We start from the raw sequence: 51,989 nt of genomic DNA on the forward strand, positions 1-51,989 counted from the left end.
GTTAAAAAATGGGGTCATAATGAGCAAAAATGGGGTTAAAATGGGCAAAATGGGGTTAAAATGGGGGAAAATGGGGTTAAAATCGGAAAAAATGGGGTTAAAATGGGGCAAAATGGGGTTAAAATGGGGCAAAAATGGGGTTAAAATGGGCAAAATGGGCTGGCAATGACCCAACCAACGGTGTCACCTCTAGGGGACACAAAGTGACAAAAACGGGGTGGCAGCGACCAAAAAAGGGTATTTGACATGTCCCATAAAACACTCAACATTTCCATGGAATATTTGGCGCTTCCCACGGAACGTTTGGGATTTCCCGTGGAATATCTGGGATTTCCCGTGGAATATCTGGGATTTCCTGTGGAATATTTAGGATTTCCCACAAAACACCCAACATTTCCATGGAACGTTTGGGATTTCCCATGGAATATCTGGGATTTCCCATGGAATATTCACCATTTCCCATAAAACATTTGGGATTTCCCGTGGAATATCTGGGATTTCTCGTGGAATATCTGGGATTTCCCATGGAATATCTGGGATTTCCCGTGGAATATCTGGGATTTCCCGTGGAATATCTGACATTTCCCGCAGAACATTTGCCGTTTCCCGTGGAATATCTGGGATTTCCCGTGGAATATCTGGGATTTCCCATGGAATATCTGGGATGTCCCCAGCCTATCAGGGATTCCCATGGAACATTTGGGATTCCCATGGAATATCTGACATTTCCGTGGAACGTTTGCCATTTCCTGTGGAATATCTGGGATTTCCCATGGAATATCCACCATTTCCATGGAACGTTTGGGATTTCCCGTGGAATATCTGGGATTTCCCATGGAATATTCACCATTTCCATGGAACATTTGCCATTTCCCGTGGAATATCTGGGATTTCCCGTGCAATATCTGGGATTTCCCATGGAATATCTGGGATGTCCCCAGCCTATCAGGGATTCCCATGGAACATTTGGGATTCCCATGGAATATCTGACATTTCCCGTGGAACGTTTGCCGTTTCCCGTGGAATATCTGGGATTTCCCGTGGAATATCTGGGATTTCCCGTGCAATATCCGGGATTTCCCATGGAATATCTGACATTTCCCGCGGAACGTTTGCCGTTTCCCGTGGCATATCTGGGATTTCCCGTGCAATATCTGGGATTTCCCGTGGAATATCTGGGATTTCCCGTGGCATATCTGGGATTTCCCGTGGAATATCCACCATTTCCACGGAACGTTTGCCATTTCCCGTGGAATATCTGGGATTTCCCATGCAATATCCGGGATTTCCCATGGAATATCTGGGATGTCCCCAGCCTATCAGGGATTCCCCATGGAACATTTTGGGATTTCCCATGGAATATCTGACATTTCCCGCGGAACGTTTGCCATTTCCCGTGGAATATCTGGGATTTCCATGGAATATCCACCATTTCCATGGAACGTTTGCCGTTTCCCGTGGAATATCTGGGATTTCCCGTGGAATATTCACCATTTCCATGGAACATTTGCCATTTCCCGTGGAATATCTGGGATTTCCCGTGGAATATCTGGGATTTACCATGGAATATCTGGGATTTCCTGTGGAATATCTGGGATTTCCCACGGAATATCTGGGATGTCCCCAGCCTATCAGGGATTCCCATGGAACATTTGGGATTCCCATGGAATATCTGACATTTCCCGCGGAACGTTTGCCGTTTCCCGTGGAATATCTGGGATTTCCCGTGGAATATCTGGGATTTCCCATGGAATATCTGGGATTTCCCGTGCAATATCCGGGATTTCCCATGGAATATCTGACATTTCCCGCGGAACGTTTGCCGTTTCCCGTGGAATATCTGGGATTTCCCGTGGAATATCTGGGATTTCCCATGGAATATCTGGGATTTCCCGTGCAATATCCGGGATTTCCCATGGAATATCTGACATTTCCCGCGGAACGTTTGCCGTTTCCCGTGGAATATCTGGGATTTCCCGTGCAATATCTGGATTTCCCGTGGAATATCTGGGATTTCCCATGGAATATCCACCATTTCCATGGAACGTTTGCCATTTCCCGTGGAATATCTGGGATTTCCCGTGGAATATCTGGGACGTCCCCGGCCTCTCCGGGGTTCCCGTGGGAGGTCTGGGGTCGGGGTCTCACCGGTGTCCTTGTCGGCCCCGAAGAGCACGGAGGGGGGGTTGGGGTGCACCAGGAGCTGCAGGTAGTTGAGGGCGAACTTCTCCACGTACTCGCGCAGCTGCTCCTTCTCGTACATGCGCTTGATGAACTGCAGCGCCTGCTGCCGCACCTGCGCACACGGGGGGCACCTGGGTGGCACCTGTGTCACCTGGGTGGCACCTGGGTGGCACCTGTGGCACCTGGGTGGCACCTGGGTGGCACCTGTGGCACCAGGGTGGCACCTGTGTCACCTCTATCACCTGTGTAACCTGGGGCACCTGTGCAACTGCAGCGCCTGCTGCCGCACCTGCGCACACCGCGGGCACCTGGGTGGCACTTGCGCACACCTGGGTGACACCGGGTGACACCTGGGTGGCACCTGTGCACACCGGGGGCACCTGGGTAGCACCTGTGTCACCTGGGTGGCACCTGCGCACACTGGGGGCACCTGGGTGGCACCTGTGTCACCTCTATCCCCTGTGTAACCTGGGGCACCTGCGCAACTGCAGCGCCTGCTGCCGCACCTGCGCACACCGGGATCACCTGGGTGACACCAGGGTGGCACTTGCGCACACCTGGGTGACACCCGGGTGACACACGGATGGCACCTGTGCACACCGGGGGCACCTGGGTGGCACCTGTGTCACCTCTATCCCCTGTGTAACCTGGGGCACCTGCGCAACTGCAGCGCCTGCTGCCACACCTGCACACACCGGGATCACCTGGGTGGCACCTGTGTCACCTGGGTGGCACCTGCACACACCGGGGGCACCTGGGTGGCACCAGGGTGGCACCTGGGTGGCACCTGTGTCACCTCTATCCCCTGTGTAACCTGGGGCACCTGCGCAACTGCAGCGCCTGCTGCCGCACCTGCGCACACGGGGGCACCTGGGTGGCACCTGGGTGGCGCCTGTGGCACCAGGGTGGCACCTGGGTGTCACCTGTGTCACCTCTATCACCTGTGTAACCTGGGGCACCTGTGCAACTGCAGCGCCTGCTGCCGCACCTGTGCACACCTGGGTGACACCTGTGCACACCTGGGTCACTTGGGTGGCACCTGGGTGGCACCTGCACACACCTGGGTGACACCTGTGCACACCTGGGTCACTTGGGTGGCACCTGGGTGGCACCCGGGTGTCACCTGCGCACACCTGGGTGACACCTGTGCACACCTGGCTGGCACCCGGGTGACACCTGTGCACACCTGGGTCACTTGGGTCACCTGGGTGGCACCCGGGTGACACCTGCGCACACCTGGGTGACACCTGTGCACACCTGGGTGACACCTGGCTGGCGCCTGGGGCACCCACCCACCTGGGACACCTGTGTCATCGGTGTCACTGGGTCACCCAAACCCTCCAAGATCCCCTTGGCATCCCAAAAATCCCTCGGGATCCCCAAATCTCCCCCAGACCTCCTCAGGACCCCCCCCAAACCTCCCAAAATCCCCCCACATCTCCCCAAACCCCCCCCCCCCCACAAAGTCCCCAAATCCCCTCCAAACCTCCCCAAAAATCCCCAAAATCCCCCCAAATCTCCTTAGGACACCCCCAAACCTCCTAAAATGCCCCCCAAACCTCCCCCAGATGTCCCCAAATCTCTCCAAACTCCCCCCAAACCTCCCCAAAATCCACCAAACCTCCCAAATCCGCCCCCAGACTATCCCAGGACCCCCCAAACCTTCCCAAATCCCCCCCAAACCTCCCAAAATTCCTCCAAATCCTCCCCAAACCTCCTCAGGACCCCCCAAAATCCCCCCCCAAAATCCCCAACCCCCCCCAAATATCCCCAAACTCCCCCAAATCTCCTCAGGACCCCCAAATATCCCCAAACTCCCCCAAATCTCCTCAGGACCCCCCAAATGTCCCCAAATCCCCCCCAAACGTCCTCAAATCCCCCCAAATCTCCTCAAGACCCCCCAGATGTCCCCAAATCCCCCCCAGATGTCCCCAAACTCCCCCCAAATCTCCTCAGGACCCCCCAAGCGTCCCCAAATCCCCTGATGTCCCCGGGCTGTCCCCACCTTGTCCTTCTCGTGGGAGCTGAGGTCCAGCAGCACGTGCAGGTACTGGAACTGCCGCGACGGCCGCTTGAAGATCAGGTCCCGCAAGGTGGACATGCCCAGGTAGGTGCGGCTCTGCGGGGACACCGGTGGCACCTCCCCGTGTCACCTCCCTCGCGTCACCTCCAGGTGTCACCTTCCCCATGTCACCTCCATGTGTCACCTCCATGTATCTCCTCGTGTCACCTCCATGTGTCATCTCCAGGTGTCACCTTCCCCATGGTCACCTCCATGTATCTCCTCGTGTCACCTCCATGTGTCATCTCCAGGTGTCACCTTCCCATGTCACCTCCATGTGTCTCCTCGTGTCACCTCCATGTGTCATCTCCATGTGTCACCTTCCCCATGTCACCTCCATGTGTCATCTCTAGGTGTCACCTCCACCTCCCCACCTGGTGTCACCTCCAGGTGTCATCTTCCCCACGTCACCTCCCCATGTCACCTCCATGTGTCATCTCTAGGTGTCACCTCCACCTCCCCACCTGGTGTCATCTCCAGGTGTCACCTTCCCCATGTCACCTCCATGTGTCACCTCCATGTATCTCCTCGTGTCACCTCCAGGTGTCATCTCCAGGTGCCACCTCCCCATGTCACCTCCATGAGTCATCTCTAGGTGTCACCTCCACCTCCCCACCTGGTGTCACCTCCAGGTGTCACCTCCCCCATGTCACCTCCATGTGTCTCCTTTTGTCACCTCCATGTGTCACCTCCACCTCCCCACCTGGTGTCACCTTCAGGTGTCACCTCCCCCGCATCACCTCCACGTGTCTCCATGTGTCATCTCCAGGTGTCACCTCCCCATGTCACCTCCACGTCCCCATCCGGTGTCACCTCCAGTTGTCACCTCCACGTGTCTCCTCATGTCTCCTCCCTGTGTCACCTCCAGGTGTCACCTCCACGTGTCTCCTCATGTCTCCTCCCTGTGTCACCTCCAGGTGTCACCTCCACGTGTCTCCTCATGTCTCCTCCTTGTGTCACCTCCAGTTGTCACCTCCACGTGTCTCCTCATGTCTCCTCCCTGTGTCACCACACATCTCCTCATGTCTCCTCCCTGTGTCACCTCCAGGTGTCACCTCCACGCGTCTCCTCATGTCTCCTCCCTGTGTCACCTCCAGTTGTCACCTCCAGGTGTCACCTCCCCACCCAGCATTCCCTGGCCGTGTCACCTCCGTGTGCCACCCTGTGTGTCCCCCCCCGGTGTCCCCTGCCCGCGGTGTCCCCACCTCGTCCTCGCAGTACTTGCGGATGACCTCCAGGGCGCTCTCGGTGATCAGCGGCGCCTCCAGCACCACCTTGGTGAAGATCCTGGGGACAGGGACAGGGACAGGGACAGTGCCGATGGCACCGTGCCGGGCACACGCTGGGGGTGGCCCTGGGGCTGGCCTGGGCTTGGTGGCTCTGCTCTGTCCCCAGCGGTGGCACTGGCGGCACCAGCTCGGCCCTAACGGCTCTGCGCCATCCCTGGGGACACCGTCCTGGTGGCCCTGTCCTAGACCTGGTGGCACTGACCCAGACCTGGTGGCCCTGTCCTACGCCTGGTGGCACTGACCCGGACCTGGTGGCCCTGTCCTACACCTAGTGGCGCTGTTCTAGACTCGGTGGCACTGACCCAGACCTGGTGGCCCTGTCCTACGCCTGGTGGCACTGTCCTAGACCTGGTGGCACTGACCCAGACCTGGTGGCCCTGTCCTAGACCTGGTGGCACTGTCCTAGACCTGGTGGCACTGACCCAGACCTGGTGGCCCTGTCCTACACCTAGTGGCGCTGTTCTAGACTCGGTGGCACTGACCCAGACCTGGTGGCCCTGTTCTATGCCTGGTGGCACTGTCCTAGACCTGGTGGCCCTGTCTTAGACCTGGTGGCACTGTCCTAGACCTGGTGGCACTGTCCTAGACCTGGTGGCACTGACCCAGACCTGGTGGCCCTGTCCTACACCTAGTGGCACTGTTCTAGACCTGGTGGCACTGACCCAGACCTGGTGGCCCTGTCCTACGCCTGGTGGCACTGTCCTAGACTCGGTGGCACTGACCCGGACCTGGTGGCCCTGTCCTACACCTAGTGGCGCTGTTCTAGACTCGGTGGCACTGACCCAGACCTGGTGGCCCTGTCCTAGACCTGGTGGCACTGTCCTAGACCTGGTGGCACTGACCCAGACCTGGTGGCCCTGTCCTACACCTAGTGGCACTGTTCTAGACTCGGTGGCACTGACCCAGACCTGGTGGCCCTATCCTACGCCTGGTGGCACTGTCCTAGACCTGGTGGCACTGTCCTAAACCTGGTGGCACCAACCTGGTGCTGGTGGCACCAACCCCACCCCAGTGACACAAACCCAGCCTTGATGGCACCATCCCAATGGCGCCAACCCAACCCTGGTGACACCAACCCATCCCTGGGGGCAGCAACCCAACCTTGGTGACACCAACCCAATCTGGTGTCCCCATTCCAATGGCACCAACTCAAGCTTGGTGGCACCAACCCATCCCTGGTGGCACCAACCCACCCCTGGTGACATCAACCAATCTCTGGTGGCACCAACCCAACCCTGGTGACACCAACCCAACCCTGGTGTCCCCATCTCAATCTGGTGTCCCCATCCCTGGTGACACCAACCCATCCCTGGTGACACCAACCCAACCCTGGTGGCACCAGCCCAAGCCCCGTGTCCCCACCGGATCCCCGGTGACGTCCCCGGTGTCCCCTACCCGTCCTTCTGGTCGGGTTTCTCCTGCAGCCCGGCCAGCAGCCCAATCAGGCACTCGTCGTAGCGCTCGAGGCCACCGGGGCCACCGCGGGCCAGGTGGGCGTTGTACTCCTGGAAGAGCCACGCGAAGGCCAGGTCCAGGCGGCCCCGGACGTCGTCCAGGATGAAGGACAGCACCTCGCCCTTGACGGGCACCTCGAACTGCGTCACCAGCGAGGCCAGGATCTTCACTCGGGCCTGCGGGGGCACTCCACGGTCACTCAGTGGTCACTCAGTGGTCACTCAGTGGTCACTCAGTGGTCATTCCATGGTCACTGAAGGGTTACTCAAGGGTTACTCAAAGGATTAGTCAAGGGTCACTCAAGGGTCACTGGAACTGCGTCACCAGCGAGGCCAGGATCTTCACTCGGGCCTGCGGGGGCACTCCACGGTCACTCAGTGGTCACTCAGTGGTCATTCGATGGTCATTCAAAAGGGTCGTTCAATGGTTACTCAAGGGATACTCAGGGATTAGTCAAGGGTCACTCCATGGTCACTCCATGGTTACTCAAGGGATACTCAGGATTAGTCAAGGGTCACTCCATGGTCACTCAGGGGTCACTCCATGGTTACTCAAGGGATACTCAGGGATTAGTCAAGGGTCACTCCATGGTCACTCAGGGGTCACTCCATCGTCACTCCATGGTTACTCAAGGGATACTCAGGGATTAGTCAAGGGTCACTCCATGGTCACTCCATGGTTACTCAAGGGATACTCAGGATTAGTCAAGGGTCACTCCATGGTCACTCAGGGGTCACTCCATGGTTACTCAAGGGATACTCAGGGATTAGTCAAGGGTCACTCCATGGTCACTCAGGGGTCACTCCATGGTCACTCCATGGTTACTCAAGGGATACTCAGGGATTAGTCAAGGGTCACTCCATGGTCACTCAGGGGTCACTCCATGGTCACTCCATGGTTACTCAAAGGATACTCAGGGATTAGTCAAGGGTCACTCCATGGTCACTCAATGGTTACTCAAGGGTTATTCAAGGGACACTCAAGGGTTTCCTGGGGGTGGTTCCAGGGAAATTTTGGGGGTATCCCAGGTGTGCCCAGGTGAATCCCAGGTGTGCCCAGCTGTGCCCAGGTGTATCCCAGGTGCCCCCAGGTGTATCTCAGGTGTGCTCAGGTGTATTCCAGCTGTGCCCAGGTGTATCCCAGGTGCCCCCAGGTGTATCTCAGGTGTGCTCAGGTGTATTCCAGCTGTGCCCAGGTGTATCCCAGGTGTGCCCAGGTGTATCCCAGCTGTGCCCAGGGTTATCCCAGCTGTGCCCAGGTGTATCCCAGGTGTCCCCAGGGTTACCCCAGGTGCCCCCAGGTGTATCCCAGCTGTGCCCAGGTGTATCCCAGCTGTCCCCAGGGTTATCCCAGGTGTGCTCAGGTGTATCCCAGGTGTCCCCAGGGTTATCCCAGGTGTCCCCAGGTGTATCCCAGGTGTGCTCAGGTGTATCCCAGCTGTCCCCAGGTGTATCCCAGGTGTGCCCAGGGTTATCCCAGGTGTCCCCAGGTGTATCCCAGCTGTGCCCAGGGTTATCCCAGCTGTGCCCAGGTGTATCCCAGCTGTGCCCAGGTGCCCCCAGGTGTATCTCAGGTGTGCTCAGGTGTATCCCAGGTGTCCCCAGGGTTATCCCAGCTGTGCCCAGGTGTATCCCAGGTGTGCTCAGGTGTATCCCAGATGCCCCCAGGGTTATCCCAGGTGTGCTCAGGTGTATCCCAGGTGTCCCCAGGGTTATCCCAGGTGTCCCCAGGTGTATCCCAGCTGTCCCCAGGGTTACCCCAGGTGCCCCCAGGTGCATCCCAGGTGTGCCCAGGTGTGTGGCGCGTACCTGGGCGGCCCCGCTGGCCGCCACGGCCCTCTCGGAGCGCAGGATGCGGCGCACGGCGCCGAGCTTCAGCTTCTCCACCTGCACCTCGCTGAGCGGCTTCAGCACGTCGCTGAGGCGGAACACCTTCTTACGGCCCCCGGCGCCCGCCAGCCTGCGCGGGGACACCGGGGTCACCGGGGGTCACCGGGGGGACAGCGGGGTCACCGGGGGGACAGCGGGGTCACTGGGGGGACATCAGGGTCTTCAGGGGACATTGGGATCATCTGAGGGGACATCGGGTCATCGGGGTCACTGGGGGGGACATTGGGGTCATCTGAGGGGACATCGGGGTCATCCAAGGGGACATCGGGGTCATCAGGGTCATCCGTGGGGACATCGGGTGATGGGGGGGACACTGGGGTCATCCAAGGGGACACTGGGTCATCAGGGTCATCCACGGGGACATCGGGTCATCGGGATCTTTGGGGTCACCGGGGGGGACATTGGGGGTCACCTGAGGGGACTTTAGGGTCATCTGATGGGACATTGGGCTCATTGGGGTCACCGGGGGGGACATTGGGGGTCACCTGAGGGGACTTTGGGGTCATCCGTGGGGACATTGGGGTCACCGTGGGGACATTGGGGGTCACCTGAGGGGACTTTGGGGTCATCCGTGGGGACATTGGGGTCACTGGGGGGACATTGGGGGTCACCTGAGGGGACTTTGGGGTCATCTGATGGGACATTGGGCTCATTGGCGTCACCGGGGGGGACATTGGGGGTCACCTGAGGAGACTTTGGGGTCATCCGTGGGGACATTGGGGTCACTGGGGGGACATTGGGGGTCACCTGAGGGGACTTTGGGGTCACCTGAGGGGACTTTGGGGTCATCTGATGGGACATTGGGTTCATTGGGGTCACCGGGGGGACATTGGGGGTCACCTGAGGGGACTTTGGGGTCATCTGATGGGACATTGGGCTCATTGGGGTCACCGGGGGGACATTGGGGCCATCTGAGGGGACATCAGGGTCATTGGGGGGACACTGGGATCATCCGTGGGGACATCGGGGCCACTGGGGGGACACTGGGGTCATCCGGGGGAACACACCCCACCCCACAGCCCGCCGTGACCCCCGGGCACTGACCGCGGCTGCGTGGCCGGCATGATGGGCTCGGGCCGGCGCTTGGCCTGGGGGGTCTCGTCCGGCAGCCCCGCGGCCGAGCCGTGGGCGCCCAGCACGGCGATGGCCTGGCCCTGGCCCAGCGCCGACAGGCGCCGCTTGATGACCACGGCGTCCGGCTTGGCCACCTTCTCCTCCTTGGGCTCCTCACGCAGCAGCTTGGTCTGCTCCACGCCTGGGACGGGTGGGGACGGTGAAATTGGGGTGGGAATGGTGAAATTGAGGTGGAAACGGTCAAATTGGGGTGGGGATGGTCAAATTGGGGTGGGAACGGTCAAATTGGGGTGGGAACGGTCAAATTGGGGTGGGGATGGTCAAATTGGGGTGGAAACGGTCAGATTGGGGTGGAAACGATCAGATTGGGGTGGGGATGGTCAGATTGGGGTGGGAATGGTCAAATTGGGGTGGGGATGGTGAAATTGAGGTGGAAACGGTCAAATTGGGGTGGGGATGGTCAGATTGGGGTGGAGATGGTCAAATTGGGGTGGGGATGGTCAAATTGGGGTGGGGATGGTCAAATTGGGGTGGAAACGGTCAAATTGGGGTGGAAACAGTCAGATTGGGGTGGGAACGGTCAAAATGGGGTGGGGATGGTCAAAATGGGGTGGGGATGGTCAAAATGGAGTGAGAATGGGGTGGGGGTCCAGGGATTTGTGGGTGGCCACCACGACAACGGTTTGGCCACTCATGAACTCATGAGGGGCAGTGAAACTCAACGAGAGTTTGTCCAACCTGGGTGAACTCCACCCAAAACTCCCCAAATCCACATTCCAACCTTGGATTCCACCCAAAACCTCCCAAATCCTCATTCCACCCCAATTTTTGCCCCTCCTTGGAGCCAAAACCCCCAAATCTCCCCCATCGGGTGTACCCCAAAACCCAACCGACCTCACCCAACCTCCGTGAATTCCACCCCAATCCCGACTTCTCCCACATCCACCCCGATCTCCAGGGACGGGGGGTGTCCCCTGACCTGGCCCCAGCCCGGCCGCGGTCATCTGGGTGGCCATCAGTCGGGCCAGGTGCTTGATCTGCGCCTCGGTGCCGGCCGACTCCACGGGCGTGTAGGTGGCCTGGAAGGAGGCGGGCATGGCCTCGGGCAGGTACACCATGCTGATCAGCACCTGCGGGGAGACGCGGCCCCAAAAACACCTCAGGGACCCCGGAACCGCCTCCGAGACCCCAGTACTGCCTCAGGAACTCCAAAAACACTTCAGGAACCCTGAAAACACCTCAGGGACCCCAAAACTGCCTTGGAGACCCCAAAACTACCTCAGGGACCCCAAAACTGCCTAAGGAACCCCAAAAAACACTTCAGGAACCCTGAAAACACCTCAGGGACCCCAGAAACACCCCAGGAACCCTGAAAACACCTCAGGGACCCCAAAACTGCCTTGGAGACCCCAAAACTACCTCAGGGACCCCAAAACTGCCTTGGAGAACCTCAAAACCACCTTGGAGACCCAAAAACCACCTCAGGGACCCCAAAACTGCCTTGGAGAACCTCAAAACCACCTTGGAGACTCAAAAACCACATCAGGGACCCCAAAACTGCCTTGGAGAACCTCAAAACCACCTTGGAGACCCAAAACTACCTTAGGGACCCCAAAACTGCCTTGGAGAACCTCAAAACCACCTTGGAGACCCAAAAGCCACCTCAGGGACCCCAAAACTGCCTTGGAGAACCTCAAAACCACCTCAGGGACACCAAAACTGCCTTGGAGACCCCAAAACCACCTCAGGGACCCCAAAACTGCCTTGGAGACCCCAAAACCACCTCAGGGACTCCAAAACTGCCTTGGAGACCCCAAAACCACCTCAGGGACCCCAAAACCGCTTTGGGGACACCAGGAGTGTCCTTAAGACCACCTCAGGTTCCCCAGAGTGTCCCCAAGACCCCTCAGAGCCACCCCAAAAGTGTCCCCAAGGCCGATGTCCCCTCCCTGACCAGGTTGGCCACATTCTCGGGGGTCAGCAGCGGCTGCAGGAACTCGGCCGTGATGTCGGTGTCCGAGGGGACAGTGACCGCTCCGGCCGCTTTGGCCACGGCCACCACCGGCGCCTCCAGGTCCTTGTCCTCGTCGTCCTCGCCCAGGGGTGGCTCTGAGGGGACACGGGAGGGTCCTTGAGTGTCCCCAAGGGGCCACCAGCAGGAGCTGGGGGACAGCGGAGGGTCACTGGTGGTGCCCTCCTGGAGGACCTGAGGGACACTGAATGTCACCTCCCCTCGCCCGGGGTCACCGGGAGGGACTGGGGGGGTTTTAATGTCACCAACTGTCCCCAGTGTCTCCATGAGGCCACTGGGACCACCCGATGGTCACCACAGGGGATGTGACACCAATGCCACCACAGCTTGAGGCCGGCGTCAGGCTCGTCCCGGGGCCACTTTCAGAACCCTCTGATGGGCCACCAGCACCCAACCTGAACCCTGATGGCCACCACCATGGGGGAGGTGACAGTGACGCCATCATGGGCAAGGTGACACCAATGCCACCACAGCTCAAAGGTGGCATCAGGCTCGTCCCAGAGCCATTTCCAGAACCCTCTGATGGCCACCACGGCCACCACCACCCACCCTGAGCCTTGATGGCCACCACAGCCACCATCCACCCTGAACCCTGATGGCCACCATCACAGGGGAGGTGACACCAGTGCCACCACGGGTTCTCACCGATCTTCATTTTCTTGAGGGCGGCATCGGGCTCATTCCAGGCCATTTCTGATGGCCACCACCACCCACCCTGAACCCTGATGGCCACCAGCACAGGGGAGGTGACACCAGTGTCACACTCACCGATCTTCATCTTCTTGAGGACGGCGTCGGGCTGGTCACTGGGCCATTTCTGATGGCCACCACCAGCCACCCTGAACCCTGATGGCCACCACGGCCACCACCCACCCTGAACCCTGATGGCCACCACGGCCACCACCCACCCTGAACCCTGATGGTCACCAGCACAGGGGAGGTGACACCAGTGTCACACTCACCGATCTTCATCTTCTTGAGGGCGGCGTCGGGCTGGTCACGGGGCCATTTCTGATGGCCACCACCACCCACCCTGAACCCTGATGGCCACCACGGCCACCACCCACCCTGAACCCTGATGGCCACCAGCACAGGGGAGGTGACACCAGTGTCACACTCACCGATCTTCATCTTCTTGAGGACGGCGTCGGGCTGGTCACGGGGCCATTTCTGATGGCCACCACCACCCACCCTGAACCCTGATGGCCACCATGGCCACCACCCACCCTGAACCCTGATGGCCACCAGCACAGGGGAGGTGACACCAGTGTCACACTCACCGATCTTCATCTTCTTGAGGACGGCGTCGGGCTGGTCACGGGGCCATTTCTGATGGCCACCACCAGCCACCCTGAACCCTGATGGCCACCACGGCCACCACCCGCCCTGAACCCTGATGGCCACCAGCACAGGGGAGGTGACACCAGTGCCACCACGGGTTCTCACCGATCTTCATTTTCTTGAGGGCGGCATCGAGCTCATTCCAGGCCATTTCTGATGGCCACCACCACCCACCCTGAACCCTGATGGCCACCAGCACAGGGGAGGTGACACCAGTGTCACACTCACCGATCTTCATCTTCTTGAGGGCGGCGTCGGGCTCGTCGCGGGGCCGCTTGCGGGCGTCGCGGGGGCTGGGCATGCTGCGGGCGATCTCGGCCTGCGGCGTGCCCAGGTCCACCAGCAGCGTGGTGATCTGCGGCTGGAAGTCGCCCGAGGACGGGTGCCGCAGGACGCTCAGCAGGTGCAGCTTCAGGTTCTTCCGCACGCTGCTCACCTGGGACTTGGCCAGCGTGGGCGGCAGGTTGGCTACCAGGGGGGACATGGGGTTAGGGACACCTGGGGACACCTGGGACTTGGCCAGTGTGGGCAGTAGGTTGGCTACAAGGGGGGACATGGGGTTAGGGACACCTGGGGACACCTGGGACTTGGCCAGTGTGGGCGGCAGGTTGGCTACGAGAGAGGACATGGGGTTAGGGACACCTGAGGACACCTGGGACTTGGCCAGCGTGGGCAGTAGGTTGGCTACGAGAGAGGACATGGGGTTAGGGACACCTGGGGACACCTGGGACTTGGCCAGTGTGGGCAGTAGGTTGGCTACAAGGGGGGACATGGGGTTAGGGACACCTGGGGATGTGGGAGACGGGACACCTGGGAGCTGCTGCCCACCAGAGCTCAGAGATGACCCCGGGCAGTGTCACCGAGGCCACTGATGTCCCCAGAGGCCTCGGGGACGTTACCATGGAGGCCTGGATGATCTCAGCCGTGAACATGGGGTGACCAAGGGACACCAGGGGTGACCAGGGACATCAGGGGACATCAGGGGACGTTACCATGGAGGGTCTCGTAGGCCTGGATGACCTCGGCCATGAACATGGGGTGACCAAGGGACACCAGGGGTGACCAAGGGACACCAGGGGTGACCAGGGACATCAGGGGAGTTACCATGGAGGGTCTCGTAGGCCTGGATGACCTCGGCCATGAACATGGGCCGCTGGCGGGCGATGGTGGCCAGCGAGCCGAGCGCGGCCGTCAGGTTGATGCTGGAGATGGCCGGGTGCACCATGAACTTGAGCAGCTGCTCCAGCGCCGCCTTGCCCTCCTCCCACAGCACGTCTGGGGACACCGGGGACACCGGGGTCACCCACGCGTCCAGGGTCACCGGGGTCACCGACCCGTGGGGAGGTCACCGGGGCCCCAGTCAGGGGGTCAGTGAGGTCCCCAGCTCAAGGGGTCACTGGGGTCTCACCTCAAAGGGTCAGTGGGGTCACCCCACCCCAAATCCCCCCACTCACTGTACTTGGTGACGGGGTGACCCCAATCCCATTCCCAATCCCATTCCTATTCCCATTCCCATTCCCAATCCCATTCCCGACCCCATTCCCCACTCACTGTACTCGATGAGAGGGTGACCCCAATCCCATTCCTGACCCCAATCCCATTCTTGACCCCAATCCCAATCCCAACCCCATTCCTGACCCCAATCCCATTCCCATTCCCATTCCCGACCCCATTCCCCACTCACTGTATTCGATGACGGGCTGACCCCAATCCCATTCCCATTCCCAATCCCATTCCCATTCCCATTCCCAACCCCATTCCCCACTCACTGTATTCGATGACGGGCTGACCCCAATCCCATTCCCATTCCCAATCCCATTCCCATTCCCATTCCCAACCCCATTCCCCACTCACTGTATTCGATGACGGGCTGACCCCAATCCCATTCCCATTCCCAATCCCATTCCCGACCCCATTCCCCACTCACTGTACTCGATGACGGGCTGACCCCAAGCCCATTCCTGACCCCAATCCCAATCCCAATCCCATTCCCATTCCCATTCCTGACCCCATTCCCCACTCACTGTACTCGATGACGGGCTGACCCCAACCCCATTCCCATTCCCAATCCCAATCCCAACCCCAATCCCATTCCCATTCCCCACTCACTGTACTCGATGACGGGCTGACCCCAATCCCATTCCCATTCCCAATCCCAATCCCATTCCCATTCCTGACCCCATTCCCCACTCACTGTACTCGATGACGGGCTGACCCCAATCCCATTCCCCATCCCAATCCCATTCCCGACCCCATTCCCCACTCACTGTACTCGATGACGGGCTGACCCCAACCCCATTCCCATTCCCAATCCCAATCCCAACCCCATTCCCATTCCCATTCCCATTCCCATTCCCGACCCCATTCCCCACTCACTGTACTCGATGACGGGCTGACCCCAATCCCATTCCCAATCCCATTCCCATTCCCGACCCCATTTCCCACTCACTGTACTCGATGACAGGCTGACCCCAATCCCATTCCCATTCCCATTCCCAATCCCATTCCCGACCCCATTCCCCACTCACTGTACTCGATGACGGGCTGACCCCAATCCCATTCCCATTCCCAATCCCATTCCCATTCCCATTCCTGACCCCATTCCCCACTCACTGTATTCGATGACGGGCTGACCCCAATCCCATTCCCATTCCCAACCCCATTCCCGACCCCATTCCCCACTCACTGTACTCGATGATGGGGTGACCCCAACCCCATTCCCATTCCCAATCCCGACCCCATTCCCATTCCCATTCCCAACCCCATTCCCGACCCCATTCCCCACTCACTGTACTTGATGACGGGGTGGTCCCGCGGGATGCGCTCCAGGCTGACGTCGTTCTCGTGCCGCTTGGGGACGTCGGAGTCGGCCGTGCGGGGGGACAGGGTGACGATGAGCCCCTCCACGAACTTGATGGCGTGCGTGCGGATGCCGTCGTTGTCCGAGTCCAGCAGCAGGATGATGTCGCTGGCCATGGAGGACATCATCTCCCAGCACGCCTCCTGCAGCTCGCTGATCACCTTGGACTTCACCATCCACTGGGGATCCCGGGGGAAAAAAAAACCAAAAAAACCCCGGGAATGGGGGAAAAGGGAAAAAAAAAAAGTTATTTTTAACGGGGAATTACGGCAATAGAGAGGGAATTTTTATGGGTAATTATGGTAATTAATACTGACTATTAAGACTGTTTTTGGGTGTAATTATGGTAATTACATTGGATCTCAAAGCATTTTTAATTGATAATTATGGTAATCGGCATTGATTATTAATATCAACATTACGTGTAATTACGGCAGTTCCATTGGATCTCGAAACCTTTTTGATGGGTAATTACAGTAATTAATACTGACTATTAAGACTGTTTTTGTGTGTAATTACGGCAGTTACATTGGATCTCAAGGCATTTTTAATGGGTAATTATGGTAATTGGCATTGATTATTAATATCAACATTACGTGCAATTACGGCAGTTACACTGGATCTCAAAGCATTTTTAATGAATAATTATGGTAATTGGCATTGATTATTAATATCAACATTACGTGTAATTACAGTAGTTACATTAGATCTCGAAACCTTTTTTATGGGTAATTACGGTAATTAATACTGACTATTAAGACTGTTTTTGTGTGTAATTACGGTAGTTACATTGGATCTCAAAGCATTTTTAATGGGTAATTATTGTAATTGGCATTGATTATTAATATCAACATTACGTGTAATTACGATAATTACATTGGATCTCAAAGCATTTTTTTTATGGGTAATTACGGTAATTAATTTTGTAGATAATTACGGTAGTTATATTGGATCTCAAAACCTTTTTTTACGGATAATTATGGTAATTGGTATTGACAATACCATTTTTATGGGTAATTATGCCAATTGTATTGCCTGTTAAAACCTTTTTTACAGATAATTGCAGTAATTGCAGTAATTATTATTGAGCAAGACAAATTTTATGCATAATTACGGCAGTCGGGTTGCCTATCAAAACCTTTTTTATGTGTCATTACGGTAATCTGGATCAAATCTTAAGGCCATTTTTATGTGTAATTACGGCAACTGCCTCGGCCATTAGAAACCTTTTTAGGATGTAATTATGCTAATTAGTATCAGATATTAAAGCTATTTATACAGGTAATGATGGTACCCAACATTAAGGACATTTTAATGTGAATTGCAGTAATTAGTACCGAAAGCTAAGGCCATTTTAATGTGTAATTATGCAAATTGCATTAGCTACTAAAAACTTTTTTAATGTGCGATTATGGCAATTGGCATCAAATATTAAACCTGCTTTTATGCGTAATTACGGCAATCTGGATCAAATATTACGACCACTTTTACGCGAATTACGGTAATTAGTATTGAATATTAAGATCATTTCTATGTGTAATTACAGTAATTATATTGGCTATTAAAGCCGATTTTGATGTGCAATTATGGTAATTGGTATCAAATATCAATGTTTATTTAATTACAATTTTTGTAATTAAAAAATTTTGTAATTTTTTAATTACAAAAATTGTGTCAAATACCAGAAAAACATTGCTATTTTCATGTATAATCACAATAACTTTAATAATTATAATAATTTAATAATTATGTACTTCTATCTATACGCATAAAATAATTTTTAAAAACCAAATTTAACGCTTATTAACGCAACCAAGCACTAATATTTCCCATCAGCACCATTAATAAAAACCCCATTAACGAGCATTAATTAGCTCAGCACCCCCTTTCCAGAACCACCCCATTCAGTAAAAAAAAAAAAAAACAAAAAAAACCAAAAAAAATCTCAATTTCCCCTCCGGTTTCGAGTAGAAACTCCCGGATTTTTGCGGCGGGGCCCCGCCCGAGCCCCCGGCGGTGGCCTCACCTGCAGGGCCACCTTGTAGAGCTGGGTCATGGTCAGGATGGCCTTCTTGACCACGTTGACGTTCTCGTCCTTGAGCAGCATGTTCAGGTTGGCGACGAGCTTCAGCAGCAGCTCGATGTCCCTTTTGCTGGGGGAACGCGGGGTCACCCCAGAGCCGCAGGAACGGCCCCAAAATTCCCAACAAAACGGCCCCAAAAAACTCACGCAGGAACAGCACCAAAATTCCCATGGGAACAGACCAAAATTCCAATGGGAACAGATCAAAATTCCCACCAAAACGGCCCAAAAATTCCCATGGGAACAGACCAAAAAATCCAACCAAAACGGCCCAAAATTCCCATCAAAACGGCCCAAAAATTCCCATGGGAACAGACCAAAATTCCCATGGGAACAGCCCCAAAATTCCCATGGGAACGGCCCCAAAAATCCCATGGGAACGGCCCCAAAATTCCCATGGGAACAGCCCCAAAAATTCCCATGGAAATGGCCCAAAAATCCCATGGAAACAGCCCAGAATTCCCATCAAAACGGCCCCAAAATTCCCATGGGAACAGCCCCAAAAATCCCACCAAAACGGCCCAAAAATTCCCATGGAAACGGCCCAAAATTCCCATCAAAACGGCCCCAAAATCCCCATGGAAACAGACCAAAATTCCCATCAAAACAGCCCCAAAATTCCCATGGGAACAATCCCAAAATTCCCATGGGAACAGCCCCAAAAATCCCACCAAAACGGCCCAAAAATCCCATGGAAACGGCCCAAAATTCCCATCAAAACGGCCCCAAAATTCCCATGGGAACAGCCCCAAAATTCCCATGAAACGGCCCCAAATCCCCATGGGGACAGATCAAAATTCCCATCAAAACGGCCCCAAAATTCCCATGGGAACAGCCCCAAAATTCCCATGAAACGGCCCCAAATTCCCATGGGAACAGCCCAAAAATTCCCATGGAAACAGCCCCAAAAACTCCCGTGGGAACAGCGCCAAAATTCCCATGGGAACAGCCCCAAAATTCCCATGGAAATGGCCCCAATTCCCATGGGAACAGACCAAAATTCCCATGGGAACATACCAAAATTCCCATGGGAACAGCCCCAAAATTCCCATCAAAACAGCCCCAAAATTCCCACCAAAATGCCTCAAAAATCCCTATGGAAAAGGCCTGAAATTCCCACCAAAATGGCCCAAAAATTCCCATGGAAATGGCATCAAAATTCCCATGGAAACGGCCACAAAATTCCCACCAAACCAGCCCAAAATTCCCATGGGAATGGCCACAAATTCCCATGGAAACAGCCCAAAAATTCCAAGGAAATAGCCCAAAATTCCCACCAAAATGGCCTCAAAATGGCCTCCAAAACAGCCCCAAAATTCCCACCAAAACGGCTCAAAAATTCCCCCCAAAAAGTCCCAAAATTCCCAACAAAACAGCCCCAAAATTCCTCCAAAACAGCCCCAAAAATGACCCTGAAAGAGCCCCAAAATCCCGCAAACGAGCCCCAAAAATGGCTCCAAAAGAGCAGAAAAATTCCCCCAAAAAATGCCCCAAAATCCCCCCCAAATCTGCCGTATTTCCCCCCAAATCTCACCAGGCCTCCTCGATGAATCCCACCACGAATTTCCGGACCTCGATGGATTTGTCGGCCTGGAAGGCGATGATTTCCTGGGAAAGGGACACAGCGGGGGTCACAGCGGGGTGGGGGCGCCCCAAATTCCCCCAAATTCACCCCAAATCCATCCTCAGATCCTGCATCCATCCCAAATTCCCCCAAATTCACCCCAAATCCATCCCCAGATCCTGCATCCATCCCAAATTCCCCCAAATTCACCCCAAATCCATCCTCAGATCCTGCATCCCTCCCAAATTCCCCCAAATTCACCCCAAATCCATCCCCAGATCCTGCATCCATCCCAAATTCCCCCAAATTCGCCCCAAATCCATCCCCAGATCCTGCATCCATCCCAAATTCCCCCAAATTCACCCCAAATCCATCCCCAGATCCTGCAGCCATCCCAAATTCCCCCAAATTCCCCCAAATCCATCCCCAGATCCTGCATCCATCCCAAATTCGCCCAAATCCATCCTCAGATCCTGCATCCATCCCAAATTCACCCCAAATCCATCCCCAGATCCTGCATCCTTCCCAAATTCCCCCAAATTCACCCCAAATCCATCCCCAGACCCTGCATCCTTCCCAAATTCCCCCAAATTCACCCCAAATCCATCCCCAGATCCTGCATCCATCCCAAATTCCCCCAAATCCATCCTCAGATCCTGCATCCATCCCAAATTCCCCCAAATTCACCCCAAATCCATCCCCAGATCCTGCATCCATCCCAAATTTCCCCAAATTCACCCCAAATCCATCCCCAGATCCTGCATCCATCCCAAATTCCCCCAAATTCACCCCAAATCCATCCTCAGATCCTGCATCCATCCCAAATTCCCCCAAATTCACCCCAAATCCATCCTCAGATCCTGCATCCATCCCAAATTCCCCCAAATTCACCCCAAATCCATCCCCAGATCCTGCATCCATCCCAAATTCCCCCCAAATTCACCCCAAATCCATCCTCAGATCCTGCATCCATCCCAAATTCCCCCAAATTCACCCCAAATCCATCCCCAGATCCTGCATCCATCCCAAATTCCCCCAAATTCACCCCAAATCCATCCTCAGATCCTGCATCCATCCCAAATTCCCCCAAATCCATCCCCAGATCCTGCATCCATCCCAAATTCCCCCAAATTCACCCCAAATCCATCCTCAGATCCTGCATCCATCCCAAATTCCCCCAAATCCATCCCCAGATCCTGCATCCATCCCAAATTCCCCCAAATTCGCCCCAAATCCATCCCCAGTTCCCCCAGACCCACCTCAAATTTCTAGATCCATCCCAAATTCCCTCAAACTCACCCCAAATCCATCCCAAATTTGCCCAAATTCCCCCAAACCCTTCTCAAATTCACGGATCCATCCCCAAATTCCACCAAATTCACCCCAAATCCATCCCCAATTCCCTCAAATTTCCCCAAATCCATCCCAGATCCTGGATCCATCCCCAGTTCCCCCAAATCCATCCCAAATTCCCCCAGTTCCCAGATCCATCCCAAATTCCTGGATCCATCCCAAATTCCTCCAAATTTCCCCCAAACCCATCCCAGATCCTGGATCCATCCCAAATTCCCCGATTCCCCCCAGACCCATCCCAAACTCCTGGATCCATCCCAGATTCCCCCCAGACCCATCCCAAACTCCCGAATCCATCCCAAATTCCCAGATCCATCCCAAACTCCCCCCAGACCCATCCCAAATTCCCGAATCCATCCCAAATTCCCGGATCCATCCCAGATTCCCCCCAAACCCATCCCAAACTCCCCCCAAACCCATCCCAAATTCCCGAATCCATCCCAAACTCCCAGATCCATCCCAAATTCCCCCCAGACCCATCCCAAACTCCCGGATCCATCCCAAATTCCCCCCAAACCCATCCCAAATCCATCCCAAATTCCCGAATCCATCCCAAACTCCCGGATCCATCCCAGATTCCCCCCAAACCCATCCCAAATCCATCCCAAACTCCTGGATCCATCCCAGATTCCCCCCAAACCCATCCCAAATCCATCCCAAACTCCCGGATCCATCCCAGATTCCCCCCAAACCCATCCCAAATCCATCCCAAACTCCCGGATCCATCCCAGATTCCCCCCAAACCCATCCCAAATCCATCCCAAACTCCCGGATCCATCCCAGATTCCCCCCAAACCCATCCCAAATTCCCCCCAGACCCATCCCAAACTCCCGGATCCATCCCAAACCCATCCCAAATTTCCCCCCGGATCCATCCCAAACTCCCGGATCCATCCCAAACCCATCCCAAATTTCCCCCCGGATCCATCCCAAACTCCCGGATCCATCCCAAACCCATCCCAAATTTCCCCCCGGATCCATCCCAAACTCCCGGATCCATCCCAAATCCCCGCTCACATCCAGGAAGTTGTCCAGGAGCGTGGGGTCCTTGTTGATGATCAGCTCCTGCACCTGGGGACATCGTGGGGACATCGTGGGGACAGAGCCACCTCCTCCCCACTCCCATTTCCCACCCCAAATCCCAAATTTCCCCCCCCAAATCCCAAATTCCCCCCCCAAATCCCGAATCCCCCCCCCAAACCCCACCTAAATTCCGCCTTTTCCCACCCCAAACCTCAATTTACCCCCACCCCAAATTCCCTTTTGCTGCCCAAATCCCACTCACTCCTCCCCTAAATCCCATTTTCTTCCCATCCATTCCTCCCCAAATCCCAATTTCCCCCCCCAAATCCCACCTAAATTCCAACTTCCCTCCCCCCAAATCCCAATTTCCCCCCCAAATCCCACCTAAATTCCAACTTTCCTCCCCCCAAATCCCAATTTCCCCCCCCAAATCCCACCTAAATTCCAACTTTCCCACCCCAAATCCCAATTTCCTCCCCTCCAAATCCCACCTAAATTCCAACTTTCCTCCCCAAATCCCAATTTCCCCCCCCAAATCCCACCTAAATTCCAACTTTCCTCCCCCCAAATCCCAATTTCCACCTCCCAAATCCCACCTAAATTCCAACTTTCCTCCCCCCAAATCCCAATTTCCCCCCCAAATCCCACCTAAATTCCAACTTTCCTCCCCAAATCCCAATTTCCCCCCCAAATCCCACCTAAATTCCAACTTTCCTCCCCCCAAATCCCAATTTCCCCCCCAAATCCCACTCATCCCCCCCCCCAAATTTCACTTTTTCCCACCTCCAATCCCATTTCCCACCCCAAATCCCAATTTCCCACCCCAAATCCCACCTAAATTCCAACTTTCCTCCCCCCAAATCCCAATTTCCCCCCCCAAATCCCACCTAAATTCCAACTTTCCTACCCCAAATCCCAATTTCCTCCCCTCCAAATCCCACCTAAATTCCAACTTTCCTCCCCAAATCCCAATTTCCCCCGCCAAATCCCACCTAAATTCCAACTTCCCTCCCCCCAAATCCCAATTTCCCCCCCCAAATCCCACCTAAATTCCAACTTTCCTCCCCCCAAATCCCAATTTCCACCTCCCAAATCCCACCTAAATTCCAACTTTCCTCCCCCCAAATCCCAATTTCCACCTCCCAAATCCCACCTAAATTCCAACTTTCCTACCCCCAAATCCCAATTTCCACCTCCCAAATCCCACCTAAATTCCAACTTTCCTACCCCCAAATCCCAATTTCCCCCCCAAATCCCACTCATCCCCCCCCAAATTTCCCTTTTTTCCCACCTCAAATCCCATTTCCCACCCCAAATCCCAATTTCCCCCCCCAAATCCCACCTAAATTCCAACTTTCCTACCCCAAATCCCAATTTCCCCTCCAAATCCCACCTAAATTCCAACTTTCCTCTCCCCAAATCCCAATCTCCCCCCCAAATCCCACTCATCCCCGCCCCCAAATTTCGCTTTTTCCCACCTCCAATCCCATTTCCCACCCCAAATCCCAATTTCCCCCCCAAATCCCACTCATCCCCCCCCCAAATTTCACTTTTTCCCACCTCAAATCCCATTTCCTACCCCAAATCCCAATTTCCTCCCCCAAATCCCACCTAAATTCCAACTTCCCTCCCCCCAAATCCCAATTTCCCCCCCCAAATCCCACCTAAATTCCAACTTTCCTCCCCAAATCCCAATTTCCCCCCCCAAATCCCACCTAAATTCCAACTTTCCTCCCCAAATCCCAATTTCCCCCGCCAAATCCCACCTAAATTCCAACTTTCCTCCCCCCAAATCCCAATTTCCCCCGCCAAATCCCACCTAAATTCCAACTTTCCTCCCCCCAAATCCCAATTTCCCCCCCAAATCCCACCTAAATTCCAACTTTCCTACCCCAAATCCCAATTTCCCCCCCAAATCCCACCTAAATTCCAACTTTCCTACCCCAAATCCCAATTTCCCCCCCCAAATCCCACCTAAATTCCAACTTTCCTCCCCCCAAATCCCAATTTCCCCCCCAAATCCCACTCATCCCCCCCCCAAATTTCGCTTTTTGCCACCTCCAATCCCATTTCCCACCCCAAATCCCAATTTTCCCCCTAAATCTCGCTATTTCCCCCAAATCCCACACACCCCCCAAATTCCACCTTTTGCACCCCAAATCCCATTTTTCCCCAAAAAATTCCCTTTTTTCCCTCCAAAATCCCATTTTCCCACCCAAAATCCCATTTTTCTCCCCCAAAATCCCATTTCTCCCCCCAAAATCCCATTTTTCCCCCCCAAAGTCCCATTTTTCCCACCCAAAATCTGTTTTTTTTCCCCCAAAAATCCCATTTTCTCCCCCTCAAATCCCATTTCTTTCCCTCAAAATCCTTTTTTGCCCCCCAAATCCCATTTCCCCCCTCAAAATCCCATTTTCCCCCCCCCAAAACCCCATTTTTCCCCCCAAAATCCCATTTTCCCCCCCCCAAAATCCCATTTTCCCCCCCCAAAATCCCATCCCCCCCCCCAAAATCCCATTTTTTCCCACCCAAAATCCCTTTTTTTTCCCCCAAAATCCCATTTTCTCCCCCTCAAATCCCCTTTCTTCCCCCCAAAATCCCTTTTTCCTCCCCACAAAATCCGATTCTGTCCCCACAAATTCCCATTTTTCTCCCCCTCAAAATCCCATTCCCCCCCCAAAATCACATTTTCCCCCCCAAAATCCCTTTTTCCCCCAAAAATCCCATTTTCTCCTCCTCAAATCCCATTTCTTCCCCCCAAAATCCCTTTTTCTCCCCCACAAATCCGATTCTGTCCCCCCAAATTCCCATTTTTCTCACCCAAAATCCCATTTCCTCCCCCCCAAAATCCCATTTTTCCCCCCCAAAAATCCCATTTCCCCCCCAAAATCCCATTTTCTTCCCCTCAAATCCCATTTCTTCCCCCCAAAATCCTTTTTCCTCCCCCCAAATCCCATTTTTCTCCTCCAAAATCCCATTTCCCCTCCCCAAAATCCCATTTTTCCCACCCAAAATCCCCTTTTCCCCCAAAAATCCCATTTTCTCCTCCTCAAATCCCATTTCTTCCCCCCAAAATCCCTTTTTCTCCCCACAAATCCGATTCTGTCCCCCCAAATTCCCATTTTTCTCACCCAAAATCCCATTTCCTCCCCCCCAAAATCCCTTTTTTCCCCCAAAAATCCCATTTTCTCCCCCTCAAATCCCCTTTCTTCCCCCCAAAATCCCTTTTTCTCCCCACAAAATCCGATTCTGTCCCCACAAATTCCCATTTTTCTCCCCCTCAAAATCCCATTCCCCCCCCAAAATCCCATTTTTCCCACCCAAAATCCCTTTTTTTCCCCAAAAATCCCATTTTCTCCCCCCTCAAATCCCCTTTCTTCACCCCAAAATCCCTTTTTCTCCCCACAAATCCGATTCTATCCCCCCAAATTCCCATTTTTCTCCCCCCAAATTCCCATTTTTCTCCCCCAAAATCCCATTTCTCCCCCCAAAATCCCATTTCCCCCCCCCCAAAATCGCATTTTTCCCACCCAAAATCCCTTTTTCCCCCCAAAAATCCCATTTTCTCCCCCTCAAAATCCCATTTCCCCCCCCCAAAATCCCATTTTTTCCCCCCCAAAATCCCTTTTTCCCCCCAAAATCCCATTTTCTTCCCCTCAAATCCCATTTCTTCCCCCCAAAATCCTTTTTTCCTCCCCCCAAATCCCATTTTTCTCCTTCAAAATCCCATTTCCCCCCTCAAATCCTCTTTCTTCACCCCAAAATCCCATTTTCTCCCCCTCAAATCCCCTTTCTTCACCCCAAAATCCCTTTTTCTCCCCACAAATCCGATTCTGTCCCCCCAAATTCCCATTTTTCTCCCCCAAAATCCCATTTCTCCCCCCAAAATCCCATTTTCTCCCCCTCAAATCCCATTTCTTCCCCCCAAAATCCCATTTCCCCCCCCCCCAAAATCCCATTTTTCCCCCCAAAAATCCCATTTTTTGCCCAATCTCACCTGTTTTAGGATGGTGATTTTCCCCTCGTTCCCGATCAGCGCCGCCTGGTTCAGCAGATCCACCACCTGGGCACGGAATTTTGCCCGTTTTTCCAGATTTCCCCGTTTTCTCAACCGTTCCGAGCTGCTGCTCCCGTCCCTCCAATCCCCATTTTTCCCGTTTTTTTCCCCTTTTTTTCCCCAATTTTCCCGTTTTTCCCTGTTTTTTTCCCGTTTTTTTTCCCCATTTTTCCCGTTTTTCCCGGTTTTTTCCCCATTTTTCCCGTTTTCTCACCCGTTCCGAGGTGCTCCTGACGTCGCTCCCATCCCCATTTTTCCCATTTTTCCCATTTTTTTCCCCATTTTTCCTGGTTTTTTTCCCGGTTTTTTCCCCATTTTTCCCGTTTTCTCACCCGTTCCGAGGTGCTCCTGACATCGCTCCCATCCCCGTTTTTCCCCGTTTTTCCTGTTTTTTTTCCCCGTTTTTCCCCATTTTTTCCCCGTTTTCTCACCCGTTCCAAGGTGCTCCTGCCGTCACTCCCATCCCCATTTTTCCCGTTTTTTTCCCCATTTTCCCCATTTTTTCCCGTTTTTTTCCCCATTTTTCCCGTTCTTCACGTTTTTTTCCCGTTTTTTCCCGGTTTTTTCCCGATTTCCCCCGTTTTCTCACCCGTTCCGAGGTGCTCCTGACGTCGCTCCCATCCCCATTTTCCCCGTTTTTCTCGGTTTTTTTCCCCATTTTTCCCCATTTTTTCCCGTTTTTTCCCCGTTTTTTCCCCCATTTTTCCCCGTTTTCTCACCCGTTCCGAGGTGCTCCTGACATCGCACCCATCCCATTTTCCCCGTTTTTTTCCCATTTTTTCCCGTTTTTTTTCCCCATTTTTCCCCGTTTTTTCCCGATTTCCCCCGTTTTCTCACCCGTTTCGAGCTGCTGCTCCCGTCCCTCCCATCCCCATTTTTCCCATTTTTTCCCGGTTTTCACCCCATTTTTCCTGCTTTTCATCCCGTTTTTTCCGTTTCTCACCCATTCCGAGCTGCTCCTCCCGTCCCTTCCTTTCCATTTTCCCTTTTTTTCCAGGTTTTTATCCCATTTTTTCCCCCATTTCTTCCCATTTTTTACCCGTTCCGAGGTGCTGCTCCCGTCCCTCCCATCCCCATTTCCCCATTTTCCCCCGTTTTTTCCCTGTTTTTACCCAATTTTTCCCGGTTTTTATCCCGTTTTTCTCATTTTTCCCCGTTTCCTCACCCATTCCGAGGTGCTCCTGACGTCGCACCCATCCCATTTTCCCCGTTTTTTCCCATTTTCCCCGTTTTTTCCCATTTTCCCCGTTTTTTTCCCATTTTTCCCGGTTTTTTCCCATTTTTTCCCGTTTTTTTTCCCCATTTTTTCCCGTTTTTTCCCGATTTCCCCGCTTTCTCACCCCTTCCGAGCTGCTGCTCCCGTCCCTCCCATCCCCATTTTTTCCCATTTTCCCCGGTTTTCACCCCATTTTTCCTGCTTTTCATCCCGTTTTTTTTTCCGTTTCTCACCCATTCCGAGCTGCTCCTCCCGTCCCTTCCTTTCCATTTTCCCTTTTTTTTCCAGGTTTTTATCCCATTTTTTCCCCATTTTTCCCATTTTTTACCCGTTCCGAGGTGCTCCTCCCATCCCTCCCATCCCCATTTCCCCATTTTTCCCCGTTTTTTCCCTGTTTTTACCCAATTTTTCCCGCTTTTTATCCCGTTTTTCTCATTTTCCCCGTTTCCTCACCCATTCCGAGGTGCTCCTTCCGTCCCTCCCATTCCATTTTCCCCGTTTTTTCCCATTTTTTCCCGTTTTTTTTCCCCATTTTTCCCCGTTTTTTCCCCATTTCCCCGTTTTCTCACCCGTTCCGAGGTGCTCCTCCCATCCCTCCCATCCCCATTTCCCCATTTTTCCCATTTTCCCCGTTTTCCCCCCATTTTTCCCGGTTTTTATCCCGTTTTTCCTCATTTTTCCCGTTTTCTCACCCATTCCGACGTGCTCCTCCCATCCCTCCCATTCCATTTTCCCCGTTTTTTTCCCATTTTTCCCGTTTTTTTCCCCCGTTTTTCCCGTTTTTTTCCCCATTTTCCCCCGTTTTCTCACCCGTTCCGAGGTGCTCCTGACGTCGCTCCCATCCCCATTTTTCCCATTTTCCCCATTTTTTTCCCCATTTTTCCCGTTTTTTTCCCGTTTTTCCTGTTTTTTCCCCATTTTTCCCCGTTTTCTCACCCGTTCCGAGGTGCTCCTGCCATCGCTCCCATCCCCATTTTTCCCATTTTTCCCATTTTTTTCCCCATTTTTCCCGTTTTTTTCCCGGTTTTTTCCCGTTTTTCCCCATTTTTCCCCGTTTTCTCACCCGTTCCGAGGTGCTCCTGCCGTCACTCCCATCCCCATTTTTCCCATTTTTCCTGGTTTTCCTGTTTTTTACCCCGTTTTTCCCGGTTTTTTCCCCATTTTTTACCCCGTTTTTCCCGTTTTTTTCCCCATTTTTCCCGTTTTTTCCCGGTTTTTTTCCCGTTTTTCCCGGTTTTTTTCCCCATTTTTCCCGTTTTCTCACCCGTTCCGAGGTGCTCCTGACATCGCTCCCATCCCCGTTTTTCCCGTTTTTCCTGTTTTTTTCCCCGTTTTTCCCCATTTTTCCCCGTTTCCTCACCCGTTCCAAGGTGCTCCTGCCGTCACTCCCATCCCCATTTTTCCCGTTTTTTTCCCCATTTTCCCCATTTTTCCCGTTTTTTTTCCCCATTTTTTCCCGTTTTTTTCCCCATTTTTCCCGTTCTTCACGTTTTTTTTCCCGTTTTTCCTTCCCGGTTTTTTCCCGATTTCCCCCGTTTTCTCACCCGTTCCGAGGTGCTCCTGACGTCGCTCCCATCCCCATTTTCCCCGTTTTTCCTCGGTTTTTTTCCCCATTTTTCCCCATTTTTTCCCGTTTTTCCCCGTTTTTTTCCCCATTTTTTCCCCGTTTTCTCACCCGTTCCAAGGTGCTCCTGACGTCGCTCCCATCCCCATTTTCCCCGTTTTTCCCGGTTTTTTCCCCATTTTTCCCGTTTTTCACGGTTTTTTTCCCGTTTTTCTCGGTTTTTTTCCCCATTTTTCCCGTTTTTTTTCCCGTTTTTCCCGGTTTCCCCCCCGTTTTCTCACACCGTTCCGAGGTGCTCCTGACGTCGCTCCCATCCCCATTTTTTCCCGTTTTTTTCCCCATTTTTTCCCGTTTTTTTCCCCATTTTTCCCCGTTTTTCCTGTTTTTTTCCCCCGTTTTTCCCATTTTTCCCCGTTTTCTCACCCGTTCCGAGGTGCTCCTGACGTCGCTCCCGGGCTCCTCCTCGCTGGGGCGGGGGCTGGGCCCCTCCTGGCCCCCGGCCATGGCCCCTGCCGAGACCCCAGACCCTATAGAGACCCTATAGAGACCCCAGACCCTAGAGAGACCCCAGACCCTATAGAGAGACCCCAGACCCCATAGAGAGAGACCCCAGACCCCATAGAGAGAGACCCCAGACCCCATAGAGAGAGACCCCAGACCCCATAGAGAGAGACCCCAGACCCTATAGAGAGACCCCAGACCCTATAGAGAGAGACCCCAGACCCTATAGAGAGACCCCAGACCCTATAGAGAGAGACCCCAGACCCTATAGAGAGAGACCCCAGACCCTATAGAGAGACCCCAGACCCTATAGAGAGAGACCCCAGACCCTATAGAGAGACCCCAGACCCTATAGAGAGAGACCCCAGACCCTATAGAGACCCCAGACCCTATAGAGAGACCCCAGACCCTATAGAAAGACCCCAGACCCTATAGAGACCCCAGACCATATAGAGAGAGACCCCAGACCCTATAGAGAGACCCCAGACCCTATAGAGAGAGACCCCAGACCCTATAGAGACCCCAGACCATATAGAGAGAGACCCCAGACCCTATAGAGACCCCAGACCCTATAGAGAGAGACCCCAGACCCTAGACAGAGAGACCCCAGACCCCATAGAGACCCCAGACCCTATAGAGAGAGACCCCAGACCCTATAGGGACCCCATAGAGACCCCAGACCCTATAGAGAGAGACCCCAGACCCTATAGAGAGACCCCAGACCCGATAGAGAGAGACCCCAGACCCCATAGAGACCCCAGACCCTATAGAGAGAGACCCCAGACCCCATAGAGAGACCCCAGACCCTATAGAGAGACCCCAGACCCTATAGAGAGACCCCAGACCCTATAGAGAGAGACCCCAGACCCTATAGAGAGAGACCCCAGACCCCATAGAGAGACCCCAGACCCCATAGAGAGAGACCCCAGACCCTATAGAGAGACCCCAGACCCTATAGAGAGAGACCCCAGACCCTATAGAGAGACCCCAGACCCTATAGAGAGAGACCCCAGACCCTATAGAGAGAGACCCCAGACCCTATAGAGAGACCCCAGACCCTATAGAGAGAGACCCCAGACCCTATAGAGAGACCCCAGACCCTATAGAGAGAGACCCCAGACCCTATAGAGACCCCAGACCCTATAGAGAGACCCCAGACCCTATAGAGAGACCCCAGACCCTATAGAGAGACCCCAGACCCTATAGAGACCCCAGACCATATAGAGAGAGACCCCAGACCCTATAGAGAGACCCCAGACCCTATAGAGAGAGACCCCAGACCCTATAGAGAGACCCCAGACCATATAGAGAGAGACCCCAGACCCTATAGAGACCCCAGACCCTATAGAGAGAGACCCCAGACCCTAGACAGAGAGACCCCAGACCCCATAGAGACCCCAGACCCTATAGAGAGAGACCCCAGACCCTATAGGGACCCCATAGAGACCCCAGACCCTATAGAGAGAGACCCCAGACCCTATAGAGAGACCCCAGACCCGATAGAGAGAGACCCCAGACCCCATAGAGACCCCAGACCCTATAGAGAGAGACCCCAGACCCCATAGAGAGACCCCAGACCCTATAGAGAGAGACCCCAGACCCCATAGAGAGACCCCAGACCCTAGAGACCCCAGACCCTATAGAGAGACCCCAGACCCTATAGAGAGAGACCCCAGACCCTATAGAGAGAGACCCCAGACCCCATAGAGAGACCCCAGACCCCATAGAGACCCCAGACCCTATAGAGACCCCAGACCCCATAGAGAGAAACCCCAGACCCCATAGAGACCCCAGACCCTATAGAGAGACCCCAGACCCTATAGAGAGAGACCCCAGACCCTATAGAGAGACCCCAGACCCTATAGAGAGAGACCCCAGACCCTATAGAGACCCCAGACCCTATAGAGAGACCCCAGACCCTATAGAGACCCCAGACCCTATAGAGAGAGACCCCAGACCCTATAGAGAGACCCCAGACCCCATAGAGACCCCAGACCCTATAGAGAGAGACCCCAGACCCTATAGAGAGAGACCCCAGACCATATAGAGAGAGACCCCAGACCCTATAGAGACCCCAGACCCTATAGAGACCCCAGACCCCATAGAGACCCCAGACCCCATAGAGAGAGACCCCAGACCCTATAGAGAGACCCCAGACCCGATAGAGAGAGACCCCAGACCCTATAGAGAGACCCCAGACCCTATAGAGAGAGACCCCAGACCCCATAGAGACCCCAGACCCTATAGAGACCCCAGACCCTATAGAGACCCCAGACCCTATAGAGAGAGACCCCAGACCCTATAGAGAGAGACCCCAGACCCCATAGAGACCCCAGACCCTATAGAGACCCCAGACCCTATAGAGAGAGACCCCAGACCCCATAGAGACCCCAGACCCTATAGAGACCCCAGACCCTATAGAGACCCCAGACCCTATAGAGAGAGACCCCAGACCCTATAGAGACCCTAGACCCTATAGAGAGAGACCCCAGACCCCATAGAGACCCCAGACCCTATAGAGACCCCAGACCCCATAGAGAGAGACCCCAGACCCTATAGAGAGACCCCAGACCCTATAGAGAGAGACCCCAGACCCCATAGAGACCCCAGACCCTATAGAGACCCCAGACCCCATAGAGACCCCAGACCCTATAGAGAGAGACCCCAGACCCCATAGAGACCCCAGACCCTATAGAGACCCCAGACCATATAGAGAGAGACCCCAGACCCTATAGAGACCCCAGACCCTATAGAGAGACCCCAGACCCTATAGAGAGACCCCAGACCCTATAGAGACCCCAGACCCTATAGAGACCCCAGACCCTATAGAGAGAGACCCCAGACCCTATAGAGAGACCCCAGACCCTATAGAGACCCCAGACCCTTTAGAGAGACCCCAGACCCTATAGAGACCCCAGACCCTATAGAGACACCCCAGAGCCTATAGAGACCCCAGACCCTATAGAGAGAGACCCCAGACCCTATAGAGAGAGACCCCAGACCCTATAGAGACCCTAGACCCTATAGAGAAAGACCCCAGAGCCTATAGAGAGAGACCCCAGACCCTATAGAGAGAGACCCCAGACCCTATAGAGAAAGACCCCAGAGCCTATAGAGACCCCAGACCCCACAGAGACCCCATAGATTCCCTGCAGAGACCCCAGACCCCATAGATCCCCCATGGAGACCCCATAGATCCCCTACAGAGACCCCAGACCCCATAGAGATCCCATTGATCCCCCATGGAGACCCCAGACCCCACAGAGACCCCATAGATCCCCTGCAGAGACCCCAGACCCCATAGAGACCCCATAGATCCCCCATGGAGACCCCATAGATCCCCTACAGAGACCCCAGACCCTATAGAGACCCCACAGATCCCCCATGGAGACCCCAGACCCCATAGATCCCCCATAGATCCCCTACAGAGACCCCAGACCCCATAGATCCACTACAGAGACCCCATAGATCCCCCATGGTGACCCCAGACCTCACAGAGACCCCATAGATCCCCATAGATTCCCTGCAGAGACCCCAGACCCCACAGAGACCCCATAGATCCCCCATAGATCCCCTGCAGAGACCCTAGACCCCATAGATCCCCTACAGAGACCCCATAGATCCCCCATGGAGACCCCAGACCCCATAGAGACCCCACAGATCCCCTATGGAGACCCCACAGATCCCCTGCACAGACCCCAGACCCCATAGAGACCCCATAGATCCCCTACAGAGACCCCAGACCCCACAGAGACCCCATAGATCCCCTACAGAGACCCCAGACCCCACAGAGACCCCATAGATCCCCTACAGAGACCCCAGACCCCATAGATCCACTACAGAGACCCCATAGATCCCCCATGGAGACCCCAGACCCCACAGAGACCCCATAGATCCCCTGCAGAGACCCCAGACCCCACAGATCCCCCATGGAGACCCCATAGATCCCCTACAGAGACCCCATAGATCCCCTACAGAGACCCCAGACCCCATAGAGACCCCATAGATCCCCCATAGAGACCCCATAGATCCCCTGCAGAGACCCCAGACCCCATAGATCCCCTACAGAGACCCCAGACCCCATAGATCCCCCATGGATCCCCCATGGAGACCCCAGACCCTACAGAGACCCCATAGATCCCCTATGGAGACCCCAGACCCCATAGAGACCCCATAGATCCCCCATGGAGACCCCAGACCCCATAGATCCCCTACAGAGACCCCAGACCCCACAGAGACCCCATAGATCCCCCATGGAGACCCCAGACCCCATAGATCCCCTACAGAGACCCCAGACCCCACAGAGACCCCATAGATCCCCCATGGAGACCCCAGACCCCATAGATCCCCCATAGATCCCCTGCAGAGACCCCAGACCCCATAGATCCCCTATCGATCCCTATCGATCCCTATCGATCCCCATCGCCACCCCCCCCCCCAGCCGCGCTCTCTCGCCGCCCCCCGGGCCCCCACAGCTCCTGCAGGCCCCGAGCCCCCTCCCCACCCCTGCGGCCCCACCGCCGATCCCCTATCGCCCCCCATCGCCCCCCATCGCTCCCCTATCGATCCCTATCGATCCCTTATCGATCCCTTATCGATCCCGACCGGCCGGCCCCTCCCCCACGGCCTCACCGCCTCCCGCGCCCGCCGCTGCTCCCCCCCCCCCTCCGCGCGTCCCGATGACGTCACAACCGTGCGCCGCCGGAAAGGGGGCGCGGCTTCCTCGCTCGACCCCGCCCCCTTCCGTGACGTCACGGGAGCAAGAGAGCGCGCGGGGACAACGTGGGGATGGGGGAGGGGAGGGAACCCCCAAAATATCGGGAACATCCCCCCCCAAAAAATGCTCACACGGACCCCGAGACCCCCTCAAATATCGGGAACAACCCCAAAAATCCTCACATGGACCCCCCAAATATCGGGATCACCCCCAAAATCCTCCCACGGACCCCGAGACCCCCCCGAATATCGGGAACAACCCCAAAATCCTCACATGGACACCCCAAATACCGGGATCACCCCCAAAATCCTCACATGGACCCCCCAAATACCGGGATCACCCCCCAAAATCTCCCCACAATCCTTGAGACCTCCCCAAATATCGGGATCACCCCCAAAATCCTCACAGGGACCCCTCAAATATCGGGATCACCCCCAAAATCCTCCCACGGACCCCCCCAAATATCGGGATCACCCCAAAATCCTCACAGGGACCCCTCAAATATCGGGATCACCCCAAAATCCTCCCACGGACCCCTCAAATATCGGGATCACCCCCAAAATCCTCCCACGGACCCCCCCAAATACTGGGATCACCCCCAAAATCCTCACATGGACCCCTCAAATATCGGGATCACCCCAAAAATCCTCACATGGACCCCCCAAATACCGGGAACACCCCCAAAATCCTCACATGGACCCCCCAAATATCGGGATCATCCCCAAAATCCTCACATGGACCCCCCAAATATCGGGATCACCCCCAAAATCCTCCCACGGACCCCCCCAAATACCGGGATCACCCCCAAAATCCTCCCACGGACCCCCCCAAATATCGGGATCACCCCCAAAATCCTCCCACGGACCCCCCCAAATATCGGGATCACCCCCAAAATCCTCACATGGACACCCCAAATATCGGGATCACCCCCAAAATCTCCCCACAATCCTTGAGACCCCCCCCAAATATCGGGATCACCCCCAAAATCCTCACAGGGACCCCTCAAATATCGGGATCACCCCCAAAATCCTCCCACGGACCCCCCCAAATACCGGGATCACCCCCAAAATCCTCACAGGGACCCCGAGACCCCCCCAAATATCGGGATCACCCCCAAAATCCTCACATGGACCCCCCCCAAATATCGGGATCACCCCAAAATCCTCACATGGACCCCCCCAAAATACCGGGACCACCCCCAAAATCCTCACATGGACCCCCCCAAAATACCGGGACCACCCCCAAAATCCTCACATGGACCCCCCCAAATACCGGGACCACCCCCAAAATCCTCCCACGGACCCCTCAAATATCGGGATCACCCCCAAAATCCTCACATGGACCCCCCCAAATACCGGGATCACCCCCAAAATCCTCCCACGGACCCCCCCAAATATCGGGATCACCCCCAAAATCCTCACATGGACCCCCCCAAACATCGGGATCACCTCCCACGGACCCCCCCAAATACCGGGATCACCCCCCAAAATCCTCACATGGACCCCCCCAAATACCGGGATCACCCCCAAAATCCTCACATGGACCCCTCAAATACCGGGACCACCCCCAAAATCCTCCCCCAAGCCTTCAGACCCCCCCAAATACCGGGATCACCCCCCAAAATCCTCACATGGACCCCCCCAAATATCGGGATCACCCCCAAAATCCTCCCTCGGACCCCACCAAATACCGGGATCACCCCCAAAATCCTCACATGGACCACCCCAAACATCGGGATCACCCCCAAAATCCTCCCACGGACCCCTCAAATATCGGGATCACCCCCAAAATCCTCACATGGACCCCTCAAATATCGGGATCACCCCCAAAATCCTCACATGGACCCCCCCAAATACCGGGATCACCCCCAAAATCCTCCCACGGACCCCTCAAATATCGGGATCACCCCAAAATCCTCCCCCAAGCCTTGAGACCCCCCCAAATACCGGGATCACCCCCCAAAATCTCCCCACAATCCTTGAGACCCCCCCCAAATATCGGGACCACCCCCAAAATCCTCCCACGGACCCCCCCAAATACCGGGAACACCCCCAAAATCCTCCCACAGTCCCTCAGCCCCCCCCCAGAACTGAGACCCCTCCCCAAAATCCCCTCACATCCCCTGAGACCCCCCCAGAACTGAGACCCTCCCCAAGACCCCCCCGACCCCTCTGAGACCCCCCAAAAATCGAGACACACCCCCTCCCCCCAAATCTGGGACCCCCAAAAACGACGATTTCACCAGAACCCCCCAAAAAGAAACGCCGGGATTTTATTGGCCGGCTCTTTTTGGGGACCCCACCCCAAATCCCCTCCCTGCCCCTCCCCCCCCAGGCACTTGAACCCCCCCAAATCTGCGGTGGGGGAGGGGACGCGCTCGGACAGGACCCCCCCTCCCCACTGTGTGTCCATCAGCGGTCAGTGGCCACCTTGACCCTCACCTCTCCGGCCACTGGCCACTCCTGAGTGTCCATCAAGGGTCAGTGGCCACCTTGACCCTCAGCTCTCCGGCCAATGGCCACTCCTGAGTGTCCACCAGTGGTCAGTGGCCAGCTTGACCCTCAGCTCTCCGGTCAGTGGCCACTCCTAGTGTCCACCAGTGGTCAGTGGCCACCTTGACCCTCACCTCTCTGGCCAATGGCCACCCCTGAGTGTCCACCAGTGGTCAGTGGCCAGCTTGACCCTCAGCTCTCCGGCCAATGGCCACTCCTGAGTGTCCACCAGTGGTCAGTGGCCAGCTTGACCCTCACCTCTCCGGCCAGTGGCCACTCCTAGTGTCCACCAGCGGTCAGTGGCCACCTTGACCCTCACCTCTCTGGCCAGTGGCCACTCCTGAGTGTCCACCAGTGGTCAGTGGCCACCTTGACCCTCAGCTCTCCGGTCAGTGGCCACTCCTAGTGTCCACCAGCGGTCAGTGGCCACCTTGACCCTCACCTCTCTGGCCAGTGGCCACTCCTGAGTGTCCACCAGTGGTCAGTGGCCACCTTGACCCTCACCTCTCTGGCCAGTGGCCACTCCTGAGTGTCCACCAGTGGTCAGTGGCCACCTTGACCCTCACCTCTCCGGCCAGTGGCCACTCCTAGTGTCCACCAGCGGTCAGTGGCCACCTTGACCCTCACCTCTCTGGCCAGTGGCCACTCCTGAGTGTCCACCAGTGGTCAGTGGCCACCTTGACCCTCAGCTCTCCGGCCAATGGCCACTCCTGAGTGTCCACCAGTGGTCAGTGGCCAGCTTGACCCTCAGCTCTCCGGTCAGTGGCCACTCCTAGTGTCCACCAGTGGTCAGTGGCCACCTTGACCCTCACCTCTCTGGCCAATGGCCACCCCTGAGTGTCCATCAAGGGTCAGTGGCCACCTTGACCCTCACCTCTCCGGCCACTGGCCACTCCTGAGTGTCCACCAGTGGTCAGTGGCCACCTTGACCCTCACCTCTCCGGCCAGTGGCCACTCCTAGTGTCCACCAGCGGTCAGTGGCCACCTTGACCCTCAGCTCTCCGGCCAGTGGCCACTCCTAGTGTCCATCAGCGGTCAGTGGCCACCTTGACCCTCACCTCTCCGGCCACTGGCCACTCCTAGTGTCCATCAGCGGTCAGTGGCCACCTTGACCCTCAGCTCTCCAGCCACTGGCCACTCCTGAGTGTCCATCAGCGGTCAGTGGCCACCTTGACCCTCACCTCTCCGGCCAATGGCCACTCCTGAGTGTCCACCAGTGGTCAGTGGCCACCTTGACCCTCAGCTCTCCGGCCACTGGCCACTCCTGAGTGTCCACCAGCGGTCAGTGGCCACCTTGACCCTCACCTCTCTGGCCAATGGCCACTCCTGAGTGTCCATCAAGGGTCAGTGGCCACCTTGACCCTCACGTCCCCGGCCAGGATGGCGCTGATCTCGGCCTGCATGAAGGCCCAGGGCAGGCCAGACTGGTCAGTGACCATCTCCGAGTGTCCCTCAGGGGTCCCTGTCCCGCTCGACCCTGACCTCTCCGGCCAGGATGGCGCTGATCTCGGCCTGCAGGAAGGCCCAGGGCAGCCTGGACTGGTCAGTGACCATCTCCGAGTGTCCCTCAGGGGTCCCTGTCCCGCTCGACCCTGACCTCTCCGGCCAGGATGGCGCTGATCTCGGCCTGCAGGAAGGCCCAGGGCAGCCTGGACTGGTCAGTGACCATCTCCGAGTGGCCCTCAGGGGTCCCTGTCCCGCTTGACCCCAACCTCTCCGGCCAGGATGGCGCTGATCTCGGCCTGCAGGAAGGCCCAGGACAGCCTCGACTGGTCAGTGGCCATCTCCGAGTGTCCATCAAGGGTCAGTGTCCAGCTTGACCCTGACCTCTCCGGCCAGGATGGCGCTGATCTCGGCCTGCAGGAAGGCCCAGGGCAGGCCGGACTGGTCAGTGGCCACCCCAAGTGGCCCTCAGGGGTCCCTGTCCCGCTCGTCCCTGACCTCTCCGGCCAGGATGGCGCTGATCTCGGCCTGCAGGAAGGCCCAGGGCAGCCTGGACTGGTCAGTGGCCACCCCTGAGTGTCCCTCAGGGGTCCCTGTCCCGCTTGACCCTCACGTCCCCGGCCAGGATGGCGCTGATCTCGGCCTGCAGGAAGGCCCAGGGCCGGCCGGACTGGTCAGTGGCCATCTCCGAGTGTCCCTCAGGGGTCCCTGTCCCGCTTGACCCCGACCTCTCCGGCCAGGATGGCGCTGATCTCGGCCTGCAGGAAGGCCCAGGACAGCCTGGACTGGTCAGTGGCCACCCCAAGTGGCCGTCAGGGGTCCCTGTCCCGCTCGACCCTCACGTCCCCGGCCAGGATGGCGCTGATCTCGGCCTGCAGGAAGGCCCAGGGCAGCCTGGACTGGTCAGTGACCATCTCCGAGTGTCCATCAAGGGTCAGTGTCCAGCTTGACCCTGACCTCTCCGGCCAGGATGGCGCTGATCTCGGCCTGCATGAAGGCCCAGGGCAGCCTGGACTGGTCAGTGACCACCCCAAGTGGCCCTCAGGGGTCCCTGTCCCGCTCGACCCGGACCTCTCCGGCCAGGATGGCGCTGATCTCGGCCTGCAGGAAGGCCCAGGGCAGCCTCGACTGGTCAGTGGCCATCTCCGAGTGACCCTCAGGGGTCCCTGTCCCGCTTGATCCTCACGTCCCCGGCCAGGATGGCGCTGATCTCGGCCTGCAGGAAGGCCCAGGGCAGCCTGGACTGGTCAGTGGCCACCCCAAGTGGCCCTCAGGGGTCCCTGTCCCGCTCGACCCTCACGTCCCCGGCCAGGATGGCGCTGATCTCGGCCTGCAGGAAGGCCCAGGGCAGCCAGGACGGTCAGTGGCCACCCCGAGTGTCCCTCAGGGGTCCCTGTCCCGCTTGATCCTCACGTCCCCGGTCAGGATGGCGCTGATCTCGGCCTGCAGGAAGGCCCAGGGCAGCCTCGACTGGTCAGTGACCATCTCCGAGTGACCCTCAGGGGTCCCTGTCCCGCTCGACCCTCACGTCCCCGGCCAGGATGGCGCTGATCTCGGCCTGCAGGAAGGCCCAGGGCAGCCTCGACTGGTCAGTGACCATCTCCGAGTGACCCTCAGGGGTCCCTGTCCCGCTTGACCCCGACCTCTCCGGCCAGGATGGCGCTGATCTCGGCCTGCAGGAAGGCCCAGGGCCGGCCGGAGCCGGCCAGCGGGCAGCGCCCGCCGCTGGGGCAGTGCCCGGCGCGGCCGGGCCCGCGGGCGCGGATGGCGCGGCGGGCGCACGGGAAGCAGAAGCGGTGCCGGGCCGCGGCCGGGCACTGCACGAGGTGCGCGTCCCGCAGCAGCCGCCGGCAGCGCCCGCAGCTCAGCGTCCCGCCCGCCCCCTATTTGCATAATCCCGCCCCCATGGTTCCTCCAGCCCCGCGATCCCCGGGGGGGTTTTGGGTGCCCCCTCCCCAAATTAAGGATCCCATTCCCAATGGAGACACCGGGGTTCCTTTGTCCACCCCTTCCGGTGTCCTTGTCCCCTCCCGGGGGTCCCCGTCCCCTCCCCTGGCTCCGTTGTCCTCTCCCCGTTTTCCTTTGTCCCCTCCTCTGTATCCCCCCCCCCCCTTCCCCGAACATGGTACAGCCCAAGCCACGCCCCGTTTGAAGCCTCGTCCAATCAGCGCAGCCTCTTCCGCCGGCCACGCCCCCCCGCGAGCCACGGGCAGCGAGGTGCGAAGGTGGGGGGGGGGGGGAGCCTTGGGGCCCCCCCCAAAATTGAGACCCCGCCCCCAAAATTGGGACCCCCGCCCCCCGAAATTGGGACCCTCACCCCCCAAAATTGGGACCCCCACCCTAAAATTGGGACCCCCTCCCCAACACTGGGACCCCCTCCCCAAAATTTGCACCCCCAAAAAGCCCCCAAGGCCTGGGAATGCCCCAATTCCAGGGCCTGGGAATGGCCCCAAAACGGGGACCCCTCCCCAAAATTGGGACCCCAGCCCCAAAACTGGGACCCCCGCCCCAAAACTGGGACCCCCACCCTAAATTGGGCCCTCACCCCAAAATATTGGGACCCCACCCCAAAATTTGCACCCCCAAAAAACCCCCAAGGCCTGGGAATGCCCCAATTCCGGGGCCTGCGAATGGCCCCAAAATGGGGACCCCTCCCCAAAATGGGGACCCCATCCCCAAAATTGGGACCCCCACCCTAAATTGGGACCCCCACACCCAAAATGGGGACCCCTCCCCAAAATGGAGACCCACTCCCCAAAATTGGGAACCCCACCCCAAAATTGGGACCCCCCACCCTAAATTGGGACCCCCACCCCAAAACTGAGACCCCTCCCCCAAAACTGGGACCCCACCCCAAAATGGGGACCCCTCCCCAAAACTGAGACCCCACCCCAAAATGGGGACCCCTCCCCAAAACTGAGACCCCACCCCAAAATTGGGACCCCCACCCTAAATTGGGACCCCCACCCCAAAACTGAGACCCCTCCCCAAAACTGAGACCCCACCCCAAAATGGGGACCCCCTCCCTAAAACTGAGACCCCACCCCAAAATGGGGACCCCCACCTCAAAACTGAGACCCCACCCCAAATCTGAGACCCCACCCCAAAACTGAGACCCCACCCCAAAATGGGGACCCCTCCCCAAAACTGAGACCCCACCCCAAAATGGGGACCCCTCCCCAAAACTGGGACCCCACCCCAAAACTGAGACCCCTCCCCAAAACTGGGACCCCACCCCAAAATGGGGACCCCTCCCCAAAACTGAGGACCCCACCCCAAAATGGGGACCCCTCCCCAAAACTGGGACCCCACCCCAAAACTGAGACCCCTCCCCAAAACTGGGACCCCACCCCAAAATGGGGACCCCTCCCCAAAACTGGGACCCCCCCCCAACCCCCGAGGATCCTCCTGGGGTTGGGATCTGCGGGGTCTCGGATTTCATTCCAGCTCCGGGACCCCTCCCCAAAAAAGGGGTCGGGACCCCCAAAAAGGGGCCGGGCCCCCCCAGGATGGAGCCCCCGACCTGCGGCAGCCCCGGAGAGTGGCAACCGGTGAGGGGGGGACACCGGGGACATCCCTGCCCCCCCCGGTGTCCCCAGTGTCCCCAAATGTCCCCAATGCCCCCAGTGTCCCCCGATGTCCCCAGTGTCCCCAGTGTCCCCAATCCCCTGATGTCCCCAATCCCCCAATGTCCCCGATGTCCCCATGTCCCCAGTGTCCCCCGGTGTCCCCAGTGTCCCCAGTGTCCCAATGTCCCCAGTGTCCCTAGAGTCCCCAGAGTCCCCCGATGTCCCCAATGTCCCCAATGTCCCCAATGTCCCCAGTGTCCCCCGATGTCCGCAGTGTCCCCAATCCCCCCATGTCCCCAATGTCCCCAGTGTCCCCAATGTCCCCATTGTCCCCAGAGTCCCCAGAGTCCCCAATGTCCCCAGTGTCCCCAATGTCCCAAGTGTCCCCAGAGTGCCCCCGCTGTCCCTGCTGTCCCCACTGTCCCCAATGCCCCCAATGTCCCCAATGTCCCCAATGCCCCCAATGTCCCCACTGTCCCCAATGCCCCCAATGTCCCCAATTTCCCCAATGTCCCCAATGTCCCCAATCCCCCCAGTGTCCCCAATGCCCCCTGGTGTCCCCAATCCCCCCGCTGTCCCCAATGTCCCCGCTGTCCCCAATGTCCCCAATCCCCCCGCTGTCCCTGCTGTCCCCAGTGTCCTCGCTGTCCCCAATGTCCCCAGTGTCCCCGCTGTCCCCAATGCCCCCGCTGTCCCCAATGTCCCCAGTGTCCCCGCTGTCCCCTCTGTCCTCGCTATCCCCCAATGTCCCCAGTGTCCCCGCTGTCCCCAGTGTCCCCGCTGTCCCCAATGTCCCCCAATGTCCCCAGGTCCCCCCGGGACTGGCGCTCGCTGCTGCCCGAGCTGGCCCAGGTGGTGCCCTGGCCCCGCGGCGGGGGAGGGGCGCGCTCCGAGGTACGGGGGGACAGGAGGGGACATCGAGGGGACACTGAGGGGAGGTGACACCAGGGACAGGTGACCAGGACAGGTGACCCCGGGACAGGTGTCAGGGGGAGGTGACAGGGACAGGTGACACCAGGACAGGTGACAGGGACAGGTGACATGGACAGGTGACACTGGGACAGGTGACATGGACAGGTGACAGGGACAGGTGACAGGGACAGGTGACACCGGGACAGGTGACAGGGACAGGTGACAGGGGAGGTGACACGGGGACAGGTGACACTGGGGACAGGTGACACAGGGACAGGTGACAGGGACAGGTGACACGGGGACAGGTGACAGGGACAGGTGACATGGACAGGTGACAGGGACAGGTGACAGGGACAGGTGACATGGACAGGTGACAGGGACAGGGACAGGTGACACGGGGACAGGTGACACCGCACAGGTGACAGGGACAGGTGACAGGGGAGGTGACACCGTGACAGGTGACACCGCACAGGTGACACCACACAGGTGACAGGGGGACAGGTGACAGGGACAGGTGACAGGGGAGGTGACAGGGACAGGTGACACCGTGACAGGTGACACAGGGACAGGTGACAGGGACAGGTGACAGGGGAGGTGACAGGGACAGGTGACACCGGGACAGGTGACACAGGGACAGGTGACAGGGACAGGTGACACCGGGACAGGTGACATGGACAGGTGACACGGGGACAGGTGACACTGGGGACAGGTGACAGGGACAGGTGACAGGGGAGGTGACAGGGACAGGTGACACCGTGACAGGTGACACAGGGACAGGTGACAGGGACAGGTGACAGGGGAGGTGACAGGGACAGGTGACACCGGGACAGGTGACACAGGGACAGGTGACAGGGACAGGTGACACCGGGACAGGTGACATGGACAGGTGACACGGGGACAGGTGACACTGGGGACAGGTGACAGGGACAGGTGACAGGGACAGGGACAGGTGACACAGGGACGGGTGACAGGGACAGGTGACACCGCACAGCTGACAGGTGACAGGTGACATGGACAGGTGACACGGGGACAGGTGACATGGACAGGTGACATGGACAGGTGACATGGACAGGTGACAGGTGACAGGTGACAGGTGCCAGGGAGGTGACACCAGGACAGGTGACACCAGGACAGGTGACACCAGGACAGGTGACAGGTGACAGGTGCCAGGGAGGTGACACCAGGACAGGTGACACCAGGACAGGTGACACCAGGACAGGTGACAGGTGACAGGTGCCAGGGAGGTGACACCAGGACAGGTGACACCAGGACAGGTGACACCAGGACAGGTGACAGGTGACAGGTGCCAGGGAGGTGACACCAGGACAGGTGACACCAGGACAGGTGACACCAGGACAGGTGACAGGTGACAGGTGCCAGGGAGGTGGCCGCGCTGTCCCCGTGTCCCCGCAGGTGCAGGTGCTGCAGAACGTCCTGGCTTACCTGGAGTTCCTGCAGGAGCGCGTGCGGGCGGCGCGGGCGGCCGCGGGTCAGCGGGACCCCTCCCCAAATTCGGGACCCCCACCCAAATTCGGGACCCCTCCCAAATTCGGGACCCCCACCCAAATTCGGGACCCCTCCCCAAATTAGGGAACCCACCCCAAATTCGGGACCCCAACCCAAATTCGGGACCCCCACCCAAATTCGGGACCCCTCCCCCAATTCGGGACCCCCTCCCCAAATTCGGGACCCCTCCCCAAATTCGGGACCCCCCCAATTCGGGACCCTACCACCCCAAATTCGGGACCCCTCCCCAAATTCGGGACCCCCCCAATTCGGGACCCCACCACCCCCAAATTCGGGACCCCTCCCCAAATTCGGGACCCCCCCAAATTCGGGACCCCCCAAATTCGGGACCCCCCCCCGAATTTTGAACGCACCCCAAATTTGGGAACCCACCCCAAATTCGGGACCCCCCCCAAATTCGGGATCCCTCCCCGTATTTTGAACCCACCCCAAATTCGGGACCCCCCCCAATTCAGGACCCCCGCAGACCCCTCCCCAAATGATCCCGACCCCCCAAAAAAAACCCCAAAATCCCCTTTAAACGCCCCAAAATCCCCCCCAAACCCCTCCCCAAATCCCCTTTAACCCCCGCAGACCCCTCCCCAAATGATCCCGACCCCCAAAAAAACCCCAAAATCTCCTTTAATCCCCCCCAAAAACCCCCTTTAAACCCCTTGGACCCCCAAACCCTTCCCCAAATCCCCTTTAAACCCCCGCAGACCCCTCCCCAACTGATCCCGACCCCCAAAAAAAAACCCCAAATCCCCTTTAAACGCCCCAAAATCCCCCCAAACCCCTCCCCAAATCCCCTTTAACCCCCGCAGACCCCTCCCCAAATTATCCCGACCCCCCAAAAAACCCCAAAATCTCCTTTAATCCCCCCAAAAATCCCCTTTAAACCCCTTGGACCCCCAAACCCCTCCCCAAATCCCATTTAACCCCCGCCCAGACCCCTCCCCAAATTATCCCGACCCCCCAAAAAAACCCCAAAATCTCCTTTAATCCCCGCAAAAAGTCCTCTTTAAACCCCTTGGACCCCCAAACCCCTCCCCAAATCCCATTTAAACCCCTGCAGACCCCTCCCCAAATGATCCCGACCCCCCAAAAAAACCCCAAATCCCCTTTAATCCCCCCAAAATCCCCCCAGGCCTCCCCCCCCTGCGGGGACACCCCAGAGCCGCCCCCCCCCAGCCTTGGGGACATCGAGGCCAGGTGGGGACATTTGGGGACATTTGGGGACATTTGGGGGGCAGTTTAAGGGAAATCTGGGGGTTTTAGGGTTAAATTTTGGGGGTTTTGTGGTGAAATTTTGGGTTTTTTTTGGTGACATTTCGAGGTTTTTTGGGGTTTTCCAGGCGAAGTTTTGGGGTTTTTTTGGGGAAATTTTGGGGGTTTTTTGGTGACATTTCGAGGGTTTTTTGGGGTTTTCCAGGGGAAGTTTTGGGGTTTTTTTGGGGGAAATTTTGGGGGTTTTGTGCTGAAATTTTGGGGTTTTTTTGGTGACATTTCAAGGTTTTTTGGGGTTTTCCAGGGGATGTTTTGGGGGTTTTAGGGTTAAATTTTGGGGGTTTTGTGGTGAAATTTTGGGGTCTTTTTGGTGACATTTTGAGGGGTTTTTGGGGTTTTCCAGGGGAAGTTTTGGGGTTTTTTTGGGGGAAATTTTGGGGGTTTTGTGGTGAAATTTTGGGGTTTTTTTGGTGACATTTCGAGGTTTTTTGGGGTTTTCCAGGGGAAGTTTTGGGGGTTTTAGGGTTAAATTTTGGGGGTTTTGTGGTGAAATTTTGGGTTTTTTTGGTGACATTTCGAGGTTTTTTTGGGGTTTTCCAGGGGAAGTTTTGGGGCTTTTTTGGGGGGAAATTTTGGGAGTTTTGTGGTGAAATTTTGGGGTTTTTTGGTGACATTTTGAGGTTTTTTGGGGTTTTCCAGGGGAGTTTATGGGTTTTTTTGGGGGAAATTTTGGGGTTTTTTTGGTGATATTTCAAGGTTTCTTGGGGTTTTCCAGGGGAAGTTTTGGGGCTTTTTTGGGGGGAAATTTTGGGGGTTTTGTGGTGAACATTTTGGGGGTTTTTTTGGTGACATTTCGAGGTTTTTTTGGGGTTTTCCGGGAAATTTTGGGGGGAAATTTTTTGGGGGAAAGATTTGGGGGTTGGGGAGGAAATTTTGGGGGTTTTGGGGGGGAAATTTTGGGGTTTTGTGGAGCTTTTGGGGAGAAATTTTGGAAAGTTTTTTTTGTTTGTTTTTCTTGCAAAACTTCAAGGTTTTTTTTTTTTTGTGTTTTTCAGGGGAAATTTTAGGATCTTTTAGGGTTTTCTTGGGGGCCTTCGGGTTGAAATTTTTTTTTTTTTCTTTTGCAAAATTCCGAGGGTTTCTCTGGTGTTTCCAAGGGGAAATTTGAGAGCTTTTGGGGGATTTTGGGAGGAAAATCTGAAGCTTTTTTTGGGGGTTTTTTTTTGGTTTTTTGATTTTTTTTTGGGGTTTTTTTTTCTTTTTTTTTTTTTTTTTTGATTTTTGTTTTTTGTTACATTACAAAGGGTTTGAAATTTTTTTTTTTTGTTCTTTCCGACTTGAAGTTTTGGGGATATTTTGGGGTGATTTTATGCACAATTTTGGGGTGTGTGTCCCCCCCCCCCCCCCAGGGAGGAGGAAGAGGAAGAAGAGGAGGAGGAGGAGGAGGAGGAGGAAGACACCAGTCCCTGGCTCTGCCAAACTGGGCCGGACTGGGAGCCCCCCCTGAGCCCCCCCCCAGCCGCGGGGGGGGGTCCTGGGGCTCAGCCCCTCCCTCTTCACCCCCCCCGAGCCCCCGAGCCCCCCGAGGGCATCGTCAGAGGTGGGGGAGGGGAGATTTGGGCTTTTTTGGGTTTTTTTTTTTTGGGGGGGGAATTCTGAGGAGGAGCTGGGGGGGGGGGATTTGGATTTTTGGGGTTTTTCCTTGTGTTTTTTTTGGGGGGGGGGGTTAGATGGAATGTGGCAGTTTTGGGGTGTTTTGGGCCTTTCTGGGTTTTTTTTTTTTTGAGGGATTTTGGGGAGGGGTTGGGGCAAATTTGGATTTTTTGGGGCTTTTTATGTGATTTCTGGAGGATTTGGGGGGGTTTTGGTGGAATTTTGGGGGGTCTTGGGCTTATGGGGTTTTTCTTTTTATGAATTTTTTGGGGGATTGGAGGAAATTTTTTGTTGTTGTTGCTGTTTTTGGGGGGCGTTTTAGGGGGGAAATTCGAGATTTTATGGGGGAATTGGGGAGATTTTTGAGATCTTTTTGGGGTTATTTTTATTGGGGTTTTTTTTTGGGGGGGTGTTGGGGGTCCGGGGATGTCCCCTTCCCCTCCCCTCCCCCCCCCCAGTGTCACTTTGTGTCCCCTCCCCCCCCTCCCAGAGCTGTTCCCGGATGCGCAGCTCAGCCCCCAGGTGCGTGCGGTCCCCTGCCCCCCCCCGGTGTCACCTCCCACCCCTCGGTGTCACCTCCCACCCCCTCGGTGTCACCTCCCCGGTGTCACCTCCCCGGTGTCACCTCCCACCCCAGTGCCACCCCCGGTGTCACCTCCCTGTCCTCAGTGTCACCTCCTCGGTGTCACCACCCCCCCCCTCGGTGTCACCTCCCCGGTGTCACCTCCCACCCCTCAGTGCCACCCCTGCTGTCACCTCCCCCCCCCTCGGTGTCACCTCCCCGGTGTCACCTCCCCCCCCCTCGGTGTCACCTCCCCGGTGTCACCTCCCTGTCCTCAGTGCCACCCCCGGTGTCACCTCCCCCCCCTCGGTGTCACCTCCTCGGTGTCACCTCCCACCCCTCAGTGCCACCCCCGGTGTCACCTCCCCCCCTCTCGGGGTCACCTCCCCGGTGTCACCTCCCCCCCCTCGGGGTCACCTCCCCGGTGTCACCTCCCTGTCCTCAGTGCCACCGCCGGTGTCACCTCCCTGTCCTCAGTGTCACCTCCTCGGTGTCACCTCCCACCCCAGTGCCACCCTCGGTGTCACCTCCCCCCTCTCGGTGTCACCTCCTCGGTGTCACCTCCCACCCCCAGTGCCACCCCCGGTGTCACCTCCCTGTCCTCAGTGTCCTCAGTGTCACCTCCTCGGTGTCACCTCCCACCCCTCAGTGCCACTCCCGGTGTCACCTCCCTCCCCTCAGTGTCACCCTAGTGCCATCCTCATTGTCACCCTCAGTGCCACCCCAGTGTCACCTCCCACCCCAGTGCCACCCCGGTGTCACCTCCCTGTCCTCAGTGTCACCTCCCTCGGTGTCACCACCCCCCCCTCGGTGTCACCTCCCCGGTGTCACCTCCCTGTCCTCAGTGCCACCGCCGGTGTCACCTCCCTGTCCTCAGTGTCACCTCCTCGGTGTCACCTCCCACCCCTCAGTGTGCCACCCCGGTGTCACCTCCCTCCCCTCGGTGTCACCCTAGTGCCATCCTCATTGTCACCCTCAGTGCCACCCCAGTGTCACCTCCCTCCCTTCAGTGTCACCCCGGTGTCACCTCCCTCCCCTCGGTGTCACCCCAGTGCCACCTCCACCATCAGTGTCACCCCCAGTGCCACCCCCGGTGTCACCTCCCTCTCCTCCGTGTCACCCTCAGTGCCACCCTGGTGTCACCTCCCTCCCCTCAGTGCCACCCCGGTGTCACCTCCCTGTCCTCAGTGTCACCCTAGTGCCATCCTCATTGTCGCCCTCAGTGCCACCCTGGTGTCACCTCGCTCCCCTCAGTGTCACCCCAGTGCCACCTCCACCATCTGTCACGCCCAGTGCCATCCCCGGTGTCACCTCCCTGTCCTCCGTGTCACCCTCAGTGCCACCCTGGTGTCACCCTCCTGCCCTCATTGTCACCCTCCCCCTCTCTCCAACGCCACCCCGGTGTCACCCCGGTGCCACCCCGGTGCCACCTCGCTGTCCCCTGTCCCCACAGGACCCGGCGGGCTCCAGTGGCCCCGAGAGGACCCGGGGGGGGACTCGCGGCCGGGGACAGGGACAGGGACAGAGACACGGACGGGGACAAGGACAGGAACGGGGACAGGGACAAGGACAAGGACGGGGACAGGGACAAGGACAAGGACGGGGACAAGGACAGGAACGGGGACAGGGACAGGGACAGGGACGGGGACGGGGACGGGGACAAGGACAGGGACGGGGACAAGGACAGGAACGGGGACAGGGACAAGGACGGGGACAAGGACAAGGACAAGGACAAGGACAAGGACAAGGACAGGGACAGGGACAAGGACAGGGACAGGGACAGGGACAAGGACAGGGACAGGGGACAGGGACAAGGACAAGGACAAGGACAGGGACAGGGACGTCCCCGCAAGCGCAAGTGCGTCAACGGCTTCATCATGTTCTGCCGTGTGAACCGCCGCGAGTACATGAGGTGACACCTGGGGACATCGGGGACACTGGGGACATCGGGGACACTGGGGGCATCGGGGACATTGGGGACATCAGGGACACTGGGGACATCAGGGACATTGGGGACACCTGGGGATATTGGAGACACTGGGGACACTGGGGGCATTGGGGACATCGGGGACATCAGGGATATGGGGGACATTGGGGACACCTGGGGATGTTGGGAACATTGGGGACACTGGGGACACCTGGGGATGTTGGGGACATTGGGGACATCGGGGACATCAGGGACACTGGGGACATTTGGGACACCTGGGGATGTCGGGGACACTGGGGACATCGGGGACATCAGGGACACTGGGGACATTGGGGACACTGGGGGCATTGGGGACACCTGGGGACATTGGGGGACAGTGGGGACATGAGGACAAAGGGACAGCGAGAGGGGACAGGGGGACAATGGAGGGGGACAGGAGGACGCGGGGACAGCACAGGGGGAACCTCGGGGACACCCGAGGACCCTGGGGAGGGGACAGGGGGGGTTGGTGGCACCACGGTGACACCGCGGTGACACGGGGGGGGTGGTGGCACTTCGGTGGCACCGCGGTGACACGGGGGGTTGGTGGCACCGAGGGTGACACCGCGGGTGACACGGGGGGGGGTTGGTGGCACCGTGGTGGCACCGAGGTGACACCGCGCGGTGACACGGGGGGAGGTGGCACTGAGGTGGCACCGAGGGTGACACCGCGGTGACACGGGGGGGTGGTGGCACTTCGGTGGCACCGAGGTGACACCGCGGTGACACAGGGGGGGGTGGTGGCACTTCGGTGACACCGCGGTGACACGGGGGGGGTTGGTGGCACTGAGGTGGCACCGAGGTGACACCACGGTGACATGGGGGGGGTGGTGGCACCGAGGTGACACGGGGGGGGGTTGGTGGCACTTCGGTGGCACCGAGGTGACACCGCGGTGACACGGGGGGGTGGTGGCACTTCGGTGGCACCGAGGTGACACCGCGGTGACAGCGCCATCCCCGGCCTCACCTCCACGGCGGCCACGCGGGACCTGGCCCAGCTCTGGCGCAGCCTCAGCCCCGAGGAGCGCCGCCCCTACTGGTTTGTACTGGTTTGGACTGGTTTATACTGGTTTGGACTGGTTTATACTGGTTTATACTGGTTTGGACTGGTTTGGACTGGTTTTCAGTGGTTTGTACCAGTGCAAACTGGTTTATACTGGGATGCCTCGCAGTGTGGTCCCTACTGGTTTATACTGGTCCCTACTGGTTTATACTGGTCCATACTGGTTTATACTGGTTTGTACTGGTTTATGCTGGTCCATACTGGTCTGTACTGGTTTATACTGGTCTGTACTGGTCCCGCAGCCGGCGCGCGCGGCGCTTCAGCCTCCAGCACGACCGGATGGTGCGGCCGGACCGCGGCGGCGACGGCGACGGCGACAGCGACGGCGACAGCGCGGCCGCGCCCCTGCGGCTGCTGCTGGCGGCACGCGCGGAGCCCGGGGACGGCGTGTGACAGCCTGGGGACAGCTGGGGACAGATGGGGACACCCTGGGGACACCCTGGGGACACCTGGGGACAGCCTGGGGACAGCTGGGGACAGCCTGGGGACAGATGGGGACACCCTGGGGACAGCTGGGGACACCCTGGGGACAGCTGGGGACAGCCTGGGGACAGATGGGGACACCCTGGGGACAGCTGGGGACACCCTGGGGACACCCTGGGGACAGCCTGGGGACAGCTGGGGACAGCCTGGGGACAGCTGGGGACAGCCTGGGGACACCCTGGGGACAGCTGGGGACAGCCTGGGGACAGATGGGGACACCCTGGGGACAGCTGGGGACAGCTGGGGACAGCTGGGGACAGCCTGGGGACACCCTGGGGACAGCTGGGGACAGCTGGGGACAGATGGGGACACCCTGGGGACAGCTGGGGACAGCTGGGGACAGCTGGGGACAGCCTGGGGACACCCTGGGGACAGCTGGGGACAGCTGGGGACAGATGGGGACACCCTGGGGACAGCTGGGGACACCCTGGGGGACACCCTGGGGACAGCTGGGGACAGCTGGGGACAGATGGGGACACCCTGGGGACACCCTGGGGACAGCTGGGGACAGATGGGGACAGCTGGGGACAGCTGGGGACAGCTGTGTGTCCCCCTCCGGGGTGCTGTCCCTGTCCCGGTTCTTGTCACCGTCCGGGTTGTTGTCACCGTTGTGTCCCCGACAGCGCAGCTAGGGACACCCTGGGGACAGCTGGGACAGCCTGGTGTCCCCTGCAGGGTGTTGTCCCCGTCCCAGTTCGTGTCCCCGTTGTGTCCCCAGCATGTCCCCGTCCCAGTTCGTGTCCCCGTTGTGTCCCCAGCATGTCCCCGTCCCAGTTCCTGTCCCATGTTTGTGTCCCCGTCCCAGTTCGTGTCCCCATGATGTCCCCATCCCAGTTCGTGTCCCCGTTG

At 57.0% G+C, this 51,989-nt stretch overlaps 3 protein-coding genes across 3 annotated transcripts; 2 read left to right on the top strand and 1 right to left on the bottom strand.

The window, feature by feature from the left end:
* Positions 1-281: 281 nt before the first annotated feature.
* Positions 282-1,908, top strand: LOC137467717 (oviduct-specific glycoprotein-like; the record flags this gene model as incomplete). Its single annotated transcript, XM_068179147.1, has 3 exons — positions 282-364; positions 406-601; positions 1,831-1,908. Coding segments are annotated over 3 exons (357 nt in total), but the record flags the coding sequence as incomplete, so codon positions are not given.
* Positions 1,909-2,134: 226 nt separating this feature from the next.
* Positions 2,135-29,562, bottom strand: SYMPK (symplekin scaffold protein; the record flags this gene model as incomplete). Its single annotated transcript, XM_068179146.1, has 16 exons — positions 29,470-29,562; positions 26,207-26,272; positions 22,204-22,257; positions 19,804-19,877; positions 18,213-18,339; positions 16,116-16,365; positions 14,431-14,601; positions 13,555-13,794; positions 11,908-12,062; positions 10,933-11,083; positions 9,924-10,134; positions 8,799-8,949; positions 6,931-7,166; positions 5,452-5,533; positions 4,190-4,303; positions 2,135-2,296 (listed from the first exon to the last, which is right to left on the bottom strand). Coding segments are annotated over exons 1-16 (2,325 nt in total), but the record flags the coding sequence as incomplete, so codon positions are not given.
* A 19,721-nt stretch (positions 29,563-49,283) lies between these two features.
* Positions 49,284-51,505, top strand: MEIOSIN (meiosis initiator). Its single transcript, XM_068179148.1, has 3 exons — positions 49,284-49,540; positions 50,544-50,633; positions 50,900-51,505. The coding sequence occupies exons 1-3, from the start codon at positions 49,506-49,508 to the stop codon at positions 51,048-51,050; spliced, it is 276 nt and encodes a 91-aa protein (XP_068035249.1). The 5' UTR covers positions 49,284-49,505; the 3' UTR covers positions 51,051-51,505.
* Positions 51,506-51,989: the final 484 nt, after the last annotated feature.

The sequence above is a fragment of the Anomalospiza imberbis genome, unplaced genomic scaffold (assembly GCF_031753505.1).
Source record: "Anomalospiza imberbis isolate Cuckoo-Finch-1a 21T00152 unplaced genomic scaffold, ASM3175350v1 scaffold_764, whole genome shotgun sequence".
NCBI lineage: Eukaryota > Metazoa > Chordata > Aves > Passeriformes > Viduidae > Anomalospiza > Anomalospiza imberbis.

Bases quoted from the DNA above. Each gene is read 5' to 3' on its own strand.
- MEIOSIN (XM_068179148.1), top strand. From the start codon at position 49,506: ATGTTCTGCCGTGTGAACCGCCGCGAGTACATGAG. The intron at 49,541-50,543 runs GTGACACCTGGG...CCGCGGTGACAG, and splicing joins AACCGCCGCGAGTACATGAG to CGCCATCCCCGGCCTCACCT. The intron at 50,634-50,899 runs GTTTGTACTGGT...CTGGTCCCGCAG, and splicing joins GAGGAGCGCCGCCCCTACTG to CCGGCGCGCGCGGCGCTTCA.